Consider the following 54,127-nt stretch of genomic DNA (forward strand, 5'->3'; position numbering starts at 1 on the left):
ATTAATCGTATTCATTTTCATCAACTTGTTTGTTCAATTGCTCTAGTGATTAAAACCAAAACCACTTCTTTTAGTATTGATTAAACTTGACTCTAAGTTGAACCTAGTAGCAACCCCCGCCGTCCTTGTGTTCGACCCCGACTAAATACTACGCTTTTTCGGGTTTTACAAATAGTTTTGATAGAAGGAAACCGCGACAATTTCTTACCTATCATAAGCCTTCTTCGGTTATACGGTAGTGTATATGATACTCTTATCAAGTAATGTTACGGGGTGTTTGATTCAGTGACGAATCCAGAATTTTAGAAATGGAAGTGCACACTCAAATTATTTTTCCCGGATAATATAGCAAAATCATCGATAATTTGAATTTATCATCATCATTACAAGTCAAAATGACGTCAAAAAATTACCCATATCAAAGAAGCGGAAATTTGAGTTGAGTTAGAACTCTCCTGATTAGGTTTGTAAATGAGCGGATCTCACTTGACAAGCTCTCAGAATCAATTGGTCTCCCTTGTGACGGGTCACCATTTGTGGCGGATATTTTGTGAGTAGAAATGGTAACATAATGGGTTAGTGGAGAAAGGGGACCACATGAATAGTGTTGCAGAGAGAGAAAAAGTGGGTACTTTGTGAGGTAAAGTGGTATCCGTCACTCAAGAGTGACGGATATGTCATGTTTTTAATGAGAATTTGTGTCTCAGAATAGATTTGGTCACAGTTCATTTTGTACTCTATTTTACCGTGCCCAAGTCTAAGCACGAGTTAAGTTTAACCAAACATGAGCTTATCCGAGGCCAAAGCTTGAATAGATTAGCTCGTTGGAGTTTGTTTCTATTTTTATTTTTAGAATATTTTAATATACACAATTATTTTAAAGTTTAGATTTTCAATATGCACATTGATTAGAATATTAACATTATTATAACAATATAATTGAAATGATAACTAAAATATTTAAACTTTACCTCTCTCATTTTCTAACATATATAACCGTATAATCTTAGCGTCCGACTCAAGCACGATAAATGTCGATTGCTTCTATAATGGAAATCAGATACAATGTAGTGATAAAAGGGTTGGAGACGGTCTCACACACTGTAAGACGGTCATATACAGGTACGAATTATTCATATATATTGCTATTATTAATAGAAGAGTGGTTTTTATATAAATATCGTCCTACAGACTCACACAATAATTATTGCTTGAAATAAGTATTAATATTGTTGTGCCTTTGTTAATTTCAACAACATTATAATAGTGAAACTTCGCTACTGCTAACTTGATATTTAAAATCACAAATTCTTATTGAAGACGGACACTATCCGTCACAAGCTGAAGTGAATAGTGTCCCTTTCACAAAATGCAAATGGATAGTGCAAGTGTGGGGAAATAAATACCCCACTTACCCTCCTACTTGCATTTTGTAAAAGGGTCACTATCTGTATTCAGCTTGTGACGGATAGTGATCCTCTTCAATGAGACGGGATGATGTAAAATAATCCACATAGTTAGAAATCAAGGGTTGGAGACTTAAAAGCTTGAAGGAAAATGAAATTTGTCAAATTAAAAGGGTTAATCAAAGATGGCTTTCATAAAACGAAGAGGCTGACCAAAAGCTTTCTAAGTCCTTAATTGGAAAGTTTGAAAGTCCAGGCATTTACCTATAAAATATCTTAAAGTTGAGTCCCTTGTCTTACATATAACTCTTTTATTCTCTTAAAGAGTGTATCTTAAAAAAAAAAAAAAAAAAAAAAAAAAAAAAAAAAAAAATTACTCTGTAACATTTTACATTTACCTTGTGAGTGACCTTTTAATTTTGCCGAGGTGTATTGAGAGAACTTGCATTGGCCGTCCCTGAATATTATCCCTTGAAAACAAAAATAATGACATAATGACAGTAATTAGAGCATTTTAAATGGTTATCTAAAAGGACTTATTTGCAAATAAAAAAGATTTTAAGTTACTTGTTTAATCATTAGAGCACTTCACATGAACTAGATTAAATTGAGCTAGTTGTTTTATGGAGCTAGTAGCTCAAATGGAGCCACAAGAAGAATATAACCAATAAAAAATAGTGGTCATATTAATAAAGTTTTAATTTTATGTTATAAATTTGGAAATTGAATAAATAAATAGAGAAGTGTGTTAAGCGGGTCTAATCAAGCTAGTAGTAAATTAGATTAACCATTGGAGTAAATTGTAGCTTAAAATTGTTGTAACTTAAAAAATTGATGTGACAAAGGTAAACTAGTAGATTAAAAAATTATAGATTAATCAAGCTAGTAGCAACTAGTTTACCATTGAAGATGCTCTTATGTTTAGAGGAAAGTGAAAAAGTTTTTATATTTGTAAGATAATAATGAGAACAACCAAATAAATACAATTATAATTTGTTACGTGTTTTAAAAATAAATTTTAAGATTCACACAAAGACAAACGTAGATGAGACATTTGTTATCAAACCGGTTATTCATTTAAAAAGCCTCCTCAGAAAATAATTGCTTAAAACAAATCTCTTATTGACCGATTTAAATGAAAACTTGGTTATTACAAACTTTTTGAATTACACCTCCCCTACAAAAAAAAAAAAAAAAAAAAAATTGTAAATGAGTTGGAAATGAGTTCTAGTCACACGTGTCACGTTTATATACGTGGCATAGAATATACGGACATACTCCCTCCATTTTCCCATTTTCACCCATTTGCTTTTTGAAGGTTAAGGCTCTGTTTGGTAAACGGCGGATTAATTTCAGCATAAACAGATTGCAAAAGCAGATTATAAATGATAATCCCTCCTATTCCGAATAACTGTCCCATTTGGACAATGGCACAAAAATTAAGGAATGAAGTTAAAATAATGAAAAATATTGTATAGGGGTAAGAATATAGGAGTTAAATAATGAAAAGTATTGAATATGATGGTTTAAGGGTGGTTGATGTGGTAAATAAAGAAAAGAGCCAAGGGTAGGAAAGTCAAAAAACATGTCCAAATATGGCAAATGGGACAGTTATGTGAATAGACGGAAATGGCAAATGGGACAGTTATTCAGAATAGGAGGGAGTAGATTTTATGAGCAGGTTTGACTAGCATATTATAATTAGCAGAATTAGTTTTAGTGTTTGGTAATTGGCATATTACGATTAGTAGATTGTAAGTTTTCTTTGTAAAATGTTGTAAAATTTCCTATTTTAGAATATGCTAACCAATATGCTGGGGGAAGCAGCATATTGTGAAACAGCATATCGACCTCAAATATGTTGTTTCAATATGTTGTTTACCAAACACTAAAATTAGCATATTGATTGGTCAAACGTGCTAAACCCCTTGAATATGCTAAAAATCGGCCAATATGTCGTTTACCAAACACCCCCTAAAGCTTTCAAACTTTGACCGTCAAGAAAAAAAAATTCAAGAAAAAAAAATAACATATAGACATAAAAAAATACGATCAAAGTGGCGTCTTGAAAAACGCAATAAAGCAAATGAGGTGAAAATAGGAAAATGCGTCTTGGAGACCGCAATAAAGCAAATGAGGTGAAAATAGGAAAATGGAAGGAGTGCTTTGTAGCGAGTAGGTGAGGCAAGTTTTTAAAGTCTTTTTATTTACGCTATTGGGAAGATAATCTCAATCTCGCCTCCTAAAAAACTATCTACACCTGCAACAATAAAAAAAATTCTAAATGCAAAATTGTGACTAAATGCAACATTATTAATCAAGTTTTCTTTACACTTTCAGGTATGAGGATGTTGTTTTCTTATTAAGAGTCTTATTAAGAGTCTGTCTACACACAGTGTATGTATAGCCTTTTCCGATACAATGCCTCTGATGGTAATGAACTCAAAAGAGTTCCGTTGCAAGAGATTTTGAAGGACATCCATTAAAATCGTTGGAAGACAGAAATATGAGCAGATGAATGATGAAGCTGCATTTTCTCATACCAGATTACAACACTTGCATTCTCTTCTTTTCATCAAAATTCACTTTACATATAATAGGGGATTGAGAAGAAAATCGGGAACAAAACGGAAAACACGAATCCCGCTAACCTACATCTTAACTTAACTTTGAGGCCCTAACCTTCAACATCTAAACATACTTTGTCACTCTTGTTCTAGTCCAAAACTTCAATTAAAGCTTTTAAAAATATGATTGAAGATGATACCCATATACCAAGTTAAACCGAACACCAAGAAACGAAATAAACCGGGCTTTAACTAACTTCCTTTTTTTTTTTTTTTTGTGAAATTCAGTCAACCACAAATTATCATTCTATACCTTGGTCAAGTGCCACCGGATGTTTGCCAATCCTTCAGCCTCCCCTTATTAAAATAATTTCTTACCTCCAATGGTCGGAAATATCGAAATTACCTTCTTGATATTTCCAGCACACCTTTTCCCCTCTCGATAAATATTCCCGACATCAAAGGATGTCTTGGGTAGTCTACCAAAAAATGACTCGGATCAACATCAGTAATTATTTGGCCAGTTCATTTGTGAATGTTGAGGTTGTTGATAAATGTTACCAGTTGGCCCCACCATGTCTACGGCTCCAGGCCCAGGCATGGCCTGAGACTGTTGTAGAAGGGAGTGTACAGTGCCTGCTTGAGCAGGATGGAAGACGCCGCCATATGCGCCCTGTGCCGCCTGGGTAGGGGCATAAGTCGCATGCTGACCCTGAGGAAGATTGTAGAATGCATTTACGGGCAAACTAGACATGTCACGACCCGGTCCAGGGAACCAAACAGCTGTACCTTCCGTCTGCAACATGAAATTCTGATGTTACGAAGGAACCAAAACGCAATTCAACTACTTTAACACTTAGAAATTGAAATGGAATTATTAGTAGCTGAAGTACACCTAGCCAAATCGACCCGACAGAATTGACCCGGTTCAAAATGACTAATTTGATACAAGAATGTTAAAAGCCGCGATCAGAAAAGACCCGACACATAAATCTTGCAAATATGATTTGATTAGACATCAAATTGGTCATGGACAACATTCAAGAAACTAAAACTTCATAATGTGGACATTTTATATGGAAAGTTAAAAATGTACGTATATTGGTCATAAAGTATAACCAAGCCACAACAACACCACCAGAGCCTTAATCCCAAAATGATTTGGGGTCGGCTGACATAAATCATTTTTTAGAACCATCCATGGGTTACTAAGATACTTATTATTTAAAATCTCTTTTGGCTCTGAAAAAAAATTATGGTCCTACAATTCGCTAAATTGGGGTCTAAGCCTCTAAGGTGATTTTTGAAGCAAAGGGCACTTTTTTCTCAACTTCCACCAACCCTGATATGTGCCAGACCATATGCTACAAAAGTTTTACAACAAGTAGAAAGGCACAAACCTGCTGTCCAGTGATGTATACATTGTCCTTAAACTGGGACGCAGCAAGATCCTCATTCGATGTTTGGTTTCCAGGTGCAGGAGGCGGCCCGGGATTAAAACCAACTGGAGTGGGCCCATATGGCCCATAGCCACCACCAACACTCATATGTGCAGAGTTCCCAGCATTATTACCAGGCTTATACTGAGAAAGTGGAAATTTAACTGCGGTAGGAGCAGCAGGCCCAGGTGGCGGAGGTGGGTATAGATTACCAGCCTGAGATTGCTGAGGAAATGCATTATTACCAAGATACTGATGCATGGCAGGGGGTTGAACATAAAATGGAGAAAAATAATGGCTGTAGGGAATAAAATTAGGGGGATAGTGAGGCATATGAATTCCAGCTGGCTGTCTGAATATAGGCAGTGGCTGTTGAGCCATGGAGCTCGGCATCACCCCAGCAGTGTGAGTTGCAAGTGGTGGGGCCACTGTTGGTAAACCCATGGAGTTTCCACCCTGAAGTAAAACATAACAGAAAAACACACATTTAACAGTACGAACCAGAAGAGAGAAGAGAAAAGTAATAGCTCGCATTTAGTGGAACTAATAAGGTCAAACAAACAAATGCACTATTTTCTGTCAAATATTTGTCAAATGTCATAGCACGTGGCATCCGTCATACGTCACATAGGAAAATTTGAAATGTTCCGACATGATTTTGGTGGGGTTTATATTATGTAATTTTATTGTCGTAACGCTTTAAAAATTTATAATATATCTATATTCAGTACACACTGACACTTCAGTTCCATACTTTGAAATGCTTCTTAATAAAAAAAGATTCTACAACTTCAAAAGATTCACACATGCCCCTTCAAATGGTAAGTTACAGACCTCAAAAACACTGGAATAGGTAATACGGAGTATATATAACTTCGCTCAAGTCTTGGGGAAGATTGCCAACGGCACTGAGGACATCATCAACATTAGTGAAATTTTAGTCTTAACATTATTCGGGCTTGCCAACATAAGTCTCTGTATGAAATTGCAAAGACCGGGTAAACACTGAAGATGTGGAGAAAACGGAAAACGCAATAAAAAATGAAGCAAGATAAGCGGTTGAAAACCCTGATGTTAAAACACTACCCCAGTGCTTCAAGGGCACTGGCAAATTGTGATGTCATGGAAAGGTCGGAAGTACGCATCTTCATCCGTTAGCATCACAAAGAGGCTGAAAATTACATCAGTGCGGTGACTGCTACTTAACAGTAAAAAAAAGTGCAGCCGATTTAGCGAGTCATTTTGCTTTATTCCATCGTAATATCAAACCAAGGAAAATGATTCATTGGATCCATAGGAAATGGAACCAACCCAGTGGAAGAAAATAAAAGATACAAAAACAAATTGCACATGTTATCCCGTTTTTAGTTTTTAAATGCAAAATACACATTAATAGGCAAGAAATTTAAGAAACTGCTCATTTGTCTCCCTAAGCACAAATTTAACCGTCCTATAATCCCCAGTTTGAAACGCAATTACTATTTTAACTTGTTCTAACAAAAGATAATACACTAACCTCTGATAGAGACTGAGAAGTTTGTGATGACAACACGGTGTACTTAGAAGCAACTCCATGATTTGCAAAAGGCGAAACACGGCCGTCATTTTCTGATGCTGGCCTATAAAATTGAGCATAAAAGCTAGACGGGTCCACTGGTTGCTGTACCTTAAACAGAAAGCCCGATAAGAACGTCAGCTCTTCTAGAAATGGAAGACAAAAGTACTACAATAATAAAAAGGGTTAAAGCAAAAATTTATGACACAAGAAACATGTGAAAACAAGCATCTAGAAAACGAATATGAAAAAAATATACTCACTGTAAAACCAAAGTCAGTTCAGTTATTAAATCAGAAAGACGGTTAACTGTAAGAGAATAGGAAGAGAAGTGATAATCACTCACTACAACACCAGGAGCTCTAGAAACATCGCGTCCTTGAGTCTCAGAACCTCCCATTTGTCCTAGCTGATTCCCAAGCATTGGAGGCATAACATCAAAACTATAGCTTGCAGAAATATGGACACTGGAATTCTGGGGATCAACAGCCGTCTCTTTAGACTCACTGAAGTCTGGCACTGAACTTGAAGGAGCACTAACATCAATAGAGGACAAAGTTTCTGCTTGTTCAGGCATTGATGAGCAATCAGCAGGCTCAACTTCCTCTTCAGGTGTTAAAGTGTTTTGACAGCTGATAACAAATCAGAAGCAGTTAGGCTCAATTTTGTGCCCCACAAAATAGGAAAATATGCTTGACTAAAGGCACAAGGTATCATGCATAAAGAGAACAGATGCATTTTACCAGATAAAATATTTCTGCACTTTGAAACAGAGCAGAATATAAGTTGGGGAGATTTATATTCCACCAAAGATAATAATAATAAAGCTTCTCTTAAGAAATTTTGTAGAAGATTTTCCCTACTCTCTACAAAAACATTTCTGGACTAGTGATAGAAGCACAAAACCTACTTTAAATCCTCATATCCTTAGTAGGTTTAATAACATGGTAATCTACAATCACGGAAATTTCCACCACTGTGGGAAAACAAATTTTGTATCAAGACCCTTGGGCCTTGTTGCTAGTGGAGCAAATAACGCATCTTCTGATACACTGTATAGGGCTCTTCATCAACCTTGATGCATATCTCAGCTAGAACCACTTGCCAGCATGGTGATGAATTACCTACTTCTACCCCTTGAATTAAAGAGAGTTGAGACAATAATATTGTGGTAGGGATGGTGATAATTATTTACCCAGGGCAATATTGGATGCTCATACTTTTTCCTTGTTAAATTTGAAAAGAGGAGAATCATTTTGGGATAATTCGGAGGAAAGGGGCAAATTGGAATAGAGGGAGTACGAAAATACTGTCACCATAAGTCACCCCCACCCACCTCATGGTCATCCAGATCTCCCCTATGTCAAGGACTCAGTTCTTCTCCACTTAAATTTATGCTGATTCTTCAGATATTTGTAATATACTAATATCCTCTTACCATTTGACAGATCCTTATCACAAATTAGAGTCTATCATGCTCAGGAAAATCATACTAAATTGTCAGGGTAAATAGCACCCAACAGTGGAATTATAATCTTGTGACTAATAAACAATAAATCTTAATGCAAATTACTGAGAACATTAACCAAAATGCTAGATGTCTAGATGATGCTCCCTCAGTCTCATCCATTTCTTTACGCTTGTTCAAATTTCTCTCATAAGAAGCAAACGTGGAGTAAATACATGAGAGAGGAAGTACATGTGAACCAATACCAAAGGAATATGATGCACAACAGCTTCAACAAGCACATAACATAGCAAACAAACCTGGTAGCCTGTTCTTCTACTAAGTCGTCCTTGCCCTGATGTGCCACAGATATGGACTTGGAGTCCTTGTTTTCAGGTTCAGTTGAGTGTTTTGGAGATACAACAAAAGCAGTATCAAAGCTTCCAAAACTCAGACCTGTCCGCACGGCATCAGGAACATGGATATGGCTTGGAATAATAACATGCTGACCATCTCTAACATGTAGGTTTTCCAGCTCTTGCTGGAGTTTGTTAGTAACCTCCTCTGAACCAACTGTCTTCTCAATAGGTTGAGAGTGAGTGGATGTTTCAAGCAAAATAGTGGAACACTCGGATGCAGGAGGTGCTTTAGGACCGGGAACTGCATTTGTATTGGTTGGCTTTGGTTTCCACTCCTTATTGGGGCCCACTGCTACAAAACGGTAACATTGTGAGGAACCCAAAGTTTCGAGAGAGCTCAATATATTAGGCAACCTCTAATATACCACACTAACAAGTGAGAGAACTTTCTAGCACCTTTTTTGACCCCAAACATGCAGGTATAGCAGAAAATTTTGTAGTGGTGAAGGCATAAATCAACAGGAAAAAAAAACTAGTCGCCAGAAAATCAAGAAATAATTCGGAACTCAATCAGCACAGAAGTTGATAGTACCTTTCTGAGAGCCCATACCCTGCTGTGACCGACTGCCATAGTTTGAGGAAGGGCGACTTGATGAGGAACCTCCATGATTCAATGAAGAAGATTGCAAGACCTCAGTAGCTTGGTTTTTCCCAGCCCCGTGAGACTTGCCACCCAGTTTACCTTGCATCAAGTTTCCGAAATCAGCTATAATTAAGCAACAGGCTCTTTGGTGTTCTTCATGAGCCCATAAGGATAGGAAAATAAGTAAAAGAAAGGGGAGGGGCCTAGTGCTTAAAATATGTCAAATCCACTTACTAGCATTTGATTTATGTTCGGCAAAAACATTTGTTTTCAGTTGCGCAGCCGACCGCTGTATACCTACTTCACGTTTAATGGCACCAACCGCAGGAACTCGGGTGTCACTAGTCGGAACTAGAACAGGATCAAAAACAGAGGAGCAAACATTAGAAAGGGTTGCTGCTGATGTAGACTGAACCTTTTCTCTCTTAATTCCACCACTACGTGATCGTGGCCTTGAGGAAGCTTCAGTTTGCTTGGTAACACTTCCAGGCAATACATTGGAGGTTTCTTCATGACCGTTTTCCCCTGAAAGCACACCAATGGGACCATTGGCCACGTCTATCACTGAGCTGTAAGAGATAGGCAAGAGACTAAAATTGTAAATTAAAGATAAGCAGGTGGCATAAAACCAGCAAAATCGTTTGCTAATGAAAGTTGGAAAGACGACTATTGGGCCTCTATTAAGACAAGGTCATACCTGCCCTTGTCTTTTCTCTTTCCCTCCTGAGCTGCAGGAAGAGATGGGATAGTACCAGCTCTGGAAGAAGTATGATTGAATCCATTCTCCTTACCAGTGTTTCTCGCGTCACCAGCATCTATAATAAATTTCAAGACAGTGAAGCAAAGATCAACATAAAACAAAGATGTAAACCATAAAGAAAGCTTAAGCAAACAATAAGATTCACTACAACAAATATTCTCTACGTATCTAATGAAGCCGAGTTTGAGTAACATAGGTTAGAAAGAAATTAGTTAAAGAGAGCATTGTTAAAAAGAGATACTGAATAAACAACAACAACAACAACATTACCCCAGTGCCAAAATGGCTCCCGCAAATTGCGGGGTAAGGGGGGGTCGGATGTACGCAGCCTTACCCTTGTGTTAGCAACACAAAGAGGCTGTTTCCGAGTGACCCAAGATGAAAATTGCGTCGAGAACTGCATCGAACGACCACTACTTCACAAGAGAAAGAAGAGCAGCCACTTTAGTGAGCCATTTTGCTTTATTCCATCATAATCCAGAACCAAAGAGTAATGAATCTTTGGCTCCATTGGAAATATGGAAACTAAAAAGAGATACTGAATGATCCAAAAAAAAAAAAAAAAACTTCACAAAGTAGCATTTAGCTCACCCTGAACTGAAAAGTGAGATGAATGATATCCCCTTCCACCTCGACCGCCCCGTCCTGGAGGGCCTGATCTGGTTGAATTGACAATCTCTCGATTGGTCTACATTAAAAACAATGGCATATTAGCATTCACAATACATAAATAGTAACTGAGTCAAATATAACTACAAACATCCATCATCTTCCAAAGAAATCTAATCATAACAAAAGCTGCGTCTCATATGCTTTTAGATTGGCTAACATGAACTGGCCATATGGAATCATAAATGTAATCCAATTAGTCAGTATCAAAAAGAGACAGGAAAGTCAATTGACACATAAAAAACAAAGTCATGGGCAGGAAAAAAAGGGAGATTTTAAATTACATTCACTTGCTTGAGCTCTCACGGTCTCACATGCATCAAAAATACCATAACAAATATAATTGAACAACATTCACCTCCTTGCAATTTCAATACAATAAGGTAGGTCTAACAACTTCCAACAGCTAAATCACAACTATGTACTAACAAACCCTGCCTCTTGTAAGAATCATATTCTCTTAAAACATAACGCCAAAGAGAAACTGTTCTGTTTGAATTTATGTAATCCAAAGTCAGTTACTCTGATATCTTTTAGTCCCCAATGTATCGATATCTAATATATTTGTGATATATCACACATACCAACCTGCATTTTTTTGTATATGACACTCGGTTTTCAAATGTTGCTTCGACTCACAATTTAACAAAAAAAAATTGAAGATTATGAAAGCAATATCATTAGATTGTATAAAATTTAGTATCATAAGTGTAGACATTCTATGATACTTGCATGTATCTTGAGAAACACTGAAGATTGAAGTATGTCTCAAAATAAGTGAACGACAGATTAAATATTAGTGCAGGGAGTACTTACGAATTGAATAGATAAGGTACACAAACATAATATAAAGTCCATATGTTTGTTAAAGAGAAGAGTTCAATCTTTCCTTTGTAATATACTTCAATTGTCTAAGAATGGCTCGCTTACTTTTCGTTCATGGTTACCCAAATTAATAGTCCTTTATAGACGATTAGACAAAAAAGAAACATCACTTTCTAAAGTTTCATGTGACAGTGTGGTGATATTTGTGTGAAGTAAAAAATAAGGGCCAGATATTACAAAACGGCGAAACCAATGAAATCAACAAACTATAATCTCCAATATGCCACCTGAAGAGATTTACCTTGTGATCCATAAAAAACTAAGCGATGCTACAATTCCCTATTCAATCAACTAGATGCCCAAATCAAGAGAGGCAGCAATGAAGTGAAAAACTGGTAATATTTACTTGAAAAGATATATATATCTACATATTCAATGAAAAATAGAGTTACCCTGACAACACTAATGCCGTCTACAATTCATCATCATAAATCCGTAATCACCCTACCGTCTCCAAATAGGCTCTTGCTACAAGAGGCATAAGGGTTTGGTGGTAAGCATCCTTCCCCCAACAATATATGAGAGGTCTAGTCAGATTGGCCCTTGACCAAAAATGATACTTCAAGAGGGGAAAAGCAACAACACAAGGGTTTAAGAGCCATTTAACTTCACTCCAATGTCTTCTAAACCTAAAACCATGGTGAATGTTTGGTTGCCCTTGAATGCTACTAACAACGAATTGCACGAAAATTTCTCATTAGACAATAGTATGTTCCTCAGAGACGGGATAACTTCATTCCAAATCAACCAGGATAACATACCTCAGATTTGCGTTCTCTTTTCCTTTTTACTTCATGAAAGGTGTCTGTAACAAAAAGAGCAAAAAAGAGAGATTATTTATTTATAGAACCTAAAACAAAGTCATGCATGATAGCCCAAAGGCTTGATCAGTTTTTCATGCAATCATGCCCTTCTTTGTAAAGCGCAATGCCCCTAACCATCTATCTGAAGATAGGAAATTGGGACTGGCTGAGCTGTCCTAGTATCTCTTCTATATACTCAATTGATTCCTTATCAAAAAGAAATAGAAGATAGCATAACAAGTAAAAAGCAACACGATCCTTTCTAAGATTTGAATTCAAAATAGTAGGCTGAACGAAGTTAAGGGTATATAATTCTTTAGCAGAAGGACTCAACAGTACTCAAAATTCATTAGTTTGGCACTTCCCTTGCCTTAGAGGCATAGCCCTGAACAAAGACCTTCTCATTTTGTCACCATTTGTTACTGTTAACATACCTAACAACTATATAAAATAACAAAATAGATGGATAGAGAATCTAAACACCACATAAAATGTAATAACACGCAGAATGAATGGAGGAAGCGACACTAAAACAATCATAGATTAACATTGTCTACATACACTTCCTACATACGGTCTGGGAAGATTGACAATAAAGCCCGTCAGGTGACGAAAGAATCCAACAGCTAGAAAAACAATGATAAATTATAAAGGAAAAGCCAATATTTATACAACCCTTTGAATTAAACTTCAAAACTAATGGGGCTTACATAGCACTTCACGAATCTAGAATTTGAAACTCTGAAAGACTCATAAAGAGGAATTACCAATTTAGCACCTCCACAGACTGTAGTTCTAGTGTTCTACAACTTAAAATTGGCAGAAATAATGCAAACTTTATTAGCCAATGACATACCCAGGCAGGCTGATAATCCAATGTGTTAAGACTTGAGTTCATGTTCACAATATTTTGTCCCTTTTTTTACAATATAAATCGGGGTACAGTTTGCACTCGGACAAGGAATTATATCACTACATTATTCAAGATGGGCATTTTAATTTCCCATATGTCCATACTGCAAATCCTACTTTCCATTTCAAGATGTCACCAAACTAATATCCTAAGTATATAATTTGACAAATGTCATGCAGACCAGTGAGGAACTTACCATCAAAAAGACGTGTTAAGGTTAAAAAATAATGCTTCCTGCATAGGAAGTTTGGAGAGCTGAAGCAATCCATATCAAAAAGTAACGTTTTTTTTTTTCAAATTCTATACATAGTAAGAGACCAATATTCCACGTATTGTACATAATGATTGTGCATAAAAAAAAAAAAAAAAAAAAAAAAAAAAAAAAAAGATTAATGACGCAATCACAAGGCAATCCTAAGAGACAGGTTCAAAGGTATAGTTCCATTGTCGCAAAACACACTATATTAGGTAGCAGAACCAGAAAACATGTCGGAGAAATGAGAATGCTTCATGACCATTTATTTTATCTCTTTCTCTTGTTGAACTTTTAGTGATGCAATTATGATCAACTTTAAAAAAGGGTCGGAAAAATCACAACTCCCACAATCGTGATCACTATCACAGAATATCATCATTCTTAGACGCGTCAGAAGGGACAATTTCTTTGGCTGAGACAACCAACCAGGACAGCAACAACAGATGGCAAGGTAGGTTTACTTTTAAGAATGCAGACTTTGTTTTAACTCGTAAAACATTGCTGATCATCTATTTAACATATACTGGAGTTCTATACAGAATCGCCCAACTACTTCAATCGATCCACAAACGCCAAAACCTACTTGCCAGTTGCCACAACCTGACAACCCTCAACCACTTTGGGAGGGGCGTTTCAAAGAGAGTCCAATGACCGCAAAAAAGCTCAAATGAAAAACCCCGGTGACAAATTCGACGTCCCTTACTCCCTTTCATAGAAAGGGAACTAAAGTCTCTTTTAACCAAAGGTCAATAAATAATCAGAAAATACATTCCACAACTCGTAACATCAAGGAAGTACCATTCTACACACGACGACGGGATTGCTGTCGTCCCAAGTCATCCAGTTAAACCTAAACACCATCAAGCTTGTTACCTTTCATTAAAGAACATTACTTTACTAATAAGGGTATAATTAGAAGAAAAATCAACAAATACCCACGTCGCAGAAACAATCACTAGACTAAATGAAGCCACAAAAGTAACAGAATCTACAGAAAAACGAAGGCGAAAATCGTAAAATAAAAGAAAAGGGAGAGAAAGGGGGATTGACCTTGATGAAGAAGCTTTTGAGCGGTCTCATTAGGATCCATGTTACATTCCTTAAGCATAGAATAAATCTCATCATCAGTATGATTAAGATAAATCTCTTTGAGATTTTGGATCATTTTCTTCACATTGTTTGGGATTGATGATGCCTTTATTCCACTGCTCATTTTCCTTCAAACCCTAATTATTACTACCCTTTTCCCCCAATTGAACTGGGTTCTTATTAAATTTCAAATTTATTATCAGGAGAGGGAGATAAAAATTAAAACCCTAGAAATCAAGACAGGGGCATTTATTTATTTTGGGGGAAGTTAAAATTGATTTATTATTGTGTAGATATTATTAGGTAATGATTGGGTAAAAGAAAATAAAAAAGAAAATACAAATTTGAATTGAAATGATCTACAGAGGAAGAAATGTAGAGAGAGAAAGATATGAGTAGAGAGAGAAAGAGATCCAAAGAGGAAGAACAGGGGAAGAAGGGAAGGTGATTTGTGAGAAATTTGGGAGTGTAGGGCTTTTTCGCTGGATTTTTAGAGTGTGGACACACTTTATTTTTCCCTCCTCTTTTTCTATTTTCTTTCTCCTTTTCATTTACGGATTATACGTTTTCATAACTCATTTTCGGTTTAAACCCTAAAAATGCAACCGTGTTAAACCTTATGAGTAGGACTCAGTGGCAAAATAAACCCAAACTCGAGAACTGGTCGAAAATATTTTTGAATTGATAATCATCACACCGATATGAGTGACCTGAATAATAATACTTGAAACCCGACTCAAACCGAATCGAATTGAAACTGAATCGAATTATATAATAGTTGAATGATATTGAACCTGAAATCATGAATATATCTTAACCGATAAGAACCGAGCCGATTAGCCTAAACGAAAAGTATTTATTTTCTCATAAATAAACTTATAATATTCTTGATTTTTTTCCATCGATTCTTTATTTATTAATGATTTTATGAATTATTACATTCAAATAAGAAAGTATTTATAGCACACGTCGATTATAGTGGTCAACTTAAATGAATTTGATCAAGATCGAACTGAACCCTAAACTAAGGTCAACCCGATTTAAATCGAACCGATTTAACCCAATCTAAAACCAGACCAAATAGCCCCTTTGCCAGGTCCCACTCGTACGCTCCTAATTGGCTCAAAACCGGACTATACTAGACGGTTTACACCAAATTTTTCTTAAAAAAAACGTTGTTTAATTGATTGGCTTAATAGATGTACAACAACATTTTTTAGGTCAGATACTATGAGATGGTCCTATAATACTATTTAGTAACGCGATAATTATAACTCAAATTATTAAATATGTATGAAAATATGTGAAAGACAACCGGATACGATATACTAAGTAATACTAATGTTGTGAAAATAAATATTAATTATAAGTATCACAAATATCATGAAAATATATACGAAAACAATTAAAAAAATAGTCGCTTTCATGCACTAAAGTGGTCTTAGAATAAATTATGCAAAACAGTACAATTGTACATGAATTTATGTTTATTTAAGTTGGGTTATAATTTTGTAGCACTGTCCAAAAATAATAATAATATTGCAGCGCTCCCCAACCCCTTGCCTAGATTCCATAAAAATAAAAAGTTAATATACTATATGCCATATGGTACTGCAGTTGTCTAATAAGTCTAGTAGATTGTTCTAGGTAAGTGGGTTAAAAATAACTTGCTTAAAAATAAATGGTTTAAACACATTACACATCATATTAGGTTATGGAAAAATCAAGTAGATCGGTTGGTTGATACTTGAGACGGTTCTTGAGACACTCTGACGAAGAGTTAGTCGTAACCCCTAAATCAAACAAACACAAAGTTATGATAAATCAATTATCAATTTACGGGTAATAAGAGATGTCTATAGTCGGGCGCTTGTTGATTAAGTTTATGCAAGATTTATGGAGTTTCAGAGCTAGTGTTGAGTAATAAAAGAAATAGACAATAGTGACTTAAGAAAACAACAAGGTGAGAAACAAGGACTAAACAAAAATCAATAATGAATAAGCTAAGTAATGAACATGGTAACAAGTAAGGAAAGCGAAGAGTGATTTTGGGTAATTGAATGATTAAGCAAGTGTTCTTGAGATTTGTCGGAGCCAGGGTTCATGAATCATCTAGGCTCGAGTCAAGTCTTATCGGACTTATGACCGCCTTAGGTTCAACTAGCAAGCTCTAAAGTCTTAGCAGGGGTGTCTAAGGCCACGGGCAACCACGGGCGTGGGAACCGGGCCTCCGCTTTTGATCACCGTATTTTAAGCTTTTATTAATGAAATTCAATGCAAATCTCGAAGTATAATATACTTGTGCATTCATTTTGGGGCCTCATTTTTCCGTGTCGCACTGAGCCTCCATTTGTTTTAAGACGCCCCTAAGTCTTAGTAGTCTACCCTACTAAATGTATGCTATTCTAATGATTTACCTAGGCTCTCGATCTTAAGGTCGAAACTTAAAATAGATTAGTATATATATCCGATAATAAACATTGGGTTAGTTTGAATAAATTCGGTTAATTCTGATTTCGGTTCGGTTTTTTTTGTCAAACACAACCTTTTGAAAAAAAATAAATTTGCAAGCAACACCTTTAAAAAAAAAGAAATTGTCAAACACAACCTTTAATATTTTTTTTTTGCCAAACACGATATTTTGGGCGGAATTTGACCAAGATTAAAAACGACGGTGATAACTTGACATTTTGGCTGGAGTTTGACCACTTGCAATGAGGTGACTTTCAATCGATATTTAAGGTAACAAACGAGGTTAGTTTGAAGTGTTCTTGGACTTGTTGGAAAGGGAGGAGTACAAGCTTTTCAGGGGTTGTCAACATAGTGGTCGAAAGTGGCCTTATGTGGGGTCAATTGATGTGTAAAATAAGGCTGGTCATAGAGGGTTGTTGTTAGTCCAGGTTTACAGAGGGTGGTCATGGGGTTTTTCGTTGGCCTTTTAGTGGGGTTATGATGCTTTTTTTGGCCAGAAATTTGGCATGTAGGTAAATGGGAGTGCAAGATAGGTCGTAGTTGTGTTGTTTGCGATGGTTGGTTGTAAATGGTGGTTCGAGGGAGTGAATTGGAGTGAAAAGCAAAATAGAAAAGTTAAAGTTGGTTCTCCCGTGCGAAACAAAATGTTGTGTTTGTCCAAAATGTCGAAAATGCTTTAAGTTGATGAAATTTGGCCAAAATGTCGTGTTTGTCAAAAAAATTATATTAAAGCGTGGGTTTGACAATTTTAATTTTTTTGTAAGCTTGTGTTTGGATTTTTTTTTCTAAAGGCGTTTGACAAAAAACCTTTTCAGCTCCTCAGTTCGGTACAGATCGGGTTCGGGTTGGGGCGGTTTGACAAGGTCTAGCGTCGTGTCATACTGTCATTGTTGCTCACTCTGCTCCCATCCATCTAGGCATCTCTACATAGCGAAAATGGGAACATATAACTACATTTAACACTGCGATCCCCGGTTTTTGTGAGCAATTAACTACATTTACAACCTCCAACAATATTGTTTCCTGAGAACCTTTCTCATCTTTCTTCACTTGAAGGTATCCTCTCTTACTAATCAACCCTCTCGTTTGTTTATATTTTTATCATATAATCAATCAATCAATCACCTGATTGCTGTATATGTTGAAAAATTCGATCTTTTTATCATTGGATCTTTGTGTTTTCACTTTTCAGGAGTATGTATGGATTCATAGTTTCATGATTTAGATTACCCTTTTCTGATTTTTCTGATGCTTTAGATTTTGTTTGTGAATTGTATGATTTTATTACTGTTTTAGGTTTCATGATTGATCTGCTGAGTCTATGTTTAAATATATACTCCGTCCGTTTTGCTCAATTGTTGTCCTTTGGTTTTGGCACAAAGATCAAGGAAAATGATGGGGTCACTTATAAGATGGCAAGTGGATCAAATTGAGCGTGAATGATCAAATTGCTCATCAAATGCATTCCTAAAATAGAAAGCACAACAATTGACTCAGACCGTGTTTAAAACCCGAAAAAAAAGCCTTTTTATTTGCTTTTTAATTGAAGTTAATAGCAACAATTATTTTGCCTTTTCAATTATTTATACCTAGATGTCTTACTGTGAAATTAGAGCATTCAGTCAAGTCTAACATGCCTCAAAGAGAAAATATAGACTCTGGGACTGTGGGACAGACTAAAATGGAATACATAAACTATCTGCCGGAACTCGGTGAGGAGTATCATGGAAGCAACAAGATTACAAGAACTCGTCTTTTTTTTACATCATAGATAGCAAAGGTGAATCAAATTGGATAATATATTTGTGAGGATGGGGGAGACTTACTTGTGTGTAAAAACCTTTCCAAAAGAAAATGTAATGTATTTGTGGGGACTGAGGTGAGTTGGAGTACTAAATATCCTAAGTTGTGTGTTTGTTTTGCTGGCAGAGGTATGCTGTGTTGGTGTTCGCAAATATAAACATGACAGATTCAAAGGAAAGTTCTTTGAGCTCACAACTGTGGGAGAAGTGGGCTAATTGCGAGTATGTTGAGTTTTTGAGAAGCCAGTGTCCTTATAGCATTGCTGGAACGGTGGGCATTGCAATAGTTCTACCAGTAGTGCTCTCAATATTATGGATGGGTAAGAGAAAGGTTAAACAAAGAGGAGTTGCAGTTGAAGTTGGTGGTGAAAGTGGTTTGGCAGTGCGAAATGGTAAATTTAAGGAGCTGGTGGAGGTTCCTTGGGAAGGGGCTACAACCGTTGCCGCTCTTTTTGAGCAAGCGTGTAAGAAACACGAGCATCACCGGTTTCTTGGGACAAGAAAGCTAATTGATAGGGAAGTTATCCAATCTAGTGATGGTAGAAAGTTTGAGAAGGTGCATTTGGGGGAATACCAATGGGAAACATTTGGACAAGTGTTTGATCGCGCTTGTAATTTTGCATCAGGGCTTGTTAAGTTGGGTCATGATGTCAATTCTCGTGTTGCTATTTTCTCTGAAACAAGGGCCGAGTGGTTTATTGCATTACAGGTTGCACCTCTGTTCCAAGCAAGTGTCAATCACTTTGTCGCATGTTTGCAGTATCACAAAATTATTCATATTTCATGTTCTGTTGTAGGGATGTTTGCGTCAGAATATCTCAGTCGTTACCATCTATGCTTCTTTAGGCGAGGATGCATTAATCCACTCCCTTAATGAGGTAGGACATCAATCTACCAGAGCTTTTTAGACTAATATTTTACTCTCTACTCCAGAATTTTCACAGTGGTTGACTACTCCACAGTTGAATCTTAGCATGTTATATCTGAGCAAGTGGTAATGTTTTTTTTTTTCTTAATATATATTCGTTGTGGCCAATGACAGACTGAAATATCAACCTTGATATGTGATGCAAAGCAATACAAAAAGGCATCTGCAATAAGTTCAAAGTTCAAAACAGTGAAAAATATTGTTTACTTTGAAGAAGACGGTGCCTCAATTGATACTGACATTTCTGGAAGTAGTGACTTGAAAATAACATCTTTCGTTGAAGTTGAGAAACTTGGGAAAGCTAATCCTCTACAACCAAGACTGCCAGAGAAGAATGATATAGCCGTTATAATGTATACAAGTGGCAGCACAGGAATGCCGAAGGTTTGTGTCAGCTAATTTCAGCATAGTATTGAACAACCTCTGAGGAACTTGGGTCAATGTTGCTGCTGTACATAAAACTTGTCCCAAAGTCTTTGTATCATATTGTGATATATTGGCTAGTATTTTGAATTTGTAATTGCAACAAAAACAACATTGCTCCAGTGGCTCAGTGGATTTTTTTGTGTCGGGGTAAGGAGGGGCTGATGTACACAACCTTGCCCATGTGTTTTAACACGGAGGCGCTGTTGTAGACGACCTTAATTGCGTTGTAAATTGGCTGCTTCACTACGGAAGCATAGAAAGTGTGTCAACCTCTTAATAAAATATTTGTGAAATAATTACGGCTAATTGATACTATGCACTACAACTGATTAGGGAGTTATGATGACTCATGGAAACATAGTAGCAACTGCTGCGGCTGTGACAACAGTGGTGCCTGGTCTTGGAAGAGATGATGTATACTTGGCATATTTGCCTTTAGCCCATGTTTTGGAACTAGAAGCAGAGGTATTTTCCCCAATTTATTTTGTGAATATAAGGTCTTTCATTTCTTGCGAAGTTCTAGCTTAAAACATAATCTTTTTATCCAGACGGTGATGTTAGCTTCAGGTGCAGCAATAGGGTATGGCTCAACTTTGACATTAACGGATACTTCAAACAAAATAAAGAAAGGAACAAAGGGAGATGTTTCTGTGTTGCAGCCCACTCTCATGGCAGCAGTTCCAGCTATTATTGACCGTGTTCGTGACGGAGTTGTTAAAAAGGTTCACTCCTTAATTATCAGATATTTGTTGCATGACTCATGGTAATCCATAGGGGCTAAACTTTTATTGTGCAACATGTTTCAGGTCGATGAAAAGGGTGGAATTGTAAAAATGCTTTTCAGTGCTGCTTATAAACGTCGATTAGCTGCAATAGAAGGAAGCTGGTTTGGAGCTTGGGGACTGGAGAAATTATTATGGGATGTTCTTGTCTTCAAAAAAATCCGATCTGTTCTTGGTGGACGTATTCGCTTTATGCTCTGTGGTGGAGCTCCATTATCTGGAGACTCACAGCGGTTTGTTAACATCTGTATGGGGTAAGTTTTTTGTTTAGGTCTGTATGATGCAGCCTGCAGGATTGAAATTGTTTGATAAGGCTGTTTCATAATAAATGGAACTTCTCCAGCAATTATTAGTATTTTTAAAATTTTCCTGCATAGAGAGTAGGAAGTTTGTGCAGAGCGCCTGAAGCGTAAAGACTTTCCATTTCAAGTAAACCCATACCAAAGTTCTCATCCCTTTTTAGGTAAACAAAAAGTAATCCATTCATAAAATCTGTGTAAAAGGGTGTGGGTGGTTGTACTCACTGAGATTCTCTCGAAGGTACTTCCAACATCTCACATTAGAAGCTTTGATGCAGATTTATGATGAAGTCATTCAGTGGTGATACTCATGACTTGTGTTAATTCGTCTGCATTTGCCTCACAACTCTCCTTACACCAAATAACAAAACATTATCAGCTCTATGTCATGTCACTGTGAGTAGATAGACATCTGCGGTTGGCAGATACATATGAAAAATTGAGAACAATAGACACCCATTTGTAAATCATTTGTACGAGGTCAAGATTTATGTATCCTTCGCATACGACTACGCTAGGCTATCACTTAAGATTTTTGCGGTAAGTTTCCGTTTTCTTTTTATATTAGGCACCCAAATAGGTGCATTTCCTCCCAAGAACAAAGAAAGCTAGGAACCTAGGACAATGACTTATGCAAGCTGACATAGTGACTAATGTTGAAAGCTGAAAACTATCTTGTGGTGGTTCTATTTTGATCTTAATGAATCGAGTCTCCCTAACAAAATCCAGATTAACTATTATTCTGTATATCTGATACTCCTTGAGTTCTCGCAAGTGTACTGGATAGGATTCCCTTGAGTTATACCTTGCCAACTTAACTACTGTTCAGCTTGGTCATATACTTTTATTATGTGATGTACCAAGTTCAACAATCACTGTTTTTCAAATATTTGAGGTCCAATTTCTCTAGCTGACCTAGATAATGCACTTTGCGCAGTGCACCTATTGGCCAAGGCTATGGATTGACAGAGACATGCGCTGGAGCAGCTTTCACCGAGTGGGATGATATATCAGTGGGTCGTGTTGGTCCTCCACTTCCTTGTTGCTACATTAAGGTATGCTAGCTCTTCCAGAATTTAAATATATTATGGTCTATCAGCTCATTAACTCATATTCACATTTGCCTACATGATACCGTTGAGAAGTGGTCTTCAGACTTATTTTTAATGAAAACGGCAAATGCTACTCAATGCATAAAAACGATAAAGCAATTCAAATATTGTTGGGTTCTGGTTAATTGAACTGAGTGTTGACTACCTTGAATCTTGATTTGTTCTGTTCGGTGTTTTCCATTGTTTGTTTTTTTATGCAGCTTGTTAACTGGGAACAAGGTAATTATACCACATCCGACAAACCACTGCCCAGAGGAGAAATAGTTGTTGGTGGATTTAGTGTCACCAATGGCTATTTTAAGAATGAAGAAAAAACAAACGAAGTCTACAAGGTATTGATTGCTGTTTCAGTTAACATTATTTTTACTTCTGAATTATTTTATGTTTACTTCATAGCTAATTGAGTCTCTCATACACCCAGATTGACGAGAGGGGGATGCGTTGGTTTTACACGGGTGATATTGGACAATTTCATCGTGATGGATGCCTTGAAATAATTGACAGAAAGAAAGATATTGTTAAGCTTCAGCATGGAGAATACATCTCCCTTGGAAAGGTAAGATGGCTTTCCTTTTCATAGAAACCTGTAAAATATTGTCTTTATATCTATGGGACGCTCACCACATATCTCCTGCAAGCCTTGGACTTTCTCTTCGGGTTGCTTCATTTAACTTTTGGTTTGAGTCTTTTTTGCCTGGACTTTGGCTTACTAAGCTCATTGGGATCTTGGAGATGCCGTTGACTTTGGGTTACACTGATATCTGTTAATCCTTGTTTCAGGTTGAAGCGGCACTTGTAACGAGCAACTATGTTGACAATGTCATGGTATATGCGGATCCCTCCCATAATTATTGTGTAGCTCTTATTGCCCCTTCACATTCAGCACTGGAGAAGTGGGCTAAAGAATCTGGTATTCAGTACAGTAGCATTCCTGAGCTGTGTGACAAAGCTGAAGCTATCAAGGAGGTCCAAACATCACTCTCTAAGGTTAGTCGTGTAGGTACTAGGAAGAAGGAATGTCCACAACTTGAGTTTTATGTTTTTAGAATTTAATGCAAAAACGCCATTGAGTCCGCCTTATGGCAACCACACGGTCAATGTGATAACTTTTTGTGAGACGGAGCCTTGCATTTGTCTATCTCTTGACGTATCACCAAGTTTAGAACGTCTTTCAGGTTATTTCATTTCGTGTAACTTTTATTGAAGCAGTAGTCATGTATATTGCAGGCTGCAAAAGAAGCAAGATTGGACAAGTTTGAAATACCAGCAAAGATCAAGTTAGTAGCTGATCCATGGACACCTGAATCAGGATTAGTAACAGCTGCTCTTAAACTCAAGAGGGAGCAACTGAAAACCAAGTATAAGAGTGAACTCGATAAGTTGTACTCTTGATCACCAGGGTCTCGTCCCGTCCATTTTACTGTCGATTCCTGATTGACTCTTGGACACCATGATCAGTGCCCTGAAATTCCTGCTGCAGGACGTTAGACGTTTTTATTTCTTGTACACAGACACTTTCAACAATTATTGTTTCCTTCTTCCAAGTTCCTCCGGTGTAATGTGTGTTCAATATTAGACTGGCATAAGAGAACTGAATTTGATAAACCCTAAAATGACATATTTGTCATTTTTTGGCTCTGTCGGCTCAGGTATAAATATTTAAGTTACTCTGTCAATATATTTTGGTTGAGAATTTGTTTTCGTGTGATTAAACCGTTTGCAAACTGGAATATGATACATAGTCAAAATTTCCTTTTTTTTTGCAAGGCGCGAATGAGATGAAAATAGAAACGATATGTTAAAATATGAACAGGGTTTAATTCACATTCAGTCTGGTGCAAATTTCAAAGCACTGGGGATGCCTAGGGTCGGAAATACTGCAGACTCGTCTTCCAACTACTGATGACTGCGTTTATCGTCTCTATTAACCATGTAGTTGTATTAACAACCCATCCGTCGTCTTTAAAGTAGCTGTTTTAAATTCTCTAATTTCGAAGTGTTTGAAAACCCTTGAGCTGGAAAGTTTTCATTTACTAGGAATCAAACTTACCTTTCTCTATATAGACAGGGAAATACGTAAATTTATGCGTTTATCGTTGCAGAAGTCTGCCTGATTAAGCTGAACTGAATTCTCACATTTTCATGTTTGGACAAAAATACAGGACAACAATATTCATAACTGCATATTTAGGATATTAAGCTGATCTGAATTATTCCGGGTCAATAATCGGTTCGGTTAGAATTGGCTCAGATGTACTCAGGATCGGGTATCTTTAGGATATTTAAAATTCTATTCAATTTCAACTCAATTGAATTGAACTGAATATTGAGTAGTTTCAAGTATTCATAAAATCATATCTAGTCTTCGATCAGATATCAATTCAGATATTCAATAGATTTTTTTGGATACAAGTACGCAAAACACGATAAAATTCACTCTCGGTTGACATGAACGTGTTCACATTCGATATGAGTACCAAATAAAATTATGATTTGCGCAATTTGCAGTAGTTTTGTAAAGGAACATATTCAGCTCAATCTGTTGTAACTTCAGATACAAATACTCCTAAAACAAATACGCACTATCGTCTACAAGATTACAACATCCATTCTAAGCTCTCTAACGGGTCTGAAACACGAGCACTCGTAAAAATAACTGTTTCAATGACACCTACATTATTTCGCAAGAGATGATGGCAAATTACACGCGTAAATGACGGAGTACCCGTACAACCGAGCTCCAAAGACTCCATTTAGGGATGATTTAAGCTTCAAAGCAAATCTGCAATAGAGAACGTCAAAAGAGATGAATTTTATCCTCTTACGTCTTGTATATGAGACAATTACACACGTGAGACCTATCTAAATCCTTGTGCACTCATTTAGTTAAAGGGTAAATGACTTCGTTTCACATATAAGTTCGTCTGATACAGGTTGTGTTAAAGAACGAAACAACTAGTTAGTCATGTATGAGACGGTATCCCAGACTAATCAAATATTCAAATCCTCCTCTATTTCTCATTTAGTTATAGGGGGACCGAGGGTCCTCGTATAAATTTTTCAGTAAGACTATTAAAAAGTAAGCGGCAACCTGAGAGTACCTTAGATGGCCACGCGGCCCACTCTTACAAAAGCTCTACAACAAGAGCAGATGCACCTCCTCCACCATTACAAACACCAGCAACACCGTATGTCCCATTTTTCTGCCGGAGTACCTGAAAGAAAGCAGTAACAAGCTCATTACGCTTACGCATGCCTGGTAACACAACTTTACAGGGATACTCGGTAAACCCTCAAGATGTAAAACAATGAGACACTTCAAGGAGCCGCCAAATTAAGGGCATTGTCCTTAAATAAGCACCATACAGAGTAAAATATCAAAATATGTGATATAATTGTACCCCGAGAAGAGTAGCGATGATTCGCGCTCCGCTGCATCCAAGAGGGTGACCCAAAGAGACGGCTCCACCATGCACGTTAACTTTTTCCTGTAGACAATTTGTACAGATAAAGTCAACATCACCACCAACCAAAAGTTGAAGGCTCAAATTCTACCACATCGACATGGTCAGAGCTATATTTAAGCAACAAGATGAATTCAGATGAGTAAATTATACTCCATCCATCCAATTTATATCGGTGCCATTACATTGGTGGTACGATGAATCCCCTTTTGACCAATTTTTTCCTACTACATGAAACAGTAAACACTTTTTATGTATATTTGGAGAAACTAGTCGTAAAAGTTGAGCAACATTAACTACAGAAGTACATTGGGTGTAACAGTGGAATGTAGGTAACATATTATAAATTTGCATGAGGTGTTTAATCAACAGAACTCACCGCAGATAGCCCAAGTAATTTCATATTAGCAACAGCAACAACCTGCAAATGCCAGAATAATTAGAAAAAATTGAAACCGTGAAGAAAAAAAGTTGCTTGGTGATACAAATGAGTAAAGGAGGTTACAGCAAAAGCTTCATTTATCTCGTAGTAGTCAATCTTTGATGCGTCTAATCCTGCATGTGAAATTGCCTTTGGAATAGCAACGGCAGGAGATGTTGTAAATAGCTCCGGTGCCTGCCCACCCATTATAATTAAGCAATAAGGCAACACTTTCATGAACAAAAGCTCAACAAGTATAAAATCTCAAAAATTAATTAGTAATCCTTCCCGATATAATAAATGGAACCCTAATTCAAAGCTCTCCAATTCAGGGAATTCCATGAAATACCTGCGCAGCATCACCATAACCACTGATCTTTCCGATCACCTGAAGCCCCAGCTCGAGTGCCTTTTGACCACTCACTAATACAAGTGCAGCAGCACCATCACTGACATTGAGAAATAGCACATTTTAATAGGAGTTCTAATAACAAAAATATCAAGACCGGAGACTGAAGACCTAATTTACTCATGTCACCCAAGAAACAATTTCCAAGTCAGCACCGAAGCAAACAATGTACATGTTATTATATAAAGGAACAACCTTATGCTAGAGGCATTTCCAGCAGTGACCGTGCCTCCATCCGCTTTAAAACTTGGTCTGAGCTTTTTCAATTTGGCAGGGTCATACTGGAACATTTGAAAAAAGCAGAAACGACATCCATCCAAAAGTTTAGTTTATAGTTAGACATTTAACAGATTTTAGCCTGGAACGACTGTATTCCACAAAAACGTATAGAAGAGATGGCTAAAGTATTGAAGTAGTGAACATTCACTAAACGATGAACATTAATTACGGGTATATACCTTACTAAGACCTTCGTCTTTATCAACTACTATTGCTGGTTTTCCTCTACCACCAGGAACCTCAACCTGGAAAAGACGTGAATAAAAATTTGGTGTTTGGAATGGGCCCAGAACATGGTAAGATCATTATATTGAGTTAATAATTAAGTTCTTACTGGAGTTATCTCCCAAGAAAAGGCACCAGCCTCTTGTGCAGCGATGCCCCGCTCAAAGCTCTGGCAGGCATAGTTATCCTGCAGAATCATGCAGAATGAATATCTCTTGCACAGTAAGAAAGTACAGAAAATACCTTAACATCCCTAATTTAAAACCACACAAATTGTGATGGGGTTTCATCTATAACCCCCTTCCAATCTTACAAAACTAATTTGAATTACAACTGTATAACCTCCATTTAAAAGACGAAACTAACATCTGACCAAGTAGACTTAATTCCAGCAAGACTACACAGAAGTACAATTTTACGAAGTGCCAATTCTCAGCATTAACTTAAGATGTTAACCTGATCCTCTCTTGTTACTGAATGCTGTTCAGCACATATTTCAGCGCAAACTCCCATACCACAGTCATTGTAAACATCCCACAGTCCATCTTTAAGCATCCCATCAACAAGTGAATCATGTCCAAGACGAGAACCCTTCCTGCATATCAAGAACACAAAAGGTTACAAAAGTGTACATTAAACATGCTAATGGCCAGCACGCCGTATTTTTCTCCCCACATTTCATAAAACCAAAATAAATAAATTGGGAGTATAGAGGGATCGGCTATGCCTTGTCTATCACTCTATCAGAGAATAGATCGTTCTGTATGGAAGAATATGTTTATAACTAACCTATATGCATAGAAATCACTTGCCTACGAACATAAAGTGCTGCTATACCCACAAGATCCTAAACAGCTACATCCTGTTGTCACCTGCAAAACCTAAGTAGCTCTTGCAAACTACATAAGGCTTGCCTGCTTTCCCACTCAATTTTGATAACAGAAACTATCTACGTGATTACAACATTGTCACTGAATATTCCAGGGTCTTTATTTTTGCATAAAAGGGTTTCCAATAACCATCTCTGCCACATTTGTGTTTCGACAATGAAGGTCACGAAGCTCACCTCAAGTTAATCAATTTAAGAGTTTGACCTCTCTCTATGTTCGATAAGAGTTGTTGCAAATTCTTATGTTTGTTTTTATATATATTGATTATTGACTGTCTAGAACCTACTTCTATCACTATAACTAGAGAATGTACACATTGCTACAGAGTGCACAAGCAAGCTCAATCTCGATAAAGAAAATGTCACATATTTCATGGCAAACCTACAGAAAACACTCCACAACTCATACAAGAGATGCAACCAGTTTTTAATCAAGAGAACATCAGACATCTGATTTTGAAGTCGATATGATAACATGCCACCAAATTTTAAAAAGTCAAAAGAAGGTAAAAAGCCTGAGAGCAAGTTCTTTCAACCTGGCTTCTGCAATGTATTTTGGGACATTAGACATGCTCTCCATCCCTCCAGCCACGACAACATCATTGATACCCAATTGGATACTTTGTGCTGCCAACATTACAGCTGTACAACGAATAAAAAGGGCACAAAATTGTAAAATCACATCCGCATTTCTCCACAAATAAAGCATAATTACACACTTTATATAGAACAAGGAAGTACCTTTCATCCCAGATGCACAAACTTTGTTAACGGTAGTGCACGCAACTGTATTTGATATTCCAGCACCCAATGCAGCCTGTCTAGCTGGAGCCTGCCCAAGGTTTGCACTGAGAACATTGCCGAAAATCACTTCTTCTACAAGTGATGGATCAACGTTTGCCCTCTTTAACGCGCCTGCAGAAGTATATTATATTACAAAACAAAGAGAAAGAAGAGTACTAGATTCTTCAAAACAAAGAAGGGAAGGGGGGTAATACTAACACACCAACCCCTATTAAAAAAAACGTTCCTAAGACTTTTTTAAATCATAATTAAACCCTGATTTAAATTCTCTAATTCCCTAGTCCTCATTTCCTCCCTAGAAAAAGTTTGCGCTTAATTCCCTAGTCCTTATTTCCTCCCTAGAAAAAGTTTGCGCGTAACTCCCTAGTCCTTATTATTTCCTCCCTAGAAAAAGTTTGGGCGTAACTCCCTAGTCCTTATTTCCTCCCTAGAAAAAGTTTGCGCGGTAATTCTCTAATTCTCCGATGCGCCTGCAATAGCTTGCAGGATATCAATGAACAACCAGATAAGAAACACTTATGGAAGAAACTTCCAATTAAGAAGTCTGGCATTTGCTTACCCTGAATAGCGATAGATCCAAGCTTGGTGGCTGGCAAGGATGAAAGTGCACCAAGAAAACCACCCATTGGTGTTCGTGCAACACCAACAATGCACACATCTGCAGAATAACACCACATATAAGCAACAGTTAAACAAGAAACATGTTACTCCCTCCGTCCCGGTCATTTGTTGTCTTTGGTTTTGGCACAAAGACCAAGGAAAGGGGGAGAGGGCCAATTACTAAATGACAAGTGGAATAAATTGAGTGTGAATAATCAAATTACTCATCAAATTCATTCTTAAAATAGAAAGGACAACAAATGACTGAGACACCCAAAAATGGAAAAGGACAACAAATGACCGGGACAGAGGGAGTATTAAATGCCCATAATTCACAAGGCAACAAAAAGCGTACTACCTCTTGGTTTGATTGAATCGGAGGAATTAGGTGCTGGAGCCATAATGTATTTCAACAAATATCTGCAATTTATAAACCATGCAGCAATGGGTTGAAGTCAATCATCTATACAAGATTCAACAATTATGCATGATCCACAAAAACAGGCAGTAATTCTGGTTATCGTTATGACTACTGACTTCACAACAAAAACATGATTTACGATCATAATTTCGACATTATCAGTCGAAAAACACGAAAACCTTCTGATCAAGCATTAGGGGCATAAATATATTTATTCAAAACTAACAGGTAAACAGTAAACATGGTTGATCTATATCTAGATTGATCACACATTCATCATATGTATACCAACATAAATTGAGTTGACTTGTATAATAAACCCAAACCCGAAAAAACGACAACATAATTAGAATGAAACGAAATCATTAAAAAAAAAAAAGGAAGACAGGAGATGACAACGGTAAAGTCGGAAACAATAAATAGAAAAGGAATAATACTGGTAAGATCTTGCAATTAAGATTAATGATCAAGTGAAAGTAGAGAAGAGCGTGGAGGGATGAAAGGAAGAGGAAGAGGAAGATTTATATATATATGAAGAAGTTGTAGGAGGGAGGGAACAAGTGAACAAAGAAGTGGGAATTTGTATGGTATTCTACTATGATTATGATGCTAGGCGATGAGCACGAGGGCCACGGACTTGCATCACATCAACATGCCACCATCTAAATAAATTAGAAAACAAACAAATCACAAATTCTTATTTAAGACCGTAAAATCCGTCTAAAATAGTAAGACTGATACCGTTTCCTCTTACAAAAAACCCATTTAAGAAATGAGTGGGAAAGCACATGGGGTGTCCCACCACCCACGTGCTTCACACTTGTGAGAGATCTTATTGTTTCAGACAGAACTTGCGGTCTGAACCAAGACGGAAAGCACATGCTAGGCAATTGAATTCTAGAATTAGGCGTAGTTTTGTGTTTGGCAAACCCAATCATTTGGCATTGGATTTGACCCAATTCCCGTTTGATTCTAGGCTAGTTAAAAAAAAAAACCCTCCCAAATGAGAAATCCCTACTCCAACCTTGTCATTTCAATTATTCAGAATATGCTAAAAATAACTAAACTTTATTTTAGGAAATATGTTTAGGCGGAAAAATTTGGAGTTTCGCCTATTCATTTAGTAAATAGGGGATTCTAAAATCTCATGAATTGTAATTTTTGAAGGTTGTTTGATTACCCTATATTTTATAAAATGTGGGCGTTTCAAAATCCATAGGAGTTTCCAACTCCTGATGGGAATTTAATTATCTACCCATTCATGGTCATTGGAAACTTCTTTATGAAAATTGTTATGTTCAAAGGTAAAATGGCAGCCCCATTATGAAAATACATATTTCCTATTAAATTAAGAGCCACCTTTGGTCACGATCAACAATAAAATAAAATTAAAGAAATACGTATTACGTATTTTATATTTGTCATAATCTCTAATTCTCTATAGAGAATCACAAATTCTCATTTCAAACGGTCTATTCCGCCTGAAAGCTTCAAACGATTCTTATGTGACTATTTTTATGGTTATATATGATCATTTTTAAATGGTACTCCATAAGAATTTTACCAAAAATAGTCACATAAAGCCCATCCAAAACCTTCAGATAGAATAGACTGTCTGAAGAGAGACATACTGACGGAGAATAATTTGATATAAGTCCGATAATCCTTGCGGTCGTATCAATTGTTGTTTAGCCATGTTGGTAGAATCTAATTGGGCTATAAATATTTTGTAGAACTATTCGGGTTCACATATATCAGCATGGATCCAAGTAAATCTACTAGATTTGCTAGCATAGTTTGGATCCATATATATCAGCCCAAATCAACCAAAGAATCCTTTTGAGTTTTGACTATATCTCGCTTCGTCAAATGGAGTATTTTTTACGCACTATAAAGACAACATGACAATTAAGCACCAAAAAAAAAAAAAAAAAAAAAGACAACATGACAATTTCATTTGAATCATAAGAAAAGTCAATGAAAAATTTATCCTCTTGAATTACGAATATAAAATTTTGATACAATAAAGAAAGACACAAATTCTTGTTTAAGACGAAACTATCCGTATTAAGTTTAAACGGGTCAAATATATTTATGTGGAATGAATAAGACAAAAGGAAAATACATAGGGGAAATACAAAAGATTTGTGATATATGCCCACCCATGGGAGATGGCAATTGACCGTTATAATATTAAGACGAATTGAACACCCCCTTCTTAAGCAAGACTAGTTCTTTATGTCTATGTAAGAGAAAAGTTACACTTTGTTTAGTGACGGGTCGGAATTTGAGTGTCGTGGAGGTGTTATTTTCTTAATTGTTTATCTTCAACCTTAAAAACATTTTTATATTTAACATTTTTTCTCTACAATAATACTTTTTGTGGACTTTTGTCATTAATTTTCATACCTTACCTTCTTAAAAACAAAATAAACAAATTCGAGTCTCAAACCAATCACTAACAGCAGCAGTGCAACACACAAGACATTAACAACAACAACCCCATACTCGACATTAACAGCTCAAACTCGTATATTTCCAACCCCGCACTTGTGTTAAAGATATTACGTAATCTTTTGTGTATATTTTTTATTTACCATATCTTTGTAATTATAGTATCTCTAGGATTGTTAGCTTGCCCAGTGTGACGATCCGCACACTTGAACCCTTAGATTTATTTATGCTTATGTAATTTCATTTCCCTTGTACATTTGTAGTAAGTATTTTCTTAGTAGTTTTAGAATAGGTTTCCATAAATAGGTATATCGCTATTCTGAACTAAACTTGTAAAATCAATGTTTCCTGCTACCAGGATGTAAATATCAAATTTCCCTCTTTAGGGAGTACTAGTGAATGAAAATCTACTTCCTACCTTGTGCCTTCGTATTTGCTTGTTGCTTTGTTGTGAACGACTCCTAGCCTTCACTTTACTAACAAGCCGTGTTTGTGGGATCGACACTAGGATCCCGACTCACACCCCGAGACCCGAATATCGTGCTAGTGGGCGATCCCTCACTAGTACGAAGAGCCTTGTCGCTTGCATCTTGCCTAGAGAAGGGGCAAAGGTGCGCGCCACGGTCCGGCAAAAGTAGCGGACCGTGACATTTGGTATCAGAGCCCGGTCTTCGGACGGGCGTCTGCAAGCCGCATTTGTTCATCGAGATCGAGAAAATGGGCGAAACAATCGAGGACCGAGTGGATGCCTTAGAGGACACAATCGACGTTAAGCTTCCCAAACTCGAGGACATCGTGATGCGGATGGCCGCGAGCCTCGAGGAGTTGCAAAAGACGGTTTGTGACCTTGAGACGAAGGTAGACGGGATGGATACCCGCATCCAAGCGATCGGTGGTGCGATCCCCGACGATCGGGAGGAAGAGATCAATCATCTGCATCGAAAGGTTGAGATGTTAGAGAACACGTGTGCCACGCTCGTGAAAGCGGTGGCCAATGACGGAAATCGTGGGGAGCCATAAGGTGAAGGCACCTCCACCTCGTGCCTACGATGGGGCGAGGGATTCGAAAGCGGTCGATAACTTTATCTTCGATATGGAGCAATACTTCCGAGTAAGTGGGCTCGACGAAGAAGCGGAAGTTGTCACGGCAAGCATGTATCTAGTCGACGATGCCAAGATGTGGTGGAGGGCTAGGTACAAGGAAATCGATGCGGGCACGATTACGGTGACATCGTGGGCCGATTTCAAGAGGATCTTGAAGGATCACTTCTACCCCGAGAACACGGAGTTTGTTGCTCGGAAGAAGCTGAAGGAAATCAAGCACACCAAATCAATCCGGGAATATGTGAGGGAATTCTCAGCGTGCATGCTCGAGATTACCGAAATGTCCGAGACGGACCGGACATTCGAATTCATTGATGGGTTGAAGAGGTGGGCACAACAGGAGGTCATGAGGCGAATCCCAAAACTCGTCTTCGGCCATATCACCGCGGAGCGCCTGCTCGACTTTCACGGGGAGCGAGAGGCACCAAGAGTTGTGGCACCAACGGGGAATACTGGTGTGTCACAAAGTGGGTACAATGGACAAAGGCCACAAAACAGCGCCATTTCAGTGGGGAACAGTCGGTTCCGCTCACAAGGAAGTCAAGCCCAATCGGCGAGCACTACAAACTCGCCCTCAAGCTCGTCTTCGAAGGCGGGAAACTCTACTGCTTCCACGACGAAGAGACCGTTCGCGTGTTTTGTGTGCAAGGGTCCCCACAAGATGGCCGATTGTCCGAGCAAAGCGGAGTTCAATGCCATGTTCAAGGAGATGCCGAAAGGGGCTCCAGAACGTCTTGATGGGGCGTTGGCCGACTATCACCAAGAGTGTAACGAAGACTCGAGTGATGGTGAAGATCAACCACGGATGGGCTCACTTCAAAGGATCAGCGCGATGGGGAAGTACGAAGCTTCCTCCGCCAAGAAATCCGACGGGCTCATGTACGTGGACATGATGGTGAATGGGAAGCACGCACGAGCTTTGATCGACTCGGGTGCCTCCCACAACTTTGTCACGAAAGAAGAAGCTGATCGGTTGGGGCTAGTTTTGCGGGATGCTAACAGCTGCCTGAAGCCGGTCAATGGGAAAATGAGACGCGTCCAAGGAGTGGCTAAGAAGGTCGCGGTCCAAGTGGGTGAGTGGGCGGGGAGCTCGACTTCACCACCGTTCATTGGATGACTTCAAGTTAGTACTCGGGATGCGCTTCTTTCGAAAAGCATTGGTGGTATTGAAACCGAGTGACGGATCGATGCTACTAATGGGGTCTATCGTAGTGAAGACGGTGAGACAATGACGAAGACAAGGGGCGAGATCGAATTTCGGCTATGAGGGTGATACCGACGCCGAAACAAGGGATGCGACCTTGGAGAATGCCTAAAGGTTCGGTGGAGCCGAGGCGAACAAGACCCGGGCTAACTACGATGCTAAGTGGCCTGGGGGACGAAAAAAGAGTCTACCCCCTCACCGAGGAGTAGACGATGAGGGCCGAGATGCCCAAAGAAGTAGGCCTCGTACCATCGGGGCCGCGTCGATGTCTTTGAGTCGACGTCCTGGTTTGCGGGTCAGTCGACCCAAGAGATAAGGCCTCGTACCATCAAGGGGCCGCGTCGATGTGCTGAATCGACGTCCTGGTTTGCGGGTCGGTCGACCCAAGAGAGAAGGCCTCGTACCATCGGCCGCGCCGAAATGCCGATTCGGCGTCGGAGATCTCACATTCCCTTGAATGCAAAGTCTTTGAAGTGACGAGAGACAAGACGAAGGTCCGTTGGGGCCAGATTGGAGAAAGCCCGAGAGAGCACTTTTCAAGCAGCGGCAAAGTGGGCGTTCCCGAGAGACAAGGAGCACGTGGTGAACTTGGAGAACATGACGTTCGGCAGCTTCTATGTCAAGGAACTCCAGCCTATCCTTGAAGGGACGAAGAGGCCAGTCATTGTTTGGGACGAAGCGCACATTCAAGCCGAGTTGTACAAGCCAATCCCCAACACCGCATGGGACAGTCGAGCTCACCGAGGATGTCTCACTGAAGCACCGTTCAAGATTTTTTGTGTTGCCGAGGGCGGCAACAGATTAGGTGGGGGAGAGTGTGACGATCCGCACACTTGAACCCTTAGATTTATTTATGCTTATGTAATTTCATTTCCCTTGTACATTTGTAGTAAGTATTTTCTTAGTAGTTTTAGAATAGGTTTCCATAAATAGGTATATCGCTATTCTGAACTAAACTTGTAAAATCAATGTTTCCTGCCACCAGGATGTAAATATCAAATTTCCCTCTTTAGGGAGTACTAGTGAATGAAAATCTACTTCCTACCTTGTGCCTTCGTATTTGCTTGTTGTTGCTTTGTTGTGAACGACTTCTAGCCTTCACTTTACTAACAAGCCGTGTTTGTGGGATCGACACTAGGATCCCGACTCACACCCCGAGACCCTAATATCGTGCTAGTGGGCGATCCCTCACTAGTACGAAGAGCCTTGTCGCTTGCATCTTGCCTAGAGAAGGGGCAAAGGTGCGCGCCACGGTCCGGCAAAAGTAGCGGACCGTGACACCCAGCAAGTAGTTTTATTTGTATAGATACTCACTATTGTAATCATATGGTTTATCAATGCAAATATATTCAATACATCCAATTCTTTACATGGTATCAGAATACTACGATCCTAACGACCCAAAACCCTAATTTCCCTCGCCTGCCTCTTACTCATGGCCACCTCCGTTGCCACCTTACCCAACACCCATGAACCGAGTGTTCCCCTTCTCCTTGTCAACCTTTCAATTGTTGACAAACTCACGCCTTTAACCTATATGTCTTGCCACGATCAAATCGAGTCTCTCCCTTTTGGTTATGACCTCCTCAAATTCCTTGATGGAACCCACCCATACCCTTCGGCCACCATACCTGACCCAACCGATGCCACCAAAGCCAAAACCATCAACAACCCAGCCCACATGACCTGGAAACAACAAGACCATCTTCTCAAAGGTGCCTTACTCGGCACCCTTGACCCCACCATTCACTCTCTCGTTATGCGAGCCCCCCACTACGCGTGATGTCTGGACCACACTTGCGTCCACCTATGCTAACCCATCTCGTGCCCACATCCTTCAAATAAAAGACCGTCTCAATTCCATTCGCAAAACAAACCAAAGCATTACTGAGTATATACACAAGTTCTTACTCAAAACGAAATTATCCGTCTTAAACTTAAACTGGTTATATATGCTTATATGAAAATGTGAGATGAATAAGACAAAAAGAGAATAGGGGAAAAACAAAAGACTTGTGATATATGGCCATGGGAGATGGTATTTGACCGTTTTAATATTATGACGAACACCTCACCACTACAAATACAGGCAACCACAACGGCCCTTTAACAACGCTTATTCACGAAAATCATCAAAACACGTTGTAGAATTTATTCCGCGAATTTTACCAAACTTAATTACAACGGTTATGTGTTGTTAGCCGTTGTTATTTGTTTTAACAACGGGTCATACTTAAACAACCGTTGTTAATGAAAAAACTAATAACAACGGTTAAATTTTAACCGTTGTTAATGGTTTGGCGCCAAATTAGTGAAAAGTAATCACAACGGTTATATTAGAACCCGTTTTTAATACTTTTTAACAACGGTTGTAATCTCAATAACCGTTGTTATTAATATTATGAAAATCTTAAGAACAACATATTGCTTTATTCTGCTATACGCTACAAACACAAACACAAGCTAATATCGCTACTATATCATCCTCCATTCCTCCCCGATCGTCTCTCTCCGTCTTCATCTCCGTCACTTTGTTGTCACGTCTTCTCTCCCTCATCGCGCGTGTTTATCAATCCGGTATATATATGTTTCTTAGCAACGCTTATTATAACTAGATATAGGATTTTTTGGGTTATTATCTAATTTGTTGATAATTTAGCTTAATTGCTTTCCCGAATTTCGTTTATTTGTTTGCTTATTATTGTATTTTCTCAATTAGTTGCCTATTATTACGAATGTAGAATAATGACTCGAACTTGGATGATTGATGCAAATATGAGTGACCGCACCTACAAGGATGGTTTAGCTGAATTTTATGAATTCGTTTCGAACAATTTGAATGGTTCTTCTAGTATTGCATGTCCTTGTGAAAGATGTGGTAATATTAGCTATATGGCTTTTCCAGACGTTAAAATACACCTAGAAAAGTGGAGATTTAGTCGATCCTATACACTTTGGATTTTTCATGGGGAATCATTAGAGGAAGAGAATAACTCTGAAGAAGATGATGTTGAGGTACACGAAAGGCTAACTGATGATCCTGAGTTTGCCGAGTTTTTTGAGTTGGAAGAGTTGGAAGTAGAGAAGTTGAATGTTGGGTCTATAGATAATGAAGAGAATGATGATGAGTCCATTGCTTTTGAAGATGTAGGTGATGACACTAGTAATTGGGATGACCTTAACAACATGTATGAGAAGTTGTGTGAGTCCTGAAGCACCTCTTTATCCTGGTTGTAAGTTCACAAAAATGTCGGCCGTGGGTGAAGTTGTATAATATCAAGGGGGCAAATGGGGTGAGTGACACGTGTTTCACTAGTTTTTTAGCCTTAATAAAGGAGTTGCTTTCTGATGGTAATGTTCTACCCGTTAAGACATATGAGGCGAAAAAACTAATAAGAGGAGTGGGTATGAAATATGAGAAAATACATGCATGTCCAAATGATTGCATATTGTATCGGAAATTATATCAAAACTTAACCAATTGCCCTAAATGTTTGGAGTGGCGTTATAAGGATAAGGAAGGGATCCCGGCTAAGGTGTTGTGGTATTTTCCATTGATACCAAGAGTCATAAGGATTTATGCGAATCCCGATGATGCAAAAATGTTAACTTGGCATGAAACAGAAGAATAAATGATGGAAAGCTAAGACACCCTAGATGGATGGTAAGCAATGGAAATCGTTCGACGATAAGTATCCCGAGTTCGGCAATGAACCTAGAAACTTACGTCTAGCGCTGTCCATGATGGAATGAACCCACACGGAAACATGAGTAGCCAACATAGTACTTGGCCGTAGTGTTGGCTATTTATAACTTACCTCCATATGTGTGCATGAAAAGAAAGTATTTGATGTTGTCGTTGTTAATTTCCTACCCCTAAACAACCTGGAAATGATATAGATGTATATTTGGAACCTCTTCTAGATGATTTGCGATTGTTGTGGGATAGTGGGATAGAAGTATTTGATGCATATAAGAACGAAACTTTCAATTTGAGAGCGATGTTATTGTGTACAATAACTGACTATCCGGCTTATGGCGACCTTTCTGGGCACACAGTTCATGGGAAAGAGGCTTGTCCATTGTGTGGGGAGGATATCGAGTCTGAATACTTGAAGTCTTCTCGTAAGTATGTGTATATGGGAAATAGGAGGTTCTTGTCTCATGACCATTGTTATTGCAAGATGCAGAAAGCATTCAATGGAAGACAAGATCTTCGTCAACCTCCTAGAATTTTGAGTAGGCATGAAGTTTATCGAAAGTAAAGCATATTGAGATAGATTATGGGAAGAAGAGCGGCTCTAAATTGTCTACTCGTGGGTATAAGAAAAGATCCATATTTTTTGATAAACTTCTATTGGCCTGACTGGAGGTCGCATTGCCTCGATTTCATGCACATTGAGAAAAATGTCTGTGATAATATTATCAATACCCTTCCGAATGTTCCCGGTAAAACAAAGGATAACGCCGCAGCTAGGGAAGATATGAAAATGATGGGTATTAGGCTAGAGTTGGCACCACATAAGAGAGGTAATCGTACATTTTTACCGCCAGCAGCTTTTACCCTTTCACGGAATGAGAGAAAAGAGTTCTGTGCATGCTTGAATGGAATTAAAGTGCCACATGGTTATTCGTCGAACATCAAAAGCCTAGTGTCGATGCAAGACCTAAAACTCACCGGGTTAAAGTCACATGATTGTCACACTTTGATGCAACAATTACTACCTGTGGCTATTCGTTCCATTTTACCCGAAAAGGTAAGATATGCTATAACTAGATTCTGTCTCTTCTTCCACCATATGCGAAAAGTCATCGATCCCGATGACGCGGATTCATTGCAGGACCTCGTTGTAACCTCTCTTTGTCGGTTGGAAATGTATTTTCCACCCTCTTTCTTCACTATCATGATTCATCCGACCATTCACTTGGTTAGGGAGATTTTGTACCTTGGGCCCGTGTACTTGAGATACCAGGATCCTTTCGAAAGATTGATGAAAGTCTACAAGGACTATACATCTAATCGGTATCGTCCGGAAGGTTGTATTGCTGAACGCGCTATTTTAGACGAAGCTCTTTCATATTGTTACGCTCATCTCTCCCCTGAGGAGTTGATTGGCGTTCCTAAGAATCGTCATAGTGACTGGATGACCGGAAAAGGTATTAGGGGCCGGGTTGAAAAAATTGTGACACGTGAAATGTTGCATTTAGCACACATGTATGTGCTAAACAACGAAGATGAGGTGCAACCTTATATTCAACAACACAAAGATGAGCTCAAATACGATCACCAAAACAAGACCGAGAAGTGGATTGCGAACGAGCATACGAAGACGTTTCCGAGTGGTTTAGGAATATTGTCTTACGATTACTCGATCAAACTGGTGATGACATCTCTCCTAGGTTACTACGTCTTGGTTTAGGTCCAAATGCCAGGGTCACCTTTTACAACAGTTTTGCCATTAATGGATATACTTTTTACACCCATGAGCAAGATGAGGTGAGCACAATGCAAAATAGTGGTGTGAGTTCTGAATTTGAGGCAATGCACTTTGCTACTTCAAAAGATAAAAAGCCTATTTGGGGAAAATGCCTTTATTATGGTGTTATTCAAGAAATATTGGTACTAGATTACATTGATTTCACAATGCCTTTGTTTCGATGTAACTGGGTTGATAACAACATCCATTGTGTCCGAAAGGATAAGATGGGATTTACGTTGGTCAATCTGGGTAAGGTTGGCAATAATAAGGATGATCCTTTCATAATGGCATCCCAAGCTAAACAAGTGTTCTATGTCACCGATCCTATGGATAAGAAGTGGTCTGTTGTACTGTCTATAAGGAAAAGAAGGAGTAGTCCATCCGATAATGATGATGATGATCAGGAAGAAACTATGACATCCAAGAAACGTCCCCGATCCTGAGATAGTTCATCAGGACACATACAGTATATGCATGCATGCTGGTGTAAGTTGTCTTATTTTCTTGATCTTATTATTAGATGTGGATGCTTTGGTGTTGAAATTGCTTTGAATAATGTATTGTTACAGTTTGGACCGTAATGGAATTACGATAATTTTTTTAAAAAAGAGGTTCAACAATAACAACGGTTATATTTAAATTACCCGTTGTTAATACTTTCAACAACGGGTGTAGTACCTCTACCCGTTGTCAATTATTTTTTTGACGTATTTCATTTTGGCGCAAATTTGGTGAAAATATATTACAACGGGTATATGTTACCCGTTGTAATAAACTTTTGACAACGGTTGACTTTTATTGACCCGTTGTTATTAACATATAACAACGGTTCTTCTTTGAGCACCCGTTGTTAATAGTTTGTCTTAATAAAAAACTAATATAGAAACCCATCCAAAGATGCCATACACAAACTAACACACACAACATTATTACTCCAACCGTTGGTATCCTGTGTTAATCCTTCTCTCTTCCTCGCTTTTTACATTCTCGTCGCCCAGCTTTCCGAAACCCGATTCCGTTGCCTTCCCTTATCATCCTGCTCGTTCTCTTTATCATCATCATCAACATGTATGTTCACTTTAATTTTGTGTTTCATCATTAGGGTTTTAAGACGATCATCTTGTTTCTTTTTTCATGCATTTGTTTGTTTTTCGTCTTCTTTGTTATCTTTATCATCCCGCATCATCTACTTTACTCCTCTTATCATGGTTTAGGATTTTAGCAGCTCAATCTGTTGTTTTAAGTTTTCATTCCTATTAGGGTTTAGGGTTTTAGATAATACTCTGCATGTACGTTGTTAAGTTGTTCATATCCAGCTATATCATTCATATTTGGTTTTTAGGATTATCATGGGTGAAAAACGTAAAAGAAGTCAAAAGAATAATGAGCCTGGTGATAATAAGCCTGGTGAGAGGGGTGCTACGAAGTGCAAGAAAGTCCTTGCGCTATAGCCGCTAAACAAAATGCTTCGAAATAACATGGAGTGAGAAGGGTTTCCCTCTTTGGTCCAAATGCGGTCTTTTCTCCGGTTGGATTGGTGCTTGCACAAGACAGTTTGTGCCTATCCATTTAGAGGATGTTAAAAGTTTGAATCCAAAATTGGCGGAGTTATACTTGGCTCGTATAAAGGAAGGCTTTATTATACCCGATGAAAGTCATGATGAGTATTTAATGCATAAGGCGGTGATGTCCACAAAAAAGGAAGTGTGGCGTTGCTAGGGATTGGTTGTATGTGGACAAGGCAACGGGGAGATGCGTAAGAGCCCACCGGAAAACAAGTGTCCCACCATCAAGCAGGAAGAATGGGATCTTTTCAAAAAGATGAGAACTACTGAGAAGTTTCAGGTTAAATATCCTCGCCTTTTAACGATTTACCTATCATTTTTTTAATTAATGAGTCCTTTATATAATCTTTTTATTATCTCATCTACTTGCGCTTTTATATAATTATTTGAAGGCCGTTAGCAAAAGAAATCGTGCTAACATTTCATGCAAGAAGGGGAAATTCTATGGTTCTCGAGGCGATTCTGAAAGATAGAAGAGGACCTCGTAAGTAGCATGCATTATTGCCCTATGAGACTTTATTTTTTTAATCACACTTGGACTTGCATTGATACACATTTACGTGTATAAATGTTACCATGTTAATGTGTAGGTGGCAAAGGGAGTGAAAGAGGTGGATCGGCATGTAACTTATAAACATGGGCACACGCCTAAAGGATCCCGGTCGTCGCATGACAAATACGATGTGGAAGTTTTGGCCAACATAGTAAGCATTATTTTATTAAGACGAGTTCATTACTAACTTTATTATTTTAGTCACAAATATAATTTGAAGTTTATTTAATATATTATAGGATAACGTATTGAAGAGGTAGAAGAAGGGAAATTCACTCCCAAAGGGTCGTAATGACGTTCTTGCTAGAGCGATCGGCCGACCCGAACATCCAGGTCGTTTGAGGGGCGTCCCGTTACAGGTTGGAGTAACGAAATATTATGGGAAAACTGCCGGATAAAGAAGAAAAGGAAGACTAAGCCCGAGAACGCCGACATGGTAACATTTATTCTATTATTTTCATTTAAGTTCAATTCACATGTTATTGTTGGGATAAAATTGCCGACACATTACATTCTTGGCAAGCGACTTGATTAATGGCATCCGTACTACTAAAGCTGAATGCTGGAGGTAAGCTTTCCAAGAAGAAGTGAAGATGATGGAGGATGTCATTTCTAAAGGGGGTAATAATAAGGTACAACAGATTGGTGAAGAGGCCGCTACTACCTTGGCAATACATGAGAAGGAAGTATCGGTCAACGAGATTCGAAAAGATCGTGTACCTAATAATGCTTCCAAGTTGTAACAACTAAAGCCGATCAGTACCTAATATACTTCCTTATTTTTCTTTTGTTTTTTTTTTTTTGGGTAAGATCGGGGTGTGTTCACCGCCAACTTCGACATGGTGCCATTGAATTGGTTAATTTTATTAGGTAAATAATGGGTCCGAAAAGGAGATGCAACTTGATGAGAAGACGGTGATGGAAAACAAAGATACATCCCCTTCAAGTCGGTTCCCGTTTTCGATAAGGTATGCATGAAGTGTTTAATTAGTTAAATTTATATGAATGCTGAAGTTTGTGCAAAAATCGGCCCGAGACAGAAAGCGTTTTTGCAAAATCTTTTGAATCTTTGAAGCGTTTTTGCAAAGATATATATAATAATGTATATGTATGTGTATATTCTTCAAAGCCGTAAACAATAGGCCGATTATTCTTGCTGACCCTAATAGAATCGAAAAGCCACATGTGCGTGTTGGCCGGGTCTCGTAGAAAACAAATCTGCGGCCGAAATCGTAGTTATTCATGGCGAAAAACTTTTGCCGAATCATACAATAGTAGAGATAACTACGCCTTACCAGGCCATGAAAACTTTCCACCGCTGTCCCGATTCAGGACGACATTACCATTCTGGGAGATGCGCTTGGAAGTTTAATCCAATGGCCTAATACTCACATCTACTTGGCGAAGATATCTCCGCCGCCTCCGCCCGAGCAAATGAAAGCGATTGGGGTTAGAAGAAATACCTTTATATATATATATGTGTTACATTTTTAATTGTTGAATGTTTTTATATGTTAAATTTATATGTTATTTTTTTTTTGTAGGGAACAAAAAAGGCGGCTTTGGCGGATAAGCCTAAGTCCACAGACATGCCAACAACCTCGACTTCACAACAACTTGATGAGGTATGTATTTAATTAACTTCTCCATTTTTTTAAAAATTAACCTCGCCCCTTTATTTATATTTTGTCCGTATTTATAAAAAGCATGGTAATTTTGTGTAGGGGACAAAAAGACCGATAAGCCTAAGTCCCCGTCTTACTCGCTACTACTACCTCATCATTGAAAGAGCAAGTTGACGAGGTATTTAATTAAGTACGCTTTTATTTTTATTACTCCAACTAGGATATGTTACCTTTGGATTTTTTATTATTTTAATTATCTATACTACATGTGTAGGCTGGTGGTAGTAGCACCACATCAAAGACTCATTCTTTCCCTATTGCCGTGAAAGTTAGGAGTATAAACTCCACAAAATATAAAGGGAAGGATTACATGCAAAAAGTAAGAACGGGACGATGATGAGACAGTATGAGGAGGCTGGCCATCGCATAGCCTCCGAGCAACAGATAATTATTCCGCTCGAGGAGGATATTCCGGTGGGCGCGCCAAGCATGCATATCATGGGATCTGCTAGCCGTATGGGTTGGACTAGACCAGATTGATATAGCACACATATTTGTTTGGATGAAGTAAGTTTCTTAATAAATAATTTCATAGTCTAATATTCTGACTACTAGGTAGATAGTGTTTTAAATACCGGAATTAATACCGTAATAATGTAGGATATTGCAAACCAGAGTGATCCCCGAGAAGAATATTCCATCTGATCAATACGGATTCATGTGACCCTATGTTTTATCTTTATTTATTCCGGATTTCTCGTTCGAACAACGGGTAGATTATATTGCTCAAAGAATTGGCGACAACCAAGAAGTTGATTTTTGGCGTTTATAATGAAAAAGGGTAATAAACAAATTAATATTACGTTTCCCCCTACAATTGCATTTTCATAACTAATATATGTACTTGTTAATAATGATGATGTCTCTTGATGTAGGACTCATTGGGTGCTAGCACCATCATCATGCCGACAAAGAAAAAGTTTTCTCGGTTGGACTCTTTACATCATCAACCAAGCGAGACTTTTAAGCACTTGATTAAAATGTAAGTTTATAATACTGATTTATTTATAATAACATTTTCAATTTTTATTTATAGAAAAAAGCTCGTTCATATTTTTGCCCCTAAAAAAATTAGTTTCTGCCTCCTTTTTTATTTTTTAAAAAAGGGCCTTTAAGAAGAAAAGAGCAAACGAGGAGGATCAACCCACGAACGATTCGATGTTGGCCCCGATTTTTTTACGATAACAGGGGTACGTGCTCAAATACAATAACATTAAATGCAAAATCTGTGTTTAATACTAATACAATACCTAAAGTTCAAGATTCTGATGTGAGCCTTCTCTCGTCTGTTTTTTTTATGTAATAATAGGCCCCTCGCCAGCCAGATAGCATACAATGTGGATACTACGCTTGTCGGTTCATGTTGGAGATTATTAGGCGAAGATATCTCGTTATTCCGAGAAAAGGGTTAGTAATAATTTAAACATGTGTTTATTACTTTTTTTTAAATTAGAGCTAATGTTGTCTTGCAATTGCTGCTATATATACCATGATGTTGCTAATGTTGTCTTGCTTGCTGCTATATATACCATAATGTATTCTCTTTGTTTTTTCCGCAGTATGTAATCAACCAGTCACAACAGATTGAGCAATACTCAAGTATAGATATAGACGAGGTAAGAGACATGTGGGGCAACTACGTCTTAGAATATATATAGATAGAAATGCATGATACTATACTCACAGTTTAGATCAGCTTATTAGTAATTTTTTTGTTGAAGTTAGGGAATGATTAATTAGTTCATGTAAATTCAACTCCTTGTAATTATATATATATATATATATATATATATGATGCTGCTGTTGTATGTGGTTGAATTGAATCTATTGAGTTCGATGAACCCACTATGATTTATCTTGGTCTTTGGTATATGGTCTTCTTTGATATATGCGCAGGTTTTTGAATGGCATGAAACAAATTTAATTTTTCAGAACATTAGGTGTACGTAATAAAAACGGTTACTAAAAAAAACCGTTGTGAATACCTTTCACAACGGTTAATAAAACTAACACCGTTGTGAATGACATTTACAAATACCCGCGCATAATATTCAACAACAGGTTTTAATCAAAGAACCGTTGTTAAAAGTATTCACAATTTTGGAGGTAAAATTACAACAACGGGTATTAAACAAAGAACCGTTGTTACTAACAATTTCAACAACGGGTATGTAACATAAACCCGTTGTCAAAAGACTTCATAATTTTGGAGGGAAAGTTACATCAACGGTTATACATACGACAACCGTTGTTATATTATTCCCTCCAAAATTTTGAAACACTTTCCACAACGGAGAACACCCAACAACAACGGCTTTTAACCGTGGTGAATACTTTAGACAACGGTTTCACTAAATAAGCAAACCGTTGTAAATACCTTCTACAACGGCCGCTTTAACAACGTCCGTTTTTTTATTTTACAACGGTTTTTACCCGTTGTTATAGGCTGTATCTGTAGTAGTGCCTCCTTCTTAAGTAAGACTAGTTCTTTATGTCTATGTAAGAGAAAAGTTACACAGTGTTTAGTGATGGGTCAGGATTTGAGTACCGTGAGGCGTTATTTTTCTAATTGTTTATCTTCAACCTTAAAAACATTTTTATATTTGACATTTTTTCCCTAAAATAATACTCTTTCATGAACTTTTTGACATTAATTTCCGTCCCTTACCTTCCCAAAAACAAAATAAACAAATTCGAGCCTCAAACCAGTCACTAATAGCAAAACACACCAACAACATCCCCATACTCAACATTAACAGCTTAAACCCGTCTATTTCAAACCCCAAACCCGTGCCTTACTACCACAAACCATACCTGACGATCCATGACCCGTTCCCCTGCCTTGCCACTCAAGAAAGACCTCTTAAACCCTCACAAACCTCACACAACCGAGCCCAAAACCCTCATGGACAACAGCTCACAAACAGAGTGTATACCCGTCCCATTTTTCCACCAAAATGCATCACCAACAACACCCCGAGTCACAACCCTTGTCCACATACATCCCCTAGAATTACCCTCCAATAAAAATCCCTCCCTAACGGCCTTAAAAACCCACGAAATCGGCAACAAACACTCTCATGCTCGACTGCAAACTCCTCCACAAACCCTCTTCATTTTTTCCTTTATATATACCCTACTTCCTCCACCATTTGCACCCTTAAAAACCACCTCTATTAGCACCCCATAACCGATCAAAAGAAGCCATAAATCACCTTCGAAATCAGGTGAAGTAGCTTTAAGCAAATAGCAAACAGAGTATGTTGGTGAGTTGTTTTATTGTTCGGGGTTTTAGTTGTATGAGTTTATTTCTAAAATGTTCAATAAAATAACGCTGGACATAGGTCGCGAAGTAGTGACCGAACAAGTTTTAAAAATATCGTTGCGTTTGTCTATTTACATTTTATTTCCGCCGCACTTCAACTGTCGATTTATTTACAGAAGCAACTCTTGATATACACCGTGTCTTTTACTTAGTTTGCTGAATTGTCGTTGTATACTTTTAACTCAATAGTTGTAAGTATCCACCTCTCATTTCATCTAAGTGTTGTCTAAAGTGTTTAAGATTGTTAAAAGAAACTTTAGTTAAGCTTAGATTTTTAAATAGATACTTAATTCACCTCCTTTCCCTCTTACGTGTTCTCGCCCTTAGACTTTTCACTCTTTGTTTATAAGAATTTCTAAACAATAACCAAACCTCAATGACTTGGCTTAGATTATGAGCCAGTGAATTAGCAGATTAGATCAAATCAAATAATATTATACTCCATCTCTCTCGGTTAATAGCTTATACTTTTCATTTTGGGTATTTTAGTTAATAGATTAACTTCTATTTTTCTAGTAAATAAATCAATCTATCTGGGTTGGGACGATTACATTTCTTCCTCATTTCAAGTTGCTTTTGATTTTTTTAATAATTGTAAACTCATTCCTCCTTTTTTCTATCTTAATAACCGTGTATATAACAACACAAATTGTCATTGAAAACGGATACTTTTCGTCACTTTAGAAAAACCTCTCACAAGAAGAACAAGTGAAAGAGGAATTGTGAGAGGTCATTTTAAAAAGACTATCATTAACACGACTTATTGACATAACAATTATAAACTATCTAGTGGAACGAACAGACTAGTAAACCTAAGAAAACAAATGAGTATCTTCTTTCATCAATCAAATAAATCAATATATTTCAAACATTTGACTCTAATCCACGTGAAACTCCACCAAATATCGTCGGTGATCAATAGTTGCCAATTCGAGACAGCTCATAACAACCAAATTCCAGTGCTACAATAACAATCCAAATCAAATCTCATCACTGTGCTTTACTTAACCCATCACTATATATCTTCACTTTATATTTTATATGGATTAATTAATAAAATAAATAAAATAAATTTACAAAAATGCCAGCACACCGTAACACAAAGCAAGACCCACACCAACAAATCCTCCACTCTTGATCATTCCAGCACCATTCTTCTTATGTTTCCCGGACGTCGAATCCGCCACATCATCATCCGACGTGTCAGGCCCATCTGCCGAATCATCACTAGGTGACTCAGCATCAGGAGTTGGAGCGGGTGCCTCTTTAACTTTCGAAGCCTTAAATAACTCACGTGGCAATAAAAACTTGTCTAGCTTGTACACAGCTAACGGGTCCTTATCAACCAATGTACCCGTAATTTTAGCAGTTACGACCTTAGTTTTCAACGTGACGGACTCGCCATCATTTTGTACCGTAAAATCATACTTGTTGGACCCGTCCGTGGCCAGCGTGTTCATGACCCCGTTATTGGACTTAAGCATGCCCATTGAGTTGTACACGGGGACACCGTGGTATAAAAGTAACGCCGTTTTGTTTCCTGTCGTTAAGTTTTTGTATTTTGGCATGAATGTTTTGACGGCGTTATCGCCAACGCAGAATACCGTTAGTCCGCTGTCAATATTGTCCTGAAGAATCACACAACAAAACAAGAAAAGATGTTTATTAGTTTTCTCTTGTTCCTCTCATTTCAAGTTATTCTCTTGTCAATTATTGGTGGTAAGAAATAGGAATATTTTGTCCTTTAACTGCCTTACTTTAAAAGTAAACCAAAAAAAGAAGCGTGAACTAGAGTTTGGAAATGGCTTTTTTAACTTTTTTTTTTTTGTTTTTTTTTTTGGCGGCCATAAAAATAGGTTCCTTAGAAATGACTTTTTTTTACTTTATTGGATAAAAAAAAATTATTCAATCAATTACATTGGCTTTAATTAACGATATTATAGCTCATATGTATTGATCGGTTAGATTAACTGGTAAAGTATTGGTAAATATTATTCAATGATTAGATTTAGATCCTAACTACCCCATCTCCGCAAGCCGCACACTAATAAATTAGGGTCGATTTTTCCTAGTCTCTATCAACGTATTAAAACAAGAATCGAGCACCTTTTCTGAATGAAGGTTGCATCTTTTGCTAATAAAGTAGCATAGGCACCAATGATGATGATTGATGAGAACACTCAATTTAATTATGATTAGCTAACAATAATGTTTTTAACTAAAAAAAAAAAAAACTTGTACTTGAAACCGTTGAAAATTGATTTGTTATTTTCCGTCACATTATGTAAACTAATATACTTCGTAGTAGTTAAAAATGAAGATTGCCCCAGAGTCTAATTCCAATCACTTAATTATTCAACTATATCATAACTAGTAGAATTTGTTAAAATTGAGTTTTTTTTTTTTTTTCAATTATGCACATCTGATTTATGGTATATTTTGTAACGCCTATTTATTACACAATTTAATTAATCGAACATATGGTCCTCATACAAGACATATTCCATGTGGTTTAGATCTAACACATTCTACAATCCGTAAGTCTTGTTTAACACGAAGTTGTCCAATTTCCTTTAAACATAGATAATTAGATACAGAAAATGGACATATTGATAGCGAGATCGATAAAAGCGTACCTGGAAGGTTTTATCAGCACCAGAAGAAGTGAGCAAGCCAGCAAACTCCTTACAACCCTTAGACTCAAGCAAAGACGTCAAATGAATTGAACTCGGCTCAGGCGTAGGCGCCTCGGCTTCAGCCGAATCCAGCACCTGACTAATCTGAATAACCGCAATATTATACGGCATTTCAAGCAAAGACTTAACAAAAAACGAGTGCAATCCATCCGCATCAGCTGGTGAAAACCCGACCTTACCACCATGAAGATCAGTAATATTAACATAACCCGAGTTACCATCCGCGTCACCGGTGGATTGAAACATGGACGCGGTGGTGGTAGTGCCGTCGGTGATCTGGTGAAGTTTCTTAGTACCGTAGTAGTCGACTAGGATGTGTAGAGACAGGACATTACGTAGGGTGTAGAGAGAGAAGCCTTTTGAAACGAGACTCGACATTGCTGAGTTGTCGAGGGCGAGGACGGTTATGGTTTCGCGGTGGTTGATTTCGTTGGCTAGGTGGGTTTTGGTGAGGTATTCATTGAAGGTGGAGAATTCAGGGTGTTTTGCTAGGATTTTTGTTATGTTGAAGGCTGAGGCTGAGGTTGATAAGATTAGGAGGAGGATTGGGAGAAATGAGGTTACGGCCATCGAAGACGTACCGTGTGGCCGCATTGTGATGGTTGTTGTTGTTGTGGTTGTGGTGGAGATATGAGTGGTGTGTATGTGAGAAGTGGAGATGAGGGAGTGAGGTTATATATAGGTGTATGAATTATACTCACAAATTCTTATTTGTGACGAGAGTATTCATCACAAATTTGTGACGAATCAAATAATATATGGGTGATATACTGATAAATAATTTGTAACACTTTAGACACTTTATTTTATCTTATTTACTCATGTGGATGATATACTGATATTTAACCCGTCAAAAGTTTGTGATGGAGATCACAAGTCAGCGATGGCGGAGCGGAATGTAAGTCGTGAAAGCGAAAATTTTCAATGGAGGCGAAACTGTAATAATAAAAGTGTCTCAAAAAATTCGAAAATTTTAACTAAAAAATTCGAAATTTTCAAACTCCGTGATGACGACCGCCCTTAGCCTTCTCCCCTGCCTCCACCACCGCTACAAGGAGACTTTTAGTGGGGTAGCCCTCTTTCCTGATCATTTGTTGTCCTTTTCCCATTTGGATATTCGATCAATTGTTGTCCTTTCTATTTTGAGAATGAACTTGATGAACAATTTGATCATTCGCACTCAATTTGTTCCACTTGTCATTTATTAATTGATTCATTTCTCTTTCCTTTAGTCTTTATGCCAATATCAAAGAATAATAATTGACCGAAACTGGGTATAATGTTGTGAAATTCTGTATTGGCTCAAAATTCCAGAGTGTAAGTACGGTATGCTGTCTCTTATCAAATCTGGGGCCAACGTTTCACCGCAAGCAATTTCAATTCAACAATCATCAATTGTTTAAAGATAGGCACCTTTATCGTGCTGTATAATTCAACAATTTTTAACCCATTAATTTATACGACATACTCGTATATAAACTCGTTATACAGTTTCATATAATCGAATTTTCTTAACAAATTAAAAAAGTGAAATTTACGAAAATTCATGTAAATGATAAATTTTAATTTTAAAATAATTATGTAAGATTACCCGATCCATGTTACAATTACCCAATGAACCGTTGTAAATTTCATTTACATTGAATCGTTGGGCTAAACTCGTTGAGTGATTGTAAATGGCGGTTTGCCATTGAGTGATAGTAATTTGAGAGTTCGGGAAGTTGTCATTGGGTTAACTCGTGAGTGTAATATAAGATGATTGACTCGAGTTTAGGATTACGATGCTCTAACAAAATTGATTATTTGATGTCTTATCATTGTTATTCCTATTTTGGAAGGTAGGACCAAAATAAATGATTTAGGGTGTTACTTTGTTCTTTCTTTTACAGTTGATGACATATATGCTTTGGTGTGTAGGACATATACATATTTGGTGAGAGTCACAGGACACCCAAACCGACACTATATTTCTTTCAGTAACGAAGCAGTTTGTTAGGCCACTGCGCTAATATTCTTTTCTTCTCTGCTTCAGTCTTTTTTTTCCGTCTTCCGGACGTTTTTTTACTGTATATTTTGACATGTATATACACAACCTTGAACCTTTTCTGTTAAAAATAATTCTTCCGAAACATTTTTTGTTGATAAATGTAAGAGTTTCCAATTAACTACGGTCTAGGAAAATCTAGGTAAATCATTTCTTTATTATGGAGCCGTTGATAATTCGTGAATTTTTTTTGCCTAATATCGGTAAACAAACATCTCCCATTTCCCAATTCATGAAATATTCATTCACTCATTTTCATAGTGCAATCAAAAGACCACTTAGTATCCTCTATTTACTAGCAGATGAAGAAATTTATAAATTTTTCCGCATAAAACACTAGCTGTTGAGCTTAATTTTTGGGGATATTTTTGACATATGTTGAATTAACATGATCTTTATGTGTCACGGTATCTTAAGATAAAAAAAGAAACAATAAGTTATTCTTAACTTATATTTTTATGGAAAAAAACTTTTTGATCAAAATAGTTTTAGTTACAGCTTTATTCCTATGAAACATTTTTTTAGTTGATCCTTCCTTTTCATCCATTATTGACGAATTAGTATGAATCAAATTAAATTATCTTAAATATGCAAATTATGTTGAAACAATTGCTTTGTTAGAAATGTATCTATAATATTATGTAAAGAAATCACAGATTGTTATATGAGACAATTTTACGAGTAAGAGCAATTCAATAATCTTAAATGCAAATGTGAAAATTAAATTTCTTGAAGGTTACCTCACAATTTATTGTGAAATTATTTTATTATTTAAAGAAAAAATTTGTATAAAATAATAAAACAGGTTCAAACCTCCCCAAGAGTAAATTTTGTGCAGCATTCTTAGCCTGAGTCTATGCCTTATAGACTTCGAGTATGTTATCCTCAGGTGGCTTACCTGATATAAGTGGTTTGCAGGTTATCACATATACCCGAGGGTTTATCCAGTGCGCATCAAAAGATAGCGGTTGCGGGGGGTTTCCTCGTCACAAAAAATAAAAATAAAAATAAAAATAAAAATAAAACTTCCATGGCATAAATGAGAACTTGTCGGCAGTCGGCACATAGAGAGAGTACCAATTTGATTGTTGGCAAATTGGCATTATAATAATAGACTAAAAAAAATAGTGTATACAAGAATACAATGGTGACTAAAATAAACAAATGTAACAAGTCTTGGTTGAACAATAATTGAAAGTATAATATAATCTGCACACTTTCTCGGTGTATAGCATAACACAATACAAAGAGTGGTACCATGTGGAGGGCTCACCAATCAGCATTACTAAATTCATGATGGAAAGATAACTTGGAAAAGGCCAAAATGAGAATAACAAATGTTGAACTCAATAAAAGACTACAAATTATAGTATACAACCGTCATATGGTATGACTAGTTAAAAAGTGATCATTGTTTTGGCAAAAAGGAATCACAAATTCTTATTTGTGACGGAAGGTATCCGTCACAAATAAGAGACGGATACCATATCCCCTCACAAATTACCCATTTGCCTTGAGTGGGGGGAAGCACATGGGGGGACCCTCCTTTGTCCCCTCTACCCATTTCCTCTCACAAACTACCCGTCGCAACCCGCGACCCGTCGCAAGCAAGACTTACACAAAAGGAATAGGTAGACAAATGACTAAAACAGATTAAGTAGGATAGAAGATAAAATGTAAGCTATAGCATATTACAATATTACATGCCGACTATGATTGTCCAGACTCCAAAATGTGCTATTACTCTACAGTCTACACTGTCCAGTCTTGGTGATGGTGTCCTTTACTATTACCCCCACAGTCCCACGCAAGACGGCTACTAATTCTACATGGAGTTGTGAAATCTGTTTTGTACTTGAGATCAGACTTCAACAGTTAGTTAAAGCCTTGTTG

General features: G+C 37.6%; 4 protein-coding genes across 8 annotated transcripts; 1 reads left to right on the forward strand and 3 right to left on the reverse strand.

Moving 5' to 3' along the window:
* Positions 1–3,913: 3,913 nt before the first annotated feature.
* On the reverse strand, positions 3,914–15,313 carry LOC141596267 (GBF-interacting protein 1). 4 transcript variants are annotated; one of them, XM_074416394.1, is made up of 11 exons: positions 14,753–15,313; positions 12,492–12,535; positions 10,768–10,864; positions 10,114–10,231; positions 9,651–9,985; positions 9,366–9,515; positions 8,735–9,122; positions 7,314–7,599; positions 6,929–7,072; positions 5,374–5,868; positions 3,914–4,769 (listed from the first exon to the last, which is right to left on the reverse strand). In XM_074416394.1, the coding sequence occupies exons 1-11, from the start codon at positions 14,913–14,915 to the stop codon at positions 4,479–4,481; spliced, it is 2,511 nt and encodes an 836-aa protein (XP_074272495.1). In that variant the 5' UTR covers positions 14,916–15,313; the 3' UTR covers positions 3,914–4,478. The 4 variants fall into 4 exon arrangements, with proteins under 4 accessions (XP_074272495.1, XP_074272485.1, XP_074272475.1 ...); XM_074416384.1 differs by having other exon boundaries at positions 8,735–9,125; positions 14,753–15,296; XM_074416374.1 differs by having other exon boundaries at positions 6,929–7,078; positions 8,735–9,125; positions 14,753–15,296.
* Positions 15,314–18,076: 2,763 nt separating this feature from the next.
* Positions 18,077–24,325, forward strand: LOC141596306 (long chain acyl-CoA synthetase 8). Its single transcript, XM_074416422.1, has 12 exons — positions 18,077–18,319; positions 19,193–19,774; positions 19,863–19,943; positions 20,108–20,377; positions 20,753–20,884; positions 20,968–21,141; positions 21,226–21,455; positions 22,438–22,555; positions 22,813–22,944; positions 23,034–23,168; positions 23,393–23,599; positions 23,840–24,325. The coding sequence occupies exons 2-12, from the start codon at positions 19,226–19,228 to the stop codon at positions 24,002–24,004; spliced, it is 2,193 nt and encodes a 730-aa protein (XP_074272523.1). The 5' UTR covers positions 18,077–18,319; positions 19,193–19,225; the 3' UTR covers positions 24,005–24,325.
* Positions 24,326–25,055: 730 nt separating this feature from the next.
* On the reverse strand, positions 25,056–30,773 carry LOC141596290 (acetyl-CoA acetyltransferase 2). Of its 2 annotated transcripts, none has more exons than XM_074416404.1 (15): positions 30,562–30,773; positions 30,062–30,123; positions 29,663–29,761; positions 29,041–29,214; positions 28,836–28,941; positions 27,867–28,005; positions 27,520–27,597; positions 27,365–27,430; positions 27,102–27,187; positions 26,847–26,946; positions 26,582–26,692; positions 26,456–26,497; positions 26,014–26,100; positions 25,714–25,827; positions 25,056–25,394 (listed from the first exon to the last, which is right to left on the reverse strand). In XM_074416404.1, exons 2-14 carry the CDS (start codon positions 30,102–30,104, stop codon positions 25,738–25,740), a joined length of 1,221 nt encoding a protein of 406 aa, XP_074272505.1. In that variant the 5' UTR covers positions 30,105–30,123; positions 30,562–30,773; the 3' UTR covers positions 25,056–25,394; positions 25,714–25,737. The 2 variants fall into 2 exon arrangements, with proteins under 2 accessions (XP_074272505.1, XP_074272513.1); XM_074416412.1 differs by having other exon boundaries at positions 30,524–30,690.
* A 17,592-nt stretch (positions 30,774–48,365) lies between these two features.
* LOC141596314 (fasciclin-like arabinogalactan protein 2) lies at positions 48,366–50,854 on the reverse strand. Its single transcript, XM_074416434.1, has 2 exons — positions 50,131–50,854; positions 48,366–49,122 (listed from the first exon to the last, which is right to left on the reverse strand). Exons 1-2 carry the CDS (start codon positions 50,782–50,784, stop codon positions 48,568–48,570), a joined length of 1,209 nt encoding a protein of 402 aa, XP_074272535.1. The 5' UTR covers positions 50,785–50,854; the 3' UTR covers positions 48,366–48,567.
* Between the last annotated feature and the right edge of the window lie 3,273 nt (positions 50,855–54,127).

This window comes from Silene latifolia, chromosome 1 (assembly GCF_048544455.1).
Source record: "Silene latifolia isolate original U9 population chromosome 1, ASM4854445v1, whole genome shotgun sequence".
NCBI lineage: Eukaryota > Viridiplantae > Streptophyta > Magnoliopsida > Caryophyllales > Caryophyllaceae > Silene > Silene latifolia.

What these genes read in the sequence shown, in the direction of transcription:
- LOC141596267 (XM_074416374.1), bottom strand. Translation starts at nt 14,915, where the DNA reads ATGAGCAGTGGAATAAAGGCATCATCAATCCCAAACAATGTGAAGAAA. An exon ending in GTAGAAGAACAGGCTACCAG is followed by an intron (nt 7,600 to 8,734) that starts GTTTGTTTGCTA and finishes ATTTGTTATCAG; the next exon opens with CTGTCAAAACACTTTAACAC. An exon ending in CTTCTCAGTCTCTATCAGAG is followed by an intron (nt 5,869 to 6,928) that starts GTTAGTGTATTA and finishes GTTTTACTTCAG; the next exon opens with GGTGGAAACTCCATGGGTTT.
- LOC141596306 (XM_074416422.1), top strand. Translation starts at nt 19,226, where the DNA reads ATGACAGATTCAAAGGAAAGTTCTTTGAGCTCACAACTGTGGGAGAAG. An exon ending in TAATCCACTCCCTTAATGAG is followed by an intron (nt 19,944 to 20,107) that starts GTAGGACATCAA and finishes GGCCAATGACAG; the next exon opens with ACTGAAATATCAACCTTGAT. An exon ending in AAACAAACGAAGTCTACAAG is followed by an intron (nt 22,945 to 23,033) that starts GTATTGATTGCT and finishes TCATACACCCAG; the next exon opens with ATTGACGAGAGGGGGATGCG.
- LOC141596290 (XM_074416404.1), bottom strand. Translation starts at nt 30,104, where the DNA reads ATGGCTCCAGCACCTAATTCCTCCGATTCAATCAAACCAAGAG. An exon ending in CGATTCAATCAAACCAAGAG is followed by an intron (nt 29,762 to 30,061) that starts GTAGTACGCTTT and finishes GTTATTCTGCAG; the next exon opens with ATGTGTGCATTGTTGGTGTT. An exon ending in TGGATCTATCGCTATTCAGG is followed by an intron (nt 29,215 to 29,662) that starts GTAAGCAAATGC and finishes ATACTTCTGCAG; the next exon opens with GCGCGTTAAAGAGGGCAAAC.
- LOC141596314 (XM_074416434.1), bottom strand. Translation starts at nt 50,784, where the DNA reads ATGCGGCCACACGGTACGTCTTCGATGGCCGTAACCTCATTTCTCCCA. An exon ending in GTGCTGATAAAACCTTCCAG is followed by an intron (nt 49,123 to 50,130) that starts GTACGCTTTTAT and finishes GTGATTCTTCAG; the next exon opens with GACAATATTGACAGCGGACT.